This window comes from Chiloscyllium punctatum, chromosome 10, assembly GCF_047496795.1.
Source record: "Chiloscyllium punctatum isolate Juve2018m chromosome 10, sChiPun1.3, whole genome shotgun sequence".
In the NCBI taxonomy this organism is placed as follows: Eukaryota; Metazoa; Chordata; class Chondrichthyes; order Orectolobiformes; family Hemiscylliidae; genus Chiloscyllium; species Chiloscyllium punctatum.
In genome coordinates this window covers 14,670,376-14,733,658 of record NC_092748.1, presented here as the reverse complement: position 1 = coordinate 14,733,658, position 63,283 = coordinate 14,670,376, and the positions used below count along the sequence as shown (strand labels likewise).

Sequence of the window (63,283 nt, the reverse complement as noted above, 5' to 3'; positions counted from 1 at the left end):
GCCGAAAGTCAATAATGAGTTCCTTGGTTTTGCTGGTATCGAGAGCTAGGTTGTTCTCAGTGCACCATTTTTCCAGGTCTTCCACCACGCGTCTGTAGTCTGTTTCATTGCCATCTGAGATTTGGTGGTGTCATAAGCAAACTTGTAAATGACACGAGTCTGGTATTTAGCGACACAGTCATGGGTATACAGTGAGTACAGTAGGGAGCTGAGTTTGCAACCCTGGAGAGTTCCAGTGTTGAGTGTTCGTGAGGATGAAATATTGTCCCCAATCTTAACTGATTGTGGCCTGTGGGTCAGGAAACTAAGGATTCAGTTGCAGAGAGTGGGGTTTAGTCCAAGATCACTAAGTTTAGTAATCAGTCTCTACGGGATAATAGTGTTGACTACAGTTCAGCCTTCAATGAGTAGGATTTTTACGTAGCTGTTCTTGGTGTCAAGATGTTCTTGGGAGGAGTGAAGAGCAAATGATATGGCATCTGATGTGGATCTGTTGGTCCGATAGGTGAATTGGAGTGGATCAAGAGTAGTGGGGAGGCTGCAGTTGATTAATGCCATGGTCAGCCTTTCAAAGCACTTCATGACCACCGAAGTTAGGGTGGTAGTCATTGAGACATGCTGCACGAGCCACCTTAAGCACAGGGATGATGTTGGCCCTCTTGAAACAGACAGGGACAGTGGCCTGCTGCAGGGAGAGGTTGAAGATGTCCGATATCTGCCAGTTGATGGCGCATGCTCTGAGTGCATGGCCTAGCATTCTGTCTGGTCCCATTGCTTTCCTTGGATTTACATGAAGGAAAACTGATCTGACTGCTGATGCAGTGACTGTTGGGATAGGTTGGTCAAGACTTGTCAGAATAGGTGTTACCTCGCTGCTGAAATTCTGCTCAAAGTGAGCATAGAAGACATTGAGATAATCTGGGAGGGATGTGTCATCGCCAGCTATCTTGCACTGTCTCTTTTTAGAGCCTGTGATGTCATTCAAGATTAGTCAACCTTTGGTTCTTTTGTGACTTTTTTTTTGTTTTAGACTATGATCGGGAATGTGTGCAGCCTTAAAGGAAGAATATTCTCCAATAACTTCTGAAGGCAGAAAGAATGCTCAGTAGAACTAAATGAATCTCTCTTCAAATAGCTAGTTAGACTGTGTGGATTGAAGGGTCTTTCTCTGAAACTTAATATAAAAAGCATCTGGAGACGATTGTAAAGCAGAAATTTGATCAAACATTTAAACAACGGTATGGGACATCACTTCAAAACTGAGTTTCTCTCAAATCCCTCCAAGGAATGTTTCATTTTCTTTCACCCCTTTTGTAATAAAGAAGCAGTGTTCTTCCCCACCAATCTGCAACAGATTGAATTCCTGTAATCTTGCTATAAGCATGTTCTATACCAACTCAGGAATGGATGGGTGAGTGAGAGTGACGCATTAAAAATAATCAGACTGCAGGGATTGAGGTGGGAATAAAATACGTGAATTTTACAAGCAATGTTTGAGGATGTATAGTCAAAGTTGGTGGGTTTTTAGTGAATATGTGGGGGCCAGTCTCTCCCCAGCAATGAAAACAGATGTCAAGGAAGGGAGGGTAGGAGTCAGAAATTGGAAGCAAAATACATAAACTTTTCCAGCTCCAGACAAGAGAGCAAACAGCACTGATAATATCATTGACATATTGGAGAAAGAATTGTTGCTGGGAGCCAGAATAGGAATGGAATGAGGAATGTACTGTGTAACCCATAAAGAGACAGTCATAACTAGGGCCCATGCGGGTAACCCATGGCCAACCCTTTCAACCTGAAGAAAGTGGAAAGATTCAAAGGAGAAGCTGTTTAACACAAGGACGAGCTCAGCCAGTTGGATGGGGTTGGTACAGGGCATTTTTCTAGGAAGAAGCAGAGAGCCCTGAGACCAGCCTGATGGGGGAATGGGTGTGTAAAGAGATTGCACGTCCATGGTAAAGAGGAGGCAGCTGGAGCCTGGGAATTGGAAATTCTGAAACTGATGTAAAGCATCAGAGGAATTGTGGATGTAAATGGGAAGGGACTGGTGGGGGGGTGGATGGAAATGTTAACATAGGAGGAGGTGAGCTCTGTGGGTAGGAGCACACAGAAATTATGCGTCTGATCAGACAGTCTGTGGACTTTGGGAAGGAGGTAGAAGCGAATAGTGTGAGGTTGGAGGATTCTGAGCTTGGAGGTGGTTGTGGGGGTGGAGGAGGAGATCACCAGACAAAAAGAGATTAGTGACCTTTGTGAACACAATAGTCTGATGTTCCATGGTGGGGTCATGGTCCGGAGGAGGTGGAGGAGTCTGAGAGCAGACACTAAGCCTCCATGATGTCTAGGTTAAATGCCAAACAACAACAGCACCACCCTTGTCGGCAGGCTTGTTTACAAAGTCAGGGTTGGAGTCTGATTTTTTTTTCATTCACGTGCAGTGTTTCTATCCTACATTGCATTTATAGAGTACTTGTTTTGATCTTGGGATGACCCAAAGCACTTTGTAGCCAATGGAGTACTTTTTAGAGGTGCTATCTCTGTTGTAGCTTAAGAGGTGTTGGAGCCAATATGTAAACTGCAAGATCCCTCAATAACTATAAGATCATGAACAACATGATCTCTTTCTCTGATGTTGGTGAGGGGTAAATGTTGGCCAGGACAATGGATATAACAGAACAGTAGAATAGACTTGCTTTAGAGTACAGTTCCCTGAGCAAAGACAGACCACCCATACCTTGCTGCAAGCAACAATGTTTCTTGCTTGTGTTGAAGTGGTGAGTATGAGCAGGCTGTTCAATAATATGGGCATCACAATTCTGAACACAAGTGCGCACCTTTCAAGCAGTCGTCACCGAAATAGAGAACCTAGCGAGAGGCAGCTTGGTGTTTGCCATATTGCCACTGTTGATCCTTTTTAAATTGAATACTTAATCAGAAACTGGGAATTCAAAGGTTATATCCTTACAACATTGGCTCAGTGGGTTATCCTATCACAACTCTTCAGTCAGAAGGCTGTGAGAATGTCCCACTGCAGAGACCTGAGTGCAGTATCTAAGCTCCAGTAATGAGGGACTGCCGCACAGTCAGTTCTTTTCCAATTGAGACATTAAACTATGACTTTACCTGTCATCTCAGAGTCTTTAAAATTAGATTTCATAGCAGTTTCAAAGACTAACAACACAGTATCCTGGCCTATATTTACACCAACAGAAACACCTCAAAAAGATTATTTGGGTCCTTATAATTTTGCACTTTGTGGCACTTAGCTGTGCACAAATTGACAATTGTGGTTTTCCACATAAAGGACTACATTTTAAGTGCATTTACAAATATTTTGAATTCGGAGCAGGAGGCGGCCATTTGGTTTCTAGAGCCTGTTAAGCCTTTTTATAGGACCATGGCTGATTTGATTGTGGTCTTAACTCTACTTTCCATTTAATGCCCTATAGCATTTGATTTCCCATGTCAGTCAAGGATCTATCTAATTCAGCCTTGAAAATATTCAAAACCCTGCCTTTACTGTTCTCTAGGGAAGTGCATTTCACAGAATAAAACAGAGGAAAAAATACTCCTCATCTGCTTTAAATAGGAGCTCTCTTATTTTTCAAACATGTCCCAGAGTTCCAGTCTGTCTTGTAGGGAGAAATAATCTCGCCACATTCACCAAGTCCTCTCAGGATCCTGATTACTTAGAAAATTGAGAGGTGATCTTATTATAAGCCCCAACCTTTCCTCATAAAGTAACCGAAGAGGAGGTGGTATCATAGTGATAATTTCACTGGACTAGTGATCCTGGAAGCACGTGCTGTTGTTCTGGGGAAAAAGGGTTTGAATCCCAGCATGGGTGATGGTGAAACTTTAGTTCAATAAAAAGCTGGAATTAAAATGAAAGCTAATCTAATGATGACCATGTTACAAGCCATCTGGTTCACTAATATTGTTTGGGGAAGGACAGCGACCATCTTTACCCTGGTGTGGCCTACATGTGACTCTATACACACACACTGATGTCTATACGCCATGAATGAGTTAAAAATAAATCATCCCAGGAATCAATTGAGTGAAATGTTTAATTGGAAGCAAAGCACTTTGGGATGTCCTCAGGTGAGGAAAAGGTGCTGTACAAGTGATAATTATTTTTCTCTGTTCCAGTCCACACTGTTCATTCACCCCTGAGCCATTTTCATGCCACATTGGAAAGAATAGCTTTCTGTACAAAGCCAAATGTTGTAGCTTAGTGTAGTCCTTGCATGATGATATTCATGATAAACATTTGGAGAATGGCAATTCAAGATTTTATTTCTTCCTGATAATTTTGTGAATTTAAAATCTTCTTTAGACTCAAACAGAGAGAGTTAACCAGCCTACAGTTCTGTGCAATCTCATGATTCTTGAAAGTCTTGACAGAGTTGATTCTGTGTTTATTTCAGCTGTATGTACTGATAACATTACAGAACACATTAGAAGCTTTCAATCACTGTTTTTCAGTATAGTACACATTTTCAAAGAATTTTGACTTAACATCTCCCCTGTCTCAGCTTGTCAACAGCTCAAGCCCTCAGTCATGCTTCTGTCACCTGTAGGCTTGGCTATTCCAATACTTTCCTGGTTGTTCCCTAACATTATTCCTTTCTAAGCTTGGAAGGCATCAAAAACTCTGCTCACTGGGTCTTTACTCACACCAAGTTCCGTTCAGCATGTCTTTTATTTTTACTGACCTATATCACCTCCCTAAAAAGCAGTGTCTTAAAATAAATTAATCTGCTTTCTCAAAGCCCCTCCACATCTGTAATTTCCAGCCCCATAACCCTCTGAAGTATTCTCATTCCTTTATTCTGGCCTCCATGGCAACCCTCATTTTAATTGCTCCATCTTTGGTTGTAACATCTTCAGTTACCTGTGGAATAAATTGTGAACTACCCACCTACACTTCTCCAATGCTAGTTCATTTTTCTACTTTTAAAACATTCCATAAAACCTATCTCTTTGTCCAAGCTTTTGGTCAAAGACCTAATATCCTTTGTGTAACTCAATCTCAGACTTAGTTTTATAAGTCTCGTGAGAAAGGATTTAGAAACATTTTATTATATTAAAGGTATCATAATTTATGAATAGGCAAGCAACATTTTTTAAAATGAGTTGTAAATTCTACTGGCCTGTAGAATAACTCAAAGTGAGGAAGAAGCAACATTATAAACTTTGAGACAGTTAGAAGAAAAGGGAGGAAGAACTTGCAACATATTTATAGCTCCTTTTGTAGACTTTGACTCAGTTTTACAGGTAACTAAACACTTATAAAGTGAAGTTGTAATCGTTACACAAGTAAAGACAGCAACTGGTTTGCACTCTGCATGGTTCCAGAAACTGCATTGAGAAAGTGACTAGATGATCTGTTTCCAGCGAAATGGGATAAGGGGTAAATGTGGCCAGGGTCAGCAACCTTCCCTTACGTCTACCTGATAACGTTTAATATCTCGTGGAAGATAGTCATCTCTCTCAAAGCAGCAATGCCTTAAGTAGTGCATTAGCCTGTTAATGTATTATGTATTCATGGCTCTAGAATTTGAATTAAACCCACAACCTACAAATTAAAGTGACTAAATCTGAAATTGGAGTTGCATATACACTGGGTTAATATGAGCAGTACTGTTAGGTGATGTCAAACACACAAGTGAAATATTTCCTCAACCACCACCCAACCATCCAGCAAATATTATCATTTGTTGGCTTTTGGGGATATGCCAAAAATACTGCATCTTTGGTCAACTAAATATTACCAAGTCAATTCCCCTACTTGCCACATGGTTTCCTGGTTAGCCTTTTGCACCTTTAGTTCAGTTGCAATCTCCTTAGTTCTGCCAGAGAGAAGTTTTTTTTAGTCCTTATAAGCAAAGGTTTGAAATGAGGAGAAATTTATGGAGGATGCTTTCATCAAATGACCTTGTCAAAATAAGGCATAATAACTTCCTTAGATTACAAATTGAAAAGTACCTGCCAGGGATCCTGCTACAAATCAATATTGGACATCAAAACTGGAACTACACGTGTGTGCATTGGACAAAAACAATCTGAGCTTTGGGCAGGTCACTGCTAAGGAGAAAGTGACGTCTGCAGATGCTGGAGATCAAGAGTGGACGAATGTGGCACTGGAAAAGCACAGGTCATGCACCATCTGAGGAGCAGGATAATCAATGTTTCAGGCATAAACCCTTCATCAGAATATGGTCAGGTCACTGCTAGGGTCAAAATGCTTCACACAATTTGTGATTGAAGCTCAAACAGGAAGAACGGTAATGTGAATGAGATGGCTGTTACTATTAAGCAACAGCTGACAAACTAGCCAAAACTTGCATTTGTCTTCTCCATCTCTGCTTGTTCTCACACAGTAATTTTTAAGATATTCAGCAACTTTTTAATTCAATGATTTTTAACATTATTCTGCAATGGGAACAACACTCTTTTAATATATCTCTGAGGATCAAAGCCCATAGATTGTATTTAACATATTTGTAGATCTGGCAGTTTTCCCAAATTGATCTCCTGGAGATTTCTCTACTTAAGGAGATTGAAATTGAACAAAGTCAATTGACTCCAGGCCCATTGCCAAGGTTGAATTAAGAATCTCAATCAATAAACTATGTTAACTGTTATGGATTGAAGAAATTCTGGTATGTACCAAATCATATTTCTGACAGTTAATTATGTTGTTTTCCACACTTGAAGTAGCAAACCTTTGAGACCAACAAATCCTTCAGCTGTAACTGGAGACAGCGGTGAGTCTAGTATTCATCCTTGGCTGTCCCAGCATCAGTCCATCTGCTGTTGAAATTCTCATCCATCTTTTTTGCTACCACCAGTTTCAACTGTTCCAATGGCATCTTGGTCAGCCTCTTATTATCCACACTGTGTAAACCTGAGCACATCAAATCTGTAGCTCTCCATATTTAAACTTGTATCAAAACTTGCTATCCATTGCTGCCATTTTTCTTGATTGTAAATTGGCTCTTACTCTGACAATACTTGACTTTTAAAGCAGTCTTTCTTATGCATATAGATTTGTTCACTGAGTTGAAAGGTTCGTTTTCATTTGTTGTCATTTCCTGTGGTGATGGGGTGGGAATAGCCACAAAACGACCCTCTCTCACTAGTATCCTTACATATGGATGAGGAAGGACACCACTTCGACTGGGACAACACATCCATCCTAGGACGAGCCAAACAGAGACGCACACATGAGAATTCCTAGAAGCATGCCATTCAAACCGGAACTCGATTGACAAACACAGTGACTCGGATTCCATTTATCACCCCCTGAGAAGAAGAACAGGAAATGAAACCACCAACCCTAGGAAACTCAAACTCATTTGGAGGCTCACTGAAGATGTTACCTAGTATGGTGACAAAACATCTGAAAACGAACCTTCCAGCTCAGCGAGCAAACCTACATGCAGAACCTCAACCTGAGCTATAGATCTTCTCAAAACTCACTAGTCATTCTTATGTTAAAATTCCTTTGTCGCATTGCCCCTCCCTATCCCTGTAAAATTCTCTAGTGCTATTATCCTCTTAAAATCTCCTCCATCTCCAAAACTGGACTTTTGTCCATCCTTGGATACCTATCCTCCACCACTGTCATTTGTGCTCTTACTCTGGCAATACCTGACTTCAGCTGTCAATCTCCTCTCTAAGTTTATCTTTGTTTTTATCTTTCTCTCTGCCTTTCAGTTGCTCCTTAACCCTGTGTCTTCAACTAAAACTTTGGTCGCTTATTACTTTGTCTGACTGTGTTAATTTTTGTTTGACTAGCCTCAGTTTTACTGCATTGAAAGTGCCTTATAAATGCAAATTATTATTGAAAGGCCAAAAGCATGCTGACTGGCATTGTGATCTTTACGTTTTGAGGTAAAATAAAACAAAGAAGTGCGAATTCTGGAGATCTGAAAACAGAAATTGCTGGAGAAACTCAGCAGGTCTAGCAGCATCTGTGGAAAGAAAACAGATTTAACATTGAGACTTAATGTCCTGAAGAAGGGTCACTGGACTCGAAATGTTAACTATATATTTTCTCTCCACAGATGCTGCCAGACTTCCTGAGTCTCTTCAGCAATTTCTGTTTTTATTTGCTTGTTTTTCTGGGGGATGGATAAAAACTCTATTGCAAGAAATGTTAGAGGAATCGCCTCCTAAACCTTTAATAATGTAATGTAAATGACTGCAAGGAAGTGTGAGAGACCCATTAGAAGTCCTGTTTTCCTTCATTCCTGTGGAAAGAATGTTTTTCTGCTTGCCATCTCATCATTACAAGGTAGATGATATCAAGACATTGTGAAAAAAAGAGGGACAAGCCATGTTCCATCACTTACTGCCCAATATTGAATACATTTCAAGATTACTAAAATGAGTAAATCACATGAAATTACGAGCAAAGATTACAATTAGTTTTAGAGTAATTAATGGATCCTTTCTAGGAGGATTCATATGAAAAGAAGGCATATTATGAGTGTATTTTGACTATAGATCGTCGGTATCTATGTGCACAATATGTAAATATGGTAGGGCAAGTTGATAGAGTTAGAAATACATATGAGTAACTGGGCGTTATGAATGGTGAAGCAGAACACCAAAGCAGAGTGTTATGTTGGAGGTGCTGTTTTCTGGTAAGAAATTAAACCAGGTCTGCCCCCTCAGGTGAATGCAAAATATCTATTATTTGAAGAAAAGTGTTGGTCAACCTTGTCTCCTTAAGAAATCTATTCTTGACCTTAGCTCTTGTGTCTTGGGGGTATTGCTGTTCACGGTCGAGTGATATAAAGATATTTTGGCAAAAGGTCATAGGTGACTGAAGTTTTTCTCTGACCTTCAAACTGTTGAAAGATAAACTTGCCAGTATTTAGCTGAACTCTGCATTTTCTAAAATTGGCTTCCAGCTGACCAAGATCGAGTCACAGAGATGTACAGCATGGAAACAGACCCTTCGGTCCAACTTGTCCATGCCAACCAGATATCCTAAATAAATCTCGTCCCAGTTGCCAGCAATTTGCCTGTATCTGTCTAAACCTTTCATTTTCATATACCCATCCAGATGACTTTTTAAATGCTGTAAGTGTACCCACCTCCAACACTACTTCTGGCAGTTCATTCAATACATGCACTACCCTCTGCATGAAAATGTTGCCCCTTCGGTCCTTTTTAAACTTTTCCCCTCTTCCTTAAACCTATACCCTCAGTTTTAGACTCCCCTACCCTGGAAAAAAGACCTTGGCTATTCACCCTATCCATGCCCCTCATGACTTTATAAATCTCTATAATGTCACCCCTCAGCCTTCAATGCTCCAGGGAAAATAGCCCCAGTCTATTAGGCCTCTCCCTACAGCTCAAACACACCTCACCCTGGCAACATCCTTGTAAATCTTTTCTGTGGGAGCTTTCTCAATTAATGCTATCTTCATGAGGCTATTAGCATGGCTATTACAAGCATGTGTTGGAAGTCTGCAAAGTGTACAGAGATGATGAAATCAGTCAGCATCTAATGGTGATCTGGTGTTAGTGCTCCATGTTGGACTATCCAATGTCATTAATGTCCCATCTTAAACACCCAATAGAACATCTTCCAATGACAAGAAGGACCTCTGCGTTAACAATTTAAAGTTATCATCAGCAGCCTGTAGATTAGTTGCTTGTTGCATTCTCCTGGAGTTTATGGAAGGACCAAGTCTTGGGTGGAATTCAACACTATTGCAAGGGTTCTGCACATACCACTAGTCACAGGTGCCATATAGCAGTGCCCTTGGGTGGCAGCAAAGTGGAAGATAGTGCATAGGCAGCAAAGAAGAGGACATGCTGTTCATAGAGCAAGGAGGAGTTGGCATTGCAGGGGAGAGGGAAGAAGGGTTCTCAGAAGGATACTTTGTCAGCCTTGGTTGTCTGGAATCACTTTTTTTATACTTCCACCTGACCCAGTGTGTTCACCATCTGCAAATCATCAAAGAAGTGCGGGGTTAGGGTTCGGATTAACCTAACTTAATTCTAACCCTGTCAAATGCCACTAACATTATGAATATTACTAGATGTGACTGTGAGGATGTCACATACTAGTGATGAAAGTGATTTTTGCCCTGAATTTCTTTTCGTTTGGGATTCTTTTAGGGTGAAATTGACAACATAGCTAATATTTCAGTTTGCCGTCCACTTCTACAGTCAAGGCGCTGTGTGCCAACAGAGATAATTCCATTGTCTACTTCTAAACAAAAAAAATGCAGTCAGAAAACACGTGTTTCTTTGCAAAGTTTCCAGGCTTCCCAAGGCACCAACTACACGTATGTCTTTATGGGACTGCATTTCCATGCTGAGATGTACTGCAGTCACACGTATTACCCCTCATTCAATAAGCAGTTAATACATTGCCATGGTCAGTCCTTCATACTGGCACTACCCTGGCAGCAGTCATAATGTCTTTATTCTTTGCCAACCTACAATCTCAGCAATCGATGAGTCACCATGTGAAATCAGGGAGTGACTGCTGGGTGATGAGGTCTATTGTCCCAGTCTATTCAGCCTAAACATGGTTAGGTTGGAGAAAGGTGTTTTCATATACCCATCCAGATGCCTTTTTAAATGCTGTAAGTGTACCGACCTCCAACACTACCTCTGGCAGTTCATTCCATACATGCACCACCCTCTGCATGAAAAAGTTGCCCCTTCAGTCCTTTTTAAACTTTTCCCCTCTTCCTTAAACCTTCCTGTAACCCTTCTTCATGACTGCATAAATGAGCCGTGCTACCACAAGGATGCTGAAGCAAATACAGAGGAACCTTGATTATCCAAGCGAGGTGGGCGGGCAATATTTCATTTGGATAATTGATTATTCAGTTAAGTGATTTCCTCTGGGGCTCAGTTGTCTGTGAAGTCTGCCCCCCATTCAGGAGAGGAGGTAAAAGCACACTGTGTGTGAGACCCCACCCACCCCCAACACTGGCCGCTCCCACACGCCCCCAACCTGGTTCACTTCCACCCCGTCCACTACCACCCAGGCCCCAACCCTGTTCAGCACCACCCCCGTCCGCTCCCCAACCCTGCACCCCAGTCCAACCCCACACACCATCTGACCCCCACCCCACCCCCCCATTCTCTCCGGGGCAGCCGGACTGTACACCAACAGTAAGACTGCTGCTGCCTTTGTGGGGTAAGTCTCCAAATTGCGAACACACGCACGCACACAGACACACACACAACGTTTTGACAGGTTCTTCGTCTGCCCTGTACATGACAATGTTGGAGAGATTATCTGGGGAAGTGGGGTTTAAGGTTCACTCCTGTGTAGAACTCCAGGGAAAGTGTGTGGGGAGAGAGAGGCGGGAGTCCAGTCATTTGGAGACAGTGTCTGGACTGTTATTGCCCCATTTTTCAAGAAAGGAGGGAGAGAGAAAACAGAGAATTATAGACCAGTTAGCCTGACATCAGTGGTGGGAAAGATATTGGAGTCAATTATAAAAGATGAAATTATGATTCATTTGGATAGCAGTAACAGAATAGGTCAGAGTCAGCATGGATTTAAGAAGGGGAAATCATGCTTGACTAATCTTCTGAATTTTTTGAGGATGTAACTATGAAGATGGACAAGGGAGAGCCAGTGATGTAGTGTACCTGGATTTTCAGAAAGCCTTGATAAAGTCCCACGTAGAAGATTAGTGAGCAAAATTAGAGCACATAGTATTGGGGGCAAAATACTGACTTGGATTAAAAACTGGCTGGCTGACAGGAAGCAAAGATTAGTGAGGGAGGTGAATTTGTAAAAGGTGCCTATGTTAAGACATTTGCTGAGTTTCCATTATTTTTATTTTATTTTCTCATCAGTCTTGGTTTGGAGAATTGTACTGGGAACTAATGGTGACCTTTGGACTGTGACTAATAGATTGTAATTGCAGGTTGGTTCCTGATCAAAAGTATGTGCTTCATCAATGGGGAAGAGCATTATTTTTAAAGAGATAGTAGAAGTTGGCTATGAATAAGGCCAGTGCCTAGGAAGTACTCTCCTGTGTGTGCTTCCTGCACCAAGATATCAAGTATGGCTATGACAACCTTGAAGATGCAGTCTGGCTATTTTTAATCATTCTAGTAAATTCTTTTTGGATTTTGTGATTTCAAAGTGCCTTTGTTGGACTGGAGAATCCAAAATGTTAAAAATCACATAACACCAGGTTATAGTCCAACAGGTTTATTTGGAAACACTAGCTAATGGAGCACTGCTCCTTCTACAACCACCTAACGAAGAGGCAGCGCTCTCAAAGCTAATGCTTCCACATGTTGGACTATAATCTGGTATTGTATGATTTTTAACATCTAGATTTCAACTCTTCAACCAGCTCCAGTGCATTTTGCAGGTAACCGACCTCTCATAGGTGTCATCTGGCTTTAATCAAACAAGCTACATTTAGCTAAAAATCACACACCACCAGATTATAGTCCAACAGGTTTAATTGGAAGCACACTAGCTTTCGGAGCGACGCTCCTTCATCAGGTGATTGTGCCCGATGAAGGAGCATCGCTCCGAAAGCTAGTGTGCTTCCAATTAAACCTGTTGGACTATAACCTGGTGGTGTGTGATTTTTAACTTTGTACACCCCAGTCCAACACCGGCATCTCCAAATCAAGCTACATTTAAGCATTGTGAGCGTCTTTCATTCTTGAACTCTCTTCATGCATATTCAAAATCACATTAAATGCTGCGTTGTACATCACAATCAGTATACCTGTAGTTAACAAGCAGCTCAGAGTTTGCATGCTGCCTACCTCACCTTACATACTGTAATGGTAACAATGTTTGTGTACAATAGAAATATTAAAACCAACAAACCTGGGAGACAAGGAGGGAAGCTTTCCATCATCAGAGCCATAATAAAAATAATAAGCAGCTGGAAAAACTCAGCAGGGCAACAGCATCTCATAGAGTCATAGAGATGTACAGCACGGAAACAGACCCTTCAGTCCAACCCATCCATGCCTACCAGATATCCCTACCCAATCTAGTCCTACCTGCCAGGACCCAGCCCATATCCCTCCAAACCCTTCCTATTCATATACCCATCCAAATGCTTTTTAAATGTTTCAATTCTACCAGACTCCACCACATCTTCTGGCAGCTCATTCCATACAGGTACCACCTTCTGTGTGAAAATGTTGCCCTGAGGTCTCTTATATATCTTTCCCCTCTCACCATAAACCTGTGCCCTCTAGTTCTGGACTCTGCCACCCCAGGGAAGAGACTTTTGTCTATTTATCCTATCCATTCCCCTCATAATGTTGTAAACCTCGATAAGGTCACCCCTCAGCCTCCAACGCTCCAGGGAAAACAGCCCCAGCCTGTTCACCCCCTATAGCTCAAATCCTCCAACCCTGGCAACATCCTTGTAAGTCTTTTCTGAACCCTTTCAAGTTTCACAACACCTTTCCGATACGAAGGAGACCAGAATTGCACACAATATTCCAACAGTGGCCTAACCAATGTCCTGTACAGCTATGACACGACCTCCCAACTCCTGTACTCAAAACTCTGACCAATAACTGAAAGCATACCAAACGCCGCCTTCTCTATCCTATCTACCTGCGACTCCATTTTCAAAAAGCTATGAACTTGCACTCCAAAGTCTCTTTGTTCAGCAACACTCCCTAGGACCTTACCATTAAGTGTATAAGTCCTACTAAAATTTGCTTTCCCAAAATGCAGCACCTCGCATTTCTCTGAATTAAACTCCATCTGCCACTTCTCAGCGCATTGGCCCATCTGGTCAAGATCCTGTTGTAATCTGAGATAACCTTCTTCACTGTCCACTTCACCTCCAATTTTCGTGTCATCTGCAAACTTACTAACTGTACCTCTTATGCTCGCATCAAAATCATTTATATAAATGACGAAGAGTAGAGGGCCCAGCACCAATCCTTGTGGCACTCCACAGGTCACAGGCCTCCAGTCACAAAAACAACCCTCCACCACCACCACCCTCTGTCTTCTACCTTTGAGCCAGTTCTGTATCCAAATGGCTAGTTCTCCCTGTATTCCGTGAAATCTAACCTTGCTAACCAGTCTCCCATGGGGAACCTTGTCGAACACCTTACGGAAGTCCATATAGATCATATCTACTGCTCTGCCCTCATCAATCCTCTTTGTTACTTCTTCAAACAACTCAATCAAGTTTAAGAGACATGATTTCCCACGCACAAAGCCATGTTGACTATCTCTAATCAGTCCTTGCCTTTCCAAATACATGTACATCGTGTCCCTCAGGGTTCCCTCCAACAACTTGCCTACCACCAACGTCAGGCTCACTGGCCTATAGTTCCTTGGCTTGTTCTTACAACTCTTCTTAAAGAGTGGCACCACGTTAGCCGACCTCCAGTGGAAAGAAAGAGTTAATGTTTCAGGTCAAGGCCTTGCATCAGAACTGGAATGCGATAGAAATAGTAATGTTTTTTAATCTGGTGAAAAAGGAAGAAAGGCCACAGGATGTTTATGCACAGCCATTAATAATGTTTAAATTACTGAATTAGTAATCCAGAGGCAAAAGCAGAAATTGCTGGAAAAGGTCAGCAGGTCAGACTTCATCTATGGAGAAGAAGCCAAGTGAACATTTCAGGTGCAGTGACCCTTCTTCAGGAAAGTGATCCAGAGGACCAGGCTAATGAATCAGGTAAGAGTTCATATCCAACCACAGACAGCTAAGGAATTTAAATTCAGCTAATTAAATAAATCTGGAGACATACCAATAATGATGACCATGTAATTTCTGAATTATCATTAAAAAACTCATCACTTCTGCCCTTTAGGCAAGGATATCTGTGATTCTTATATAGCCAAGTCTAAAGCCAGTCTGGGTGGTACATGGGAGAAAATCATGCAGTGCACTACTCTCCTTCCTTGTAGATTAAGTTCACCTATTTTAAAGGGCCTGCCACCCTGGCTTCCAGTTTCTTTCAGGTGACTATAGTCCAAGCAAAGAACCACCCCACTCCACCCCCCACCCCCCTGCCAACCACCGCCACCACCACCATCAAAAAAACACAGGGCCCAGAGACTGTTCTGCTTTAGCTGATGTGACTCCAGACCCACAACTATGGGGTTGAGTCTTGGCCACCCAACTGCTTCAGAAAACGCACTCAGTTTTCAAGAAGATGGCTCACCATCACCTTCTCGAGAACAGATGGAAATGGGCAGTGAATGAGGTTTACAATCTGTGAACTAATTCAAAATTAACTCTGAACAGGTGTAGATTAGTCATACATCACATTTCCTGACCCTTATGTCTCAACTTCACCTTTCTACTCCGTTCTCTACTCTGTACTTCAATTTAGTTTCCCTTTTTAATGCATGTATTTGCCACAACCACTCCATGTGCTAACCATTCCAACCACCCTAAAAGAAATTTCTCCTAATTTTTTTTCTCATTTTTTAAAATTAGCTAATCTGCCACTTCTGACGCCCGAGATTTGTATTTCCCCACAAGTGGAGATGATAGCTTGACATCCACTCAAAACTGAAAGATTCAATAGCGTTATTAGTGAGTAAATTAAACCATTTAGACCAGCCCAAACTTCTTCTATTCATTCATGAAATGTGGGCATTTCTGACTGGGAGAAAAAGAGGATTGCAGGTGCTGGAGATCCGAGTCGAGGGTGTGGTGCTGGAAAAGCACAGTGGGCCAGGCAGCATCTGAGGAAGAGGAGAAACGACGTTCCTGGCAAGAGCCCTTCATCAGGAATGAGGCTTGTGAGCTGAGGGGCTGGAGAGATAAATGGGAAGGGGGTGGAGCTGGGGGGAAGGTAGCTGAGAGTGTGATAGGTACACTGAGGTGGGGGTAATGGGGGGGGAGTGGAACAGATAGGTAGAAAGGAAGATGGACAGGTAGGACAGTTCATGAGGGCGGTGCCAAATTGGAAGTTTGGAACTGGGATAAGGTGGGAGGGAGGGGAAATCTGGTGAAATCCACATTGATGCAGTGTGGTCGGAGGCTCCCAAGGCGGAAGATGAGGCATTCTTCCTCCAGGCATGGTGAGGGTGTGGCAATTGGAGGAGGCCCAGGGCCTGCATGTCCATGGTGGAGTGGTAGGGGGAGTTGAAGTGTTTGGCCACGGGGCAGTGGGGTTGGTTGGTGTGGGTGTCCTGGAGATGTTCTCTGAAGTGCTCTGTTAGTAGGCGTCCTGTCTCCCCAGTGTAGAGGAGACCGCATCGCTGACTGGGCCAATATTTGTTACCAGTTCTTGTTAATTGCCCTTGAGACACTGACAGTGAGATGACTTCAACTGCTGCAATCCAACTGGTCATAGTGCTGATGGGATGAAAGTTCCAGAATGTTGACTCAAACGATGAAGGAAAGACTATAATGTTCCCAATCATTACGTTATGTGGCCTTGAGTGGGACATGCAGAAGTTTCTACAGAAGGACCGTTAGTATTTCTAACCATTAATGAGGCTGAGCTGCCGAAGCTACTTTCAGTAAGCTGGCAACAGAAAGTTACATTTCCAATACACTTCTAATGCAGGAAAGCAGACTCTCAGATGTAATGGAGAAAACAGATGTTGGTTCTTTATAAGAACAACTCAGCCACCTCCACCCCCACATTTTTCTGATAACGTTGCAAATCTTTTCTGTTCAGATAATTATCCCTTTTGAAAGCTACAATTGAAAGCTGTCACTGTCACCTTCTCAGGCAGTATGTTCTAGTTTCGAAGTAAACCACAAAATGTTGCATCTGGGACAGCATCTGTGGAGAGAAGCAGAATTTTCCCCAGCAACAGCAGGAGTCAGGAAAGTCCCTGGATTTGCATGCTGGGAGCGGGGTGCTGGCTGAAGTCAGGTCAGTCAACCTGAGAGAAAGTTCAAATGCAGGCGCAGGTTGCTAGCAGTGTGGAGGCTGTCTGATTTAAAAGGCCAAAACAAACACTGAACAACCACTGGCAGCCATGCAAGAGCCAAAACAGCTGACTTGATGGACAGTTCTGTTTGTCTGATCTCCATCAATGTCATAATGTTTGTTCACAGAAAGATTAAGTGGTTTCAATTGCCTTACAGTTGCGTACATTGAAACTTCAAAATGTCTGGATGATTGACACGTTACAATTTTATTGCTATCGAGTGGAAAGGAGTCCTTTTCAATATAGTGAAAAAAATAACTATTTTTTTTAAAGTATTTCTTTTTACACATACAACTGCCACTGTAAGTTTTATTGCTTCCACACAGTGGATACCCAGTGACTGGGCATGGAAGTGTGATTAACTTGGCATTGGGTGAGAGAGGAAAGGTGGGTGGGTCTTAGCTTGGTCTGGGCACTATGTGGAAGTCCTTTTTGTAGTTGCCTTTCAAAAGGTTCCCTCATGCAGACTACATTTTACGACACCTCGGATGTGACATGAACAACAAATTGGGCAAAAACTTGTTTGGATTCCGTGAAATTGCAGAGAAATAGGCCATGCTCGTTTCCTCAATGTCAGCAGCCAGGTTGGGACTGTCAGGTGCAGGCTCGTGACTCCAACAATTGCCTTTAATTGAATTAGCTTTATTGTCGCATGTACCTCAAATAAGTACATTGAAAAGTTTATAGGTTGCCACTTACAGTGACATCTTAGGTACAAAAGATCCCTAGGTACACATTCGTCAGTGCAAGTTCTTAGGAAAATAATTAGAAAATAAAGATATTAAAATATCCAGCATTGAAGATTGCAGAAATAATTTAGAAAATAGAAAAATGAAAATGTTCAGAACAGTGGTCCTTCCAAACCAGTCCACACAGGTACCTAGCCTCCAAGCCTCGTCTCCAGACTGCAATAGGCTTCACCTGAAGGCCTGGAGACCACTCTGGAATCACCTCAAGACTGGACGTCCACACTGAGGCCAACATGGCATGGCCTCAACTGTGCTCTGTTAAAATCTGAAAGTCAAAGTGGATGGGAATCCTGGAATTGAGTCCTAACCTCCACTTTTAAAGGGTTCCCAAAGCCATAAGGAACAGAAGTTAACAGTAGATCATTCAGTCCAACAAGTCTTCTCCACAATTCAATGAGAGCTTGATCACTTCACTTTTCTGCTTTACTTCCATAATCCATGATTTCCTCACTGATTTTAAAAAATCTGTCTATCTGAGCCATGAATATACTAATTGACCGAGTCTCAACAGCTCTGTGTAAAGAATTCCACAGATTCACAGCCACTGGGAGAAGAAATTCCTTCTCATCTCTATCTTTTATGTGTGACCCCTTATTTTGAGATTATGCCACTTAGCTATAGAATGTTTCACAGGGAGAAACAACCTTTCTGCATCTATCCTGTCAAATTCCCGAATAACCTTGAATGTTTCAAAATGTTGGCCTCTCATTCTTCTAAATTGCAGTGAGTACAGGTCCAGTCTAGTCACCCTCTCCTTCTAAGTCAGTCCCTCCATACTTCTTTAGAGTAAAAAAAAACTGCAGATGCTGGAATCCAAGGTAGATAGACAGGAAGTTGGAAGAACACAGCAAGCCAAGCAGCATCAGGAGGTGCAGAAGTCGACGTTTCAGGTGTAACCCTTCTGAAGGGTTACACCCAAAACATCAACTTCTGCACCTCCATACCTGTTATCAGCCTAGTGAACTTTGTCTGAACAACCTCCAATACTACAATATCATTTCTTAGATAACAGGCCCAAATCTGATCATAGTATTCATCTGTGGTCAGACTAGCGTCTGACTGGAGGCAAAACCTCCCTACTTTTATACTCAATTCACTTTGAAATAAAGGCCAAAATTCCTTTTATCACCCATTGAAATTGGATTCTACCTTTTTGTGATTCATGAACAAGGATGTCCAAATCCTTCTGTTCAGTAGCTTTCTGCAGTATTTCTCGATTTAGATAAAATTCAGCTTTTCTATTACTACTGCCAAAGTGCATAAACTCACATTACTTCAAATTATATACCATCAGCCAAGTTTTTGCCCACTCACTTCAGCTATCTGTATCCATCTGCAGATTCTTTGTATCATCCTTACACTCATCTTCTAACCTATTTTTGTGTCCTCTGCAATTTATTTTTATTTTATTAAACAAATTACAAAACACAGTTTACAAAAAACAGTTAACATTTACAGCTGTATACAACAGCAATTTTAAAAGGGAGAGAAGCAGCAAAGCCAGGCCCCAAACCCTACCGTTCAACCAGTTTACAGGGAGATGAGGACAAACCTCAAATCCCAGTTTCACATAAAAAGACGGTGACAATGACATTTGTACATAAAAGGACAATCCAGTTACATAGAAAAAAGTGCATACAATACAGACCCAGCAAGCCCCCATCCCCCCCACCTTCTGACCACTGTAAGGCAGCCCGCCCCCTACCCACCTTCCTCTGCAATCTTAGCTGTGATATGTTCATTTTCCTCATCCAAGTCATTAATATCTGTTGTTAATTATTGTGGTCCCAGCACTGGTCCCTAAGGCAAATCACTAATTACACCAGAAAATACTCCCTTATCCCAATTCTCTAATCTTCCACCCATGATAATATACTGCCTCCAATATCATGGATTCTTATTAAGTAGCCTAATGTGTGGCAAATGCCTTCTGAAAATCTAAATATATTACATCCACTGCTTCCCCATTATTAATCCTGTTTGTTACCTCCCAAAGAATTCTAGTAAATTTGTCAAGTATTACTTCCCCTTCATGAAGCCTCACTAACTCTGCTTGATTATATGATTTGTTTCTAAATCCTCTGTAATTACATACTTTATAATGGACAAAATGAGAGATACCTTTTTGTCTCTTTTTTTTAAATGAAGATGTTACATTGGCAACCTGAGTCAGCAAGATCCAATCCAGTGTTTCAATTTAGCTCAACACGACCCAAAATGTTAACTCCATCTCTCTTTGTGGTTGCTATTTGACCTTTGGTGTATCTCCAGCACTTCTGATTTTATTTCAGATTTCCAGCATCTACAGCTGCCTAATAAAAAAGATCAGATTTCCAGCATCTACAGCTGCCTAATAAAAAAGATTTGTCCTCATGTTGCTTCTGATTCTCTCATTATTGAATCAGCTTCCTTTAGTATCTCTCCACCAGTGGAACAATTGATAATTTATAAGTGCAGGATTTCTCAGTATTTAGCACTGAATTACTCTCACCATTATATGAAAGAAAGACTTGGATTAAAACAGTATCTTTCACAAATCCAGGACAATTAATGTGCAGCTGATGCTACACTCCTTAAAATGTAGCTGCAGCAGTGCAGAAAACAAAGGAAAACACAAAGTTCCCTAACAACAATCAGATAATAATTAGATTTTCTACTCCGAATCATAATCTCTAGAGTGTGGAAGCAGTTTAATTGGCCCATTTAGTCCAAACTGTCCCTCTGAAGAGCATCCCACCCAGATCCAATCCCTACCCTTTGCCTGTAAGCCTGCATTTCCTGGTGTGGTTTACCTACCTAGCTTGTGCATCCCTAGACACCATGGGCAATTTAGTGTAGCCAATCCACATCTTTGGACTGTGGAAGGAAACAGGAGCACCTGGCGGAAACCCACGCAGACAGAGAGAGAATGTGCAGAATCCACACATAGCCTCCCTAGGCATCTGCAGTTCATTGTTTTTAAAGAGATATTGATGGACTGTATGAATGTGCATAACTGTGGCACATGAATTTCAATGTAGGCAAATGGAAGCTCATACACTCTAGATCTAAAAGGTGTAGGACAGCATATTGTGAGAAGTTTTAAACAGACCTGGCTGTCCAGGTACATATATCATCTTGTCATAAACAGCTACAAGCTATAATCAGAAAAAATTCTATTGAAATGACCTGAATGTCTAGAAGGGTAAAAAAGCAAGGATTTAGAAGTCATGCTTCAATTTTACAAAGCAGTGGTTAGAGCACATCTAAAGTACTGTCAACAGTTCTGGGCACCACAGGTTATGAAGGATATATTCTTGGAAGATGTGCAGTATAGATTTACCAGAATAGATATCTGTTCTCCAGTTATCAAATTTCACAGAAAGACTGTACAAACCATGATCATATTTCTGAGAATTTAGAAGTTTAAAGGATGGCTTGTTTGAAATTATCACAATTTTCAAGATATCACTATTTATCTCCCCAAGAACCTAGCTTCCATAATCTTCTCCACAGTAAATACTCCTGCCAAGAGTTCATTTAGTATCTCAGCCATTTTCTGCCGTTCCATACTTAGGCAGCCTTGCTGATCTTGAAGGAGCCCTATTCTCTTCCTAGTTACTGTTTTGCCCTTAATGTGCTGATAGAATCTCATTGGATTCTCTTTAACTCTCTTTGCCAAAGTTATTTCATGTACCGTTTTTGCCCTTCTGACTTTTCTCAGTATATTCCAACTGCCCTTATATTCCTCATGGGATTCACTTGATCCCAGCTGTCTATACCTGACATATGCCTCCTTTTTCTTGACCAGAGGCTCAAATTTTTCTAGTCATCCAGTATTCCCTACACCTACCAGCCTTACCCTTCACACCAACAGGAATATACTGTCTCTGAACTCATTATCTCATTTTAAAGGTCTTCCACTTCCTAACCATCCTTTTACCTGAAAATAGCTCACCCCAATCAGCTTTGAAAGTTCCTGCCTAATACTGTCAAAATGAATGTGGCACATGAATTTCAATATAGGCAAATGAAAGCTCATACACCAATTTAGAACTTTAACTTTTTGATCAGTACTATCCTTTTCCATAACTATTTTAAAACCAGTAGAATTATGATCACTTGACCCAAAGTGCTCCCCTACTGACACCTCTGTAAATTGTCCTGCCTTATTTCCCAATGGAACGTCAAGTATTTCTTCTTCTCTAGTGGTTATATATAAATATTGAATAAGAAAGTTTTCTTGTAAACACTTCACGAATCCCTCCTCATCCAAACCATTAATACTATGTCAGTCCCAGTCTATGAGGAGAAAGTGAGGACTGCAGATGCTGGAGATCAGAGCTGAAAAATGTGTTGCTGGAAAAGCGCAGCAGGTCAGGCAGCATCCAAGGAACAGGAAAATCGACGTTTCGGGCATCAGCCCTTATTCAGGAATGAAGAAGGTGTACCAAGCAGGCAAAGGTAAAAGCCCCCCACCTTTTATCTTAGCCTACTTGGCACACCTTCCTCATTCCTGAAGAAGGGCTGATGCCCGAAACGTCGATTTTCCTGTTCCTTGGATGCTGCCTGACCTGCTGCGCTTTTCCAGTAACACATTTTCAGCTCAGTCCCAGTCTATGTTTGGAAAATTTAAATCCCCAACCATTGTACAGTGGAGCAGCACAGTGGCTCAGTGGTTAGCATTGCTGCCTCACAGGTACTCAGGTTCAATTCTAGCCTCGGGCCACTGTCTTTGTGGAGTTTACACGTTTTGCAAAGATACATGATTTGGATGTGAATATAGGAGGCATGATTGGTAAGTTTGCAAATAACATCAAAATAGGTAATGTAGTGGACAGTGAAGAAAATTTATCTCAGAGCACAAAGGGACCTTGATTAGATGGGCCAAGGAGTGGTAGATGGAATTTAATTTAGCTAAATGTGAGATGTTGCATTTTTGTAAGGCAAACCAGGACAGGACTTAGACAGTTAATAGTAGGGCCCTGGGAAGTGTTGCCGACCAGAGACCCCTAAGGTGCAGGTGCGTAGATCCTTGAAAGTGGAGTCACAGGTAGACAGGGTGGCGAAAAAGGTGTTTGTCACACTTACCTTCATTGGTCAGAACATTAAGTGTGGGCATTAGGATGTCATGTCATGTCTGTACAGCACATTGGTGAGGCCGCTTGTAGAATACTGCATACAATTCTGGTTGCCCCTCTCCAGGAAGGATGTTGTCAAGCCTGAGAGGTTGCAGAAAAGATTTACAAGGACATTACTGGGACTTGACGATTTGAGCAATAGAGAGAAGCTCAAAAGACAAGGGCTTTTTTACCTGGAGTATTGGAGGCTAAAGGATAACCTTATTGAGGTTGATAAAATCATGACTGGCACGGATAGGGTGAAGAGTCAAGGTCTCTTTCCTTCTTTTCCAAGGAAATCCAAAACTAGAGGGCGTAGGTTTAAGGTGAGAGGGGAAAGATTTTAAAAAGGAGCTGAAGGATAACGTTTTCATGCAGAGGGTGGTGCATGCGTGGAATGAACTGCAAGAGGAAGGCGGGTACAATTACAACATTTAAAGGCCTCTGGATGGGTGTATGATGGGAGGGTTTCAAGTGATATTGGCCAAGTGCTGACAAGTGGGATATGTTTGGATATAATGTTTGGATAGCAAGACTTTGCAGAGTCTGGTCCTGTGCTCTATGACTCTCTGTGATAGGGAATAAGTAGAGAAGATTGAGATGCTTTTGGAGACTAGGAGCCATAAAAGTAAAATTGAGGCACATCCTTTAGGGGCAATAATAGGAAACATTTCCACTGACAGAAAAGTGCTAGATGTTTGGAATTCTTCCACAAAAAATAGGTAGATGGTGGATCATTTGTTTATTTTAAAATCTGAAATTAATGATTTGCTCTTGGTAAAAACATGTTAAGATATGAGGCAAAGACAGGTGTGTGAAGTTTTGTCACAGATTAGCCATGACCTCACTGATCAGTGGAACTGGCCTTAAACTCCAGAAATCATTCTTTGAACCTCTTCATCTTTCCATCCCCTCAAAATTTACATTTTTCAACTTGGCATTTGATCACTTGCAATATAGGGTGAGGTTAGCTCCCTTTGTGGTCAGGATTCAAGTGTTGAAGTTAAGTAATCATGATTTGGTTAGGGGGAGGGGACTATTTTCTATGTTGGCCTAGATAGGTGAGATTTTCTTGACAGATTCACTGATTAAAGGATGATGGAAGGGTCACAACTATTAAAATGTTTATTGATTCGGTTTCATCAGCAACCTCTGGTAGTTGTGTGAAAATAACTGAGTGGAATTGTTGGAAAGCAAACATAAACGATTGCAGATTGTGAAGATTGTTAACATTTTGCTAGCTTGACTCCTTCAAAGAAACAGCTCTGTAACTCCATGTCCCGGTTTTAACTGAGTTGCAGAGGTATATCTGATTCCACGAGATTCATGCATTCAGTGAAAATAGAGGGAAAATGGTTCTGAAGATGTGAATGTTGGAGACTACAATGAGCTCCGCCTGCTCTAATGAGATCATACAGTCTTTCCACAGTTCTCTTCAAGTTTCTGTCATAATGTTTATCTTACGAATGTAACTTGTACAGGATTGCTATTGCGCAATAAACAACGTTCAGTTCTGGTCTCCTGACAGTAGGAAAGATGTTGTGAAACTTGAAAGGGTTCAGAAAAGATTTACAAGGATGTTGCCAGGGTTGGAGAGTTTGAGCTATAGGGAGAGGTTGAATAGGCTGGGGCTGTTTTCCCTGGAGCATCGGAGGCTGAGGGGTGACTTATAGAGGTTTGTAAAATCATGAGGGGCATGGATAGGATAAATAGACAAGACCTTTTCACCAGGATAGGGGAGTCCAAAACTAGAGGGCATAGGTTTAAGGTGAGAGGAGAAAGAAGTTAAAAAGGAGCTAAGGGGCAACATTTTCATGCAGACAGTGGTCTGTATACGGAATGAACTGGCAGAGAAAGTGGTGGAGTCTGGTACAATTACAACAATTAAAAGGCACCTGGATGGGTTTAGGAAAACAAAGGGTTAAGAGGGATATGGGCCAAATACTAGATTGCTTTAGGATATCTGGTCAGCATAGACAAGTTGAACCAAAGGGTCTGTTTCCATGCTGTATACCTCTCTGACTCTATCTTGTTTAAGATAATAACCTCTTCTCATTAAGACTTACTATTGGTTATTCCACTGAAAGCCAAATAGGGATCCAGTCAAGGGAAAAGGAATGGTGGCAATTTCATTCTATCCCTAAATATCACAAAATGCAATCTGAAGCTAAGAACAGTTTAGAAAACAGAAGACTCAACTAATTCATCCACAAAGCTTTTCTATTCCCAGGAAACAGTCAAAAATACTGAATGCAACAAACCAGACATGTGATTTCTCATATGGTAACATATTCAGAACTGCCTTTACTTCCAATTGTACAACTACATGGGTTCGGCGAAGTGGAAATTGTTGGGCTTCACTCCCTTCAGTGAAGGTAGTAGAGCTCCTAATGAAAGCGGTTATCATCTCATCCACACCAGCCTCCAACCCTCTGAGAATGCCTTCTCCAATTTTGTTCGTTTCCCTTCTTCCTTCATCCTGTTAATAAATGCAATTCTTCAGTTGCCAAGACCTTACTTCTGGAATTCTGTCACTAAATCTCTCTGCCTCTTTCACTTTTGCATTCATGTATGTTCAAGAACAATCCTTAATTAGCATGCCTTTACCTCCAAGTAAGATGCAAGAATCTCATATTCTTGTCATCTAATGTTACGGTATCCACCACCATAACAAGAATACCATCTGGACCCACAATAACATCAGGGAAAGTATTCTTATAAACCAGTGCCTGCAGTTCTGCTGTGTACTTCTGAGAGGTTCAAGAATTGTGGTAGCCCTCAACAAAAACAGCATAAGCATCTTGGATTTAAATTGTAAAATTTCCTAAGGCATTTCACAGGACCTTGATGGACAAAATGTCACACTGGTTGATGTACAAAGAATTTAGAACATGGGATCAGAAGCTTCAACAAAGGGCTAGATTTTAAACACTGTCTGACGAGGTTTGGTAAGGAAGTAAGATCATAAGACCTTAAGAAATACGAACAGGAGTAGTCCATTCGGCCCCTCAAGCCTATTCCTCCATTCAATAGGTTCATGGATGATCTGACATCCCTCACGTCCACTATCCTGCCCTTTCCCATAATCCTTGATCCTCCTACTAATCAAGAATCTATCTATCTCAGCCTTAAATTTACAAGAGGATTCTGTCCCCACAGCTCCCTATGGCAAGGAATTCCAAAGACACTCAACCATCAGAAAGAATAAATTGTCCTTCATCTCAATCTTAAATTTGTACCCTTTTATTCTGAGACTATGCCTTGTGGTCCTAGGTTCTCCCATGAGGGCAAACACCCTCTCAGCATTTACCCTGTCAAGTCCCTTAAGAATCCTATGTGTTTCAATGAGATCACCTCTTATTTTTCTGAGTATGTCTCAACCTGTTTAGCCTTTGCTTATTAGACAATTCCTCCATACCATGGATCATCCAAGTGAACCTTCTTTGAACTTCGTCCAGTGGAATTATATCTTAAGTAAGGAGAGAATTACTGCTCACAGAATTCCAGGTGTGGTCTTAACAGCACCTTGTACAGTTGCAGAACAAGTTCATTAGTCTTATTCTCCAACCCCTTGAAATAAGAGCCAACATTTCATTCAAGTTCCTGATTACCTGTTGCACCTGTTAGCTATCCTGTTCACAAGTATCCCTAAGTCCTTTTGTGTTGCAGCTTTCTGCAGTTTTTCTCCATTTAAATAATATTTTTTTTTGTTTGTATCCCCCTCTCACAACCTGCCTTTCCACCTATTTAGTATTGTCTGCAAATTTGGCTACAATACATTTACTTCCTTCCTCCAAATCATTAATTTTTATTGGAAACAGTTGCAGCCCCAGCACTGATTACTGTGGAACCCCACTGGTCATGGGTTGCTAACATGGAAAAGAACCCATTATCCCCACTTGCTGTTTCTTGCCCATGAGCCAAAATACTTGCAGCATCCATAGGCTCTTATCTTTATAACCTAAACTTTTGTGAGGTATCTTGTGGAATGACTTCTGGAAATCTAAATACCACACATTTACTGGTTCCCCTCTATTCACGCTGAGACTTCTTAAAAAACTCTTAGTAAAGTAGTCAGACATGACTTCTCTTTCATGAAGCCAGGTTGACTCTTATGATCAGGTATGGTTTTACAAATCTACTGCTATTACTTCCTTCTGCTTTTCCAACAATAGATGCTAGGTTAATCAGCCAATAGCTACCCACATTTTGCCGAGGTTGGGTATCTATGGTGTGAACACTGTAAAGGGGTGTTGTTGGGATTTATGGGATTATATTTTCAAACATAGAATGGTACACTACAGGAACAGGCCCCACGTACCACGAACATGATGCCAAATTATACTAATCCCTTCTGCCTACCCTTGATCTATATCCCTATGTGCTTATCTTAAAGTCCCTTAAATGCCCTTATTATATCTGCTTCCACCATCACTTCAGGTAGCGCATTCTAGACTCCTACCACAACGTGTTAAAAAAAACTTGCCCCTCACATCTCCTTTGAACATCCCCCTCTCACCTTAGGTGCATGCCGCCTAGATTTAGACATTTCAACTCTGGGAAAATGATTCTGACTGTCAACCCTATCTATGCATCTCATGATTTTATTGACTTTTATCAAATGCCCCCTCAGCCTTCACCACTCTCGAAAAAACAACTTGAGTCTTTTTTCTAGCCTCTCCTGTGTGTTTTGAAATGTTTACATTTCTGTTATATGTAAACAGGTTGATTTTGTTCTATTTTTCTTCACTTTTGCGTAATAAACCTCTGCTATATTGTTAAAATCAAATCTGCAGCATTGCATTCTTGTATTTCAAAGAAAGGCCACATAGGTAAAACCAAAAAATACTTTGAATCAGATTTCAATCGTGGAACTGACATGACCAGTATTAACAAGGTGGGGGGGGGGGGGGGATGATCATAACACTAACTTTTGGGGGAGATGGTAATTAAAGGCTTTTCCTGCTCGCTTGGATGACTGGGGAAAAGAATTGTCTAAATTAAAGAAGAACTGGAGAGTTCTCCCTTGTGCTCGGGCCATTGCATATATCTCGACCAACATCAGTGAGTAGACACACAGGAGGCTGGAAGATCACAGCAAGCCAGGCAGCATCGGGGAGTGCAGGAGTCAATGTTTCGAGTGTAACCTTTCTTCAGGGTGTCTCCAATATTGGTGAAGCAGCTGAATAGTCATTATCAACTGCTGTCCACAGAACGTAGTTACGTGCAAATTTGACTGCGACATTTCATTCACTACAACAATGACTACACTGCAAGAACAATTGATTAACTGTAAAAACTTTAGAACTTTCAAAAGCTGACTGGGGGCAGATGTTCGCAGGTAAAGTGACGGCTGGAAAATGGCAAGTCTTCAGAAATGAGATAAATAGAGTCCAGAGAAAGTATATTCCTGTCAGGGTGAAAGGAAAGGCTGGTAGGTAGAGAGATTGCTGAATGACTAAAGAAATTGAGGGTTTGGTTAAGAAAAAGAAGGAAGCATATGTCAGGTATAGACAGGACAGGTTGAGTGAATCCTTAGAAGGGTGTAAAGGCAGTAGGAGTATACTTAAGAGGGAAATCAGGAGGGCACAAAGGGGTCATGAGATAGCTTTGGTAAATAGGGCTATGGAGAGTCCAAAGGGATTTTACAAATAACTAGGGAGAGAATAGGGCCCCTCAAAGATCAGCAAGGCAGCCTTTGTGTAGAACCGCAGGAGATAGGAGAGATACTAAATGAGTATTTTGCATCAGTGTTTAATGTGGAAACGGACATGGAAGATATAGAATGTAGAGAAATAGATGGTGGCATCTTGAAAAATGTTCACATTACAGAGGAGGAAGTGCTGGATGTCTTGATATGCATAAAAGTGGAAAAATCCCCAGGACCTGATCAGGTGTACCCTAGAACTCTATGGGAAGCTAGGGAAGTGATTGCTGGGCCTCTTGCTAAAATATTTGTATCATCGATAGTCACTGGTGAGGTGCTGGAAGACTGGAGGTCGGCTAATGCGGTGCCATTATTTAAGAAGGATGTTAAGGACAAGCCAGGGAACTATAGACCGGTGGGCCTGACATCGGTGGTGGGCAAGTTGTTAGACGGAATCCTGAGGGACAGGATGTCCATGTATTTGGAAAGGCAAGGACTGATTAGGGATAGTCAACCTGGTTTTGTGCATGGGAAATCATGTCTCACAAACTTGGTTGAGTTTTTTGAAGAAGTAACAAAGAGGATTGATGAGGGCAGAGCAGTGGATGTGATCTATATGGACCTCATAAGGTGTTCGACAAGGTTCCCCATGGGAGATTGATTAGCAAGGTTAGATCTCATGGAATACAGGGAGAACTAGCCATTTGGATACAGAACTGGCTCAAAGGTAGAAGACAGAGGGTGGTGGTGGAGGGTTGTTGTTCAGACTGGAGGCCTGTGACCAATGGCGTGCCACAAGGAATGGTATTGGGTCCACTAATTTTCACTATTTATATAAATGATTTGTATATGAGCGTAAGAGGTATAGTTAGTCAGTTTGCAGATGACATCAAAATTGGAGGTATAGTGGACAGCGAAGAAAGTTAGCTCAAATTGCAACAGGATCTTGATCAGATGGGCCAATGGGCTGAGGAGTGGCAGATGGAGTTTAATTTGGATAAATGCGAGGTGCTGCATTTTGAGAAAGCAAATCTTAGCAAGACTTACACACTTAATGGTAAGGTCCTGGGGCGCGTTGCTGAACAAAGGGGCCTTGGAGTGCAGGTTCATAGCTCCTTGAAAGTAGAGTCACAGGTAGATAGGATAGTGAAGAAGGCGTTTGGTATGCTTTTCTTTATTGGTCAGAGTATTGAGTACAGGAGTTGGGAGGTCATGTTGCAGCTGTACAGGACATTGGTTAGGCCACTGTTGGAATATTGCGTGCAATTCTGGTCTCCTTCCTATCGGAAAGATGTTGTGAAACTTGAAAAGGTTCAGCAAAGATTTACAAGGATATTGCCAGGGTTGGAGGATTTGAGCTTTCGGGAGAGGTTGAATAGGCTGGGGCTGTTTTCCTTGGAGTGTGGATGCTGAGAATTGACCTTTATAGAGGTTTATACAATCATGAGGGGAATGGATAGGATAAATAGACAAAGTCTCTTCCCTGGGATGGGGGAGTCCAGAACTGGAGGGCTTGGGTTTAGGGTGAGACGGGAACGATATAAAAGAGACCTAAGGGGCAACCTTTTCACACAGAGAATGGTGTGTGTGGAATGAGCTGCCAGAGGAAGTGGTGGAGGCTTGTACAATTGCAACATTTAAAAGCATCCGGATGGTATATGAAAAGGAAGGATTTAGAGAGATATGGGCCAGGTGCTGGCAGGTGGGACTAGATTGGGTTGGGATATCTGGTCGGCATGGACGGGTTGGACCAAAGCGTCCGTTTCCATGCTGTACATCTCTCTAACTCTCTGACTCTATGAAGTCCTGAAGTTATGAAAAGCACAAAGTATACATAAGGCTTTCTTTCAATTCACTGCGATATTTCTGTTGCTCTAAGTTAAATTTTCAAATTAATTATGGAATTTTAAGGCTTTTAAACAACTTTGACATCATTCATTTGGTTACAGTTGCAGTGAGAAGGGAGAAATGGCAACACATAATGGCACCTCTGAAATCTCCACACCCAACTCCAAACAGTTTCTTATCTTTGCATGTCTGGTTTTGCCAAGCCTGCAGTTTTACCTCATCAGAAAGAAAATTGCAACCGTTATTTAGAATTAGCAAAGAATATCTTTTGAAGTGGCAGGCATCTCATCAATACAAGATGGCAAAGTTGCTTCTGGAGTTCCAAAAGCAAAGTGATCTTTGTTATGCCTAGGTGAGGATTGTTTTGCATTGCCGATATGAAAATGTGCCATCAACAGCAGCTCACCATCAAATAGTAAACTGCTGCTGTCCTCCTCCTATTTTCTGACCTTCTTCTATTCTATAAAAGTTTCTATGATTCATTTGGTTGAGGCACTGAGACACTCCATAGACTTCCAGTTTTATTCTTATTCCAGATTTCCTAATAGTGCTTTCCACTTCTTTAATGAAGGAACCACTTTGAGAACGGGCTGTATTGCTATTATATCAATACAGGAACAGATCTCTAGCCTATCCCCAGATCTCATTCTGACATTCAATTAAACCATAGCTGATGTGTATTTTAACTCCACTGGGCAGCCTTGACTCATATCCCTCAGTAGCATGACCTACGAAAAATCTAACCATCTCAGTTTTTAGATTCTGAACTGGCTGCAGCATCAGCAGCTTTTTGAAGGAGAGAGCTTCAGATTTCTACTTACAGTTGCGTGAAGATATGTTTCATAATGTCACCCCTGAATTGCAAACCTATTTTTAAAATTACATCTCTTTCTGCATTCCCCCACATCCCCCAACAACACTTCCATAGTAAGAAATGGCTTCTCTCTGTCAACCTCATCAAATGCTTTAATCATCTTAAACCCCTCTCATATATTACTTCTCAATGTACTTTTATAAAAGGTCTATGCCATCTATTCTCAATATATTACACTTTTGCATTCTGTGAACCAAAATCACACTGCAACCCTTCCAAACCATGTGGCCTGATATCCAGTGCTGTCCACAGTGCTTCACGTGAATCTAAATCTTAACCAGAGATTTGTACAACTATAAATAATTTCCACCACATCTATTTCAGTGCCTTGAGATAAAGGCCAGCATTTTAAGAAAAAGTGGCTGAGTGTCAATTTTTTTCATGTTTCATGGAAGGTTTGCCTCCATGAAGCCTAGTGTGACTTCTCACTCTATTACATAGGCACCATGAGCCTCTAATGCCCCCACTCACCGTATCCGCTGTCACACAGCAGGCAAAAATATCTGACATTGGCAGAATCCCCCAGGATTCCTGAGGCTGAAGCTATCTTTAAAGCCCCCATAATGCTCCACCTTCTGGCAGGAGCTGCTATTCACTGTGCATGCAGTGGAAGGACAACAACAATGAACTGTTCTCAGGGCATAGAGGTAGCAAGGCTGATACTTAATTGCACATATATCTCTTTCTGTTCAGGGACAAATTTGCACAGGTTACCAGTTCTTAGATTCATCCAATCTTAAAACCTTACTGAAGGGAATGCGACTTTTCGCCAATGACCAGAGTAACTCAACATACTCTTGTTGTTCAATGTGGCACTATTGCATACTGGAGAGTCTTCAAATGACTTTTTCATTCATTCATGGGGGGTGGGTATCACTGGCTAGGCCAGCATTTATTGCATTAAAGAAATAACCACATTTCTGTGGTTCTGGAGTCACATGTAGGCAAGGAAGGAAGGTGACAGTAGTGATTATAATGAGGTCAGCCAGGTGAATCTCATAGACTATGAGTTCCTTTCTTGGACGAGACTAATAGCCCCAGTCAAGGAACCCTGACTGACAGATATGAACAGGATTGTGATGTGAAGGGCACTGCTTGTCACTGGCCACTTGGGTGTTTCCCTTCTTCCTGGTGGTGGAAATTTGAATAAAGATTTGTGCACCTTGTGTCTCTCACTGTGTCTCTCACCTGCACACACACAACATGGGTACTGGGGAAAAAATAAACACCACTGCAGTTAGGCGGTAGTGTGGAGTTAAAAAAAAATTTTTTAAATAAAAAAAAACAGGAGTGTCAGGGAAAAAAAGAAAAAAAATGAACAGGATTGTCACACTCCCTTTTAGACTTTCTTAAAAACCTTCTCCTCTGTTTTTGGTTGTTCTTCAGTCCCACACTACTGATCTTTGGGCACCTGGTGTGGAGGGGGAAGGGTAGGTCAGAGGATATCCTCATGGGACTGCTCCTGGGCCTGGCCAAACTGGCCATAAACCGATCCAGGCAGTGGACCATGGAGGGAGTCATTAGGGCTGATTGCCTGCCCCTTTTCTGTGGTTACGTCCATGCCCAGGTGTCCCTGGAGAAGGAGCACCACCACCCTCGAGGTTTTCAGGGAGAGGTGGACACCGTAGGGAGTGGAGTGTTTTAATTCCCCCTCCAACTCTATTTTGATCTAATCCCTGCCCACCCCTTCACTTTTTGATCTCACAGCATTGCCCTTTGTCGAGGAGGGCACTGCTTGTCACTGGCCACTCTGGTGTTTCCTTTGTTCCTGGTGGTGGAACATAAATAAAGATTTACACATTTGTTGTTCTTCGCTGTGTCCAACACCTGCACAGACATGTCATGGGTGCTGGGGAAATATAAGCACTACTGCTGCTCGGTGGTGGTGTGGGGGAAAGAAAAAAAAGAAGAGGAGTGTCAGAGGTTCTATTCACTCTGGGAGCTGGATCAGTCTCAAGGACTCTCCATTGTAAATAAAGGAGATGACGATGGGATACTGGCCTCTGTGCAGTTACTTCAGTGACATTGCTGCTGCTCACTGTCCTCAGCTTCCTCTTTGGATGATTGCCACTCCCCCAGCATTTCAAAATCCATCGCACCCCCTTCTTGCCTGATATCACTGTACTGCATATAAAGGTCATGCAGTACACTTTGTCTGGAGTGTACTACAGCCCACCCCAGACTGATCAAAGCATCAAAACCTCATCTACAGGAAGCCTAATGTACCGCTATGGCCTTGGCCAAAGAATGGGTTACATTATGTCTACATTTAGCCTCAGTTAGGAAGTTGCATAATGGAGTTATCAACCATGGAGGGTAGCACTTTGTCTCCCAACAACCATCCTTGTAAGGCCTCTGGCCCTTGACGGTTTATATTCCTCCATACAGTAACAAATGAGCAATCAAAGAAGGAGGACCATGGAATGCCTCTAAAATGACTTTTAACAAAGGAACCTTATGTTGATGCATGCTGCACAAGACATGTTGGACATGTATAGTCAGAGATTCTAAGTACTGTGCAATGACTGATACTTAGTCCCCCGTCCACTCCCTGCATCACCCAGGAAATATGACATTGTGTTTAAGAATGTGTTGGTGCATACTTATAGTTCCAGGTGAGAGAAAGTCAGCTCCGTACCCCTTGTGCAGCCAAAAAGGTCCTGGGTAGTATTTGTGAATTGTAACCTAAAGGTGACTTTGTCGAGATTGATCGTGAATATTTCTCCTTCACAGGGTTGACCATCTTCAGTGGCCAGTGGCGTGGTTGAGATTGTGCTTGTGACCAGGTTTTATATCCCACACAGTTGGACACTGCATACATTTCGCATGCAGGATGGTATGGTTACAGATGTCTTCAACCTCTGCTGTAATGGTTCCATGATAATGCAATTGCCTCTTGAAGAGACTCCCATCACTCGTAAGTTGTAGTAATAATAATAATAAGCTCATAAGTTGTCCATTGACCATGAACAGTCACTAGTATGCAAGGCCAAGTAAAGGTGGAAGACTTCCTTCTCAAAAAGGCATTATTGACCAAGTGAGTTTTCACGACAATCACCATTATTGTGAGTAGTTTTAATATTCCAGAACTATAGAATTCCACTGGCTGCCATGGTAGAATTTGAACACCTCATCAGAGCATCATGCTTGACTTCTAGATTACTAGTCCAGTCATATTACCATAATGCCACAATCTCCTCCACTGAGAATAAATAATTGCACGCATTAGATAGCATCTTTCGCAACCTCCAGATGTCAAAATACTTCACAGCCAATTAAATACTTCTGAAGTCACCAAGTCAGCCTTTGTTTACATATGGAGAGTTCTCAAAACTGATGCAGTCCCAGAGTGAATAGAACCTCTGACAATCTGTTCTTTTCTTTCTTCTTTTCCACACACCACTGCCTAACAGCGGTAGTGCTTATTTTTCCCCAGCACCCATGTCGTGTGAGTGCAGGTGTGGGACACAGCAAAGAACAACAAATGTGTAATCTTTATTTATATTCCACCACCAAGAAGAAAGGAAACACCCAAGTGGCCAGTGACAAGTCGTGACCTTCTCAAAGGGCAATGCTGCATGATCAAAAAGTGAAGAGGAGGGCAGGGATTAAATCAAAATGGAGTTGGAGGGGGAAATAAACCACTCCACTCCCTGCGGTGCCCACCTCTCCCTGAAAATCTCGATCGGCCATGCTGTTATTGAAATAAAACAAAGAACTGCAGATGCTGGAAATCCGAAACAAAAACAGAAATGGTTGGAGGACATTCAACAGGTCTGGCAGTACCTGTGGAGAGGAAGCAAAAATAACATTTCAAGTCCAGTGACCATTCTTCAGAAAGGGTTTCTGACATTTCTTGACATGACCTTATTGAATGTTGGATCAGGATTGCGCACTGAACGACCAACTTCTGCTCCTTATTCGTGTTATGTACTGGACTAGAGGTGTGCGTTTCAGTGGCTTATGAAGATCAGATAAATCAGGTGGGAGTACAATGGAAATAGATTCAATGTGAAATTACAAAAACGGGATGGGATAGGTATTTGTAAAAGAAAATGTTTGCATTGTTATGAGGAAAGAGAACAAGTGATTGGGAAAAGAGCTGACTGAGGCACAATGGGCAATAGTCTCCTATGCTGCATGGCTCCATGATGCTATTTCAACAGTGACCATGCTTGAGAAAAGTACTCTGTTGGCTTTAAACACCTTGGGGTGTACCAAATCAATGTTAGACACTAAAAAAACAACTATTTTCTTTTTCCAAGTCTGAACCTAGGAATCTCAGGATATACATTAGTGGCAGGTCAATTACACGCTCAGCTACCGGAGGATGTTTAATTGAAGCATTTACTTAAGTTTTAATTTTAATGAAAACCTCTTTGGAACATTGTTGGAAAGTTGTATTTTCCTGACTGGGATAGTACAAGCTCAGTTCTGAAGAACTTACACAAAGCGGCTCCTCCAATAGAGATCACATAACCCAGCATATGCTACAAATCAAAGCTGAGCCATGTGACAGTGGTGAATTTATCTACCCAGTGTTCAAACGAATATAGAAGACAATCAAGGTGAGAGGAAGGAAGGAAAGAAGAAGTAGATTAAAATTAAAATGTATCACAACTTTAACATAGCCCAAAGTGCTTTATGGCCAGTGAAGTATAAAATAGAAAATTAAAAATGTCTTTTCACACAAGTTCTTTCAGATCCTGGGAAATAGAGAAAATTAATTTAATGTGTGATAGTTGGTTATGTCTTTCTGAGGAGAACTTGGCTGGGTGGGAGGAAAGCTGAGCTGGGGTCCTCTGCTGGTGAAAACTGGAAACTATGAGGAAATGAGACAACAATAGAGTTTGAATGAGAGAGATGGCACTTGTAATGAATCACTTTTCTCTGCCTCTCGAACATCTGTGGTTTGAATTCAAACAGTAGTCTTTTGCACTCTTTTCTCCCACATCGCAACAAATTAATGTTCGCAAAATCAATTTTGATTTAAAAAGTAACCCAGTCTGCCAACTCCATGATCAGCAAGAATGCGTTTGATTGCAGTCCCTTATCATATGGGCAAGTTGCATTTCTACAGCACCCTTAACATAGCAAAATGTCACAACGTGCTTTGCAGGAACACAATCAGACAAACATTGACACTGAGCTATCTAAAGAGTTATGAAGGCAGGTAACCATCTGCTTGGTCAAAGGTGGAGGTTTTAAGGAGCATCTTTAATTAAAAGGGATGGGTTGAGCGCAGGAAGAGGCTGAGAGAGTGGTGTGGGAAAAGGAAGTTCTGGTTTGTGAGGCGTTGGCACCGAGAATGGGGAAAATGGTAGCTGGTCTGGGCACCTCTCAGGCAGCTGTCAACCTGGAGTCTCTCAGCAGATCTCAACATGGTCTCTCAGAGGTATTTTGGCTGGTCTCTCGGTGGCTTGAGGCAGTGCCTCGACTCAGCATGTGGGTAGATCCTACCTGGATATGTTCCCAAGGCACCAGGGGAGATCAGGGAGGCGGCAGTTCCAGCAGCAGCAAAGGTATCTGCAGTGGCGATGTCCAGAACAGACAGCAGAGCAAGATAAGTGGAGAACTCTTTATTTTCTTAGTTTTAAACTATTACCTATTTACTTATTTTTCTACTATTCTTTGAAGCAATGCTTAACTTTTTAACTCTCTTCTTATTTTGTACCTAAGCTCTTTTTGTACCCAGGTACCTTGGTACCTAAAATGGGGCCATCTGTGCTGACATTACACACTTTTCACTGTACTCCTGTGCTTGAGTACATGTGACAATAAAAACGAAACCCGATGCTGATAGAATGGTCTGCACCTGAACTGTGAGGGGACTGGTGTTCTTGCGAATTTCATAACCAGGGAAGTTTCAGCAGGTTTTAATTAAACAGTGGAGGCAAGGGCCCAAATTTGGAAAATTATTATGAATCAAAGAGTGGGGAAATTGCAACAGAGGAAGGAATTAATGTGGAAAATAATAAACTGACAATGACAGGAAGGAACAGAGAATACACATCTGAAGGACATGACTATGACTAGGAATTATGACTAGATATGATGAGGGATTACAAAAATAATGAAACAACAAAATTTAAGGCACTGTATTTAAAAGCATGTAGCATTAAAAGCAAAATGAATGAACTTGTAGTACACATTCAGATAAATAATTGGCTATGACTGAGATGTGGCTATGGGATTACTCAGACTGGTATATTGTTGGTGACATTTAGAAAGGACAAGCAGTTACTAAAGGTTGGAGGAGTGGCTGCTGAATTTATTAAAGATCATATTAGCACAATGGAGATGGATGACCTTAATTCAGGAAATCAGGAATTAGAAGCAGTCTGGGTAAACGTTTGGAATGATAAATGCAAGTGCGGATTCTCTAACTGTAACCATGTGGTAAGACATTCACCTCAAGGAAGAAATAACGGAAGCTGGTAAAAGTGTGCAACAAATATCATGTGGGCTTTTAGCCAACATATAAACTGGAAAAATCAGATGAGTAAAAGTAGTCCAGAAGAGGAATTCATTGAATATTTCTGGAAGGTTTCTTGAATCAGCATGTTATAGTCAAGAGTGTGGTGCTGGAAAAGCATAGCAGATCAGGCAGCATCCGAGCAGCAGAAAAATCAATGTTTCAGGCAGAAGTCCTTCATCAGGAAGCTCTTCATTTGGGCTTTTGCCTGAAACTCGATTTTCCTGCTCCTCGGATGTTGCCTGATCTGCGGTGCTTTTCCAGCACCTCACTCTTACCTCTAAGTTCCAGCATCTGCAGCCCTCACTTTCACTCAGCATATTATAGCACCAACCAGAGAGCAGTCTACACTAGGCCTGGTTTTGATCAGTGAGACAGGATTAATTGTTGATCTTATAGTGAAAGCAACTGAGATAAAATCAAACATAATACGATTGAATTTTACGTACAGTTTAAGAGAGAGAAGAGTGAGTTCAAGACTACAATTTTGAATTGAATAAGGGTAACTATGAGGGTATGAAAGCAGAACGAGTGATAGTGAACTGATAGTTTAAGATAAGGAATAATTTGATAGAGATGTACTGGCAAAGATTTAAGGAGATGTTCCAGAAAACAGAGACTGGATATATTCCAACGAATAAGAAAAATTCCAATGGATGTACCTCCATCCGTGGTTAACTAAAAAAAGTCAAAAACAGTATAAAATTCAAAAAAAGACATATAATTCTGGTAAAATACAAGAGAAAGCTAGTCAAAAATATAACAGGTAGGAAAAGTTTCTTCAGACATTTTAAAAAAGAAAAACAGAGTTAACATAGTAAATGTTGGTCTTCCAGAAAATGAGTCTGGGAGATTAGTAATGGAAGATAAAGATTGGTAAATAAATTAAACAGATATTTTGTGTCAGTCTTCACTGGAGAGCAAACAGAAAGCATCCTGGAAATAGTGTAAATCAGGAATTAAAAGGGAGTGAGGAACTCAAGAAAATTCCAAGGAAGTAGTAATGAGTAAACTTTTAGAAGTGTGAGTTGACAAGTTTGCCAGATCCCGATGGATTTCAGTCTAGGGTCTTAAAAGAAGTAGCCAGTGAAAAAGTTGATATGTTGTTTTTAATTTTCCAAAAATCACTACGTTCAGAGAAGGTTCCTTTGGATTGGAAAATACCAAAATAACTCCTTTATTCAAAAAAGGCGGAAGGCAGAAAGCAGGAAACAATCGGCCAATTCGCTTAACATTTGTCACAGGGAAAATGTTACATGGGCCAAATGCTGGCTAATGGGACTATATTAATTTAGCATATCTATTTGGTATGGATGCATTGGACCAAAGGGTCTGTTTCCAAGCTGTACAGCTCTATGACTCTATTGATAAAAATATCATAACAGGACACAAATAAATAAATAAATTCAAGAGAACCAATGGCTTTGTCAAAGTAAAATCATGTTTGACCAATTAGTGAAGTTCTTTCAATAAGTAATTTGTGCTGTAAATAAAGGGGAAACTAGTCCATGTATTATATTTAGATTTCAAGAAGGCATTTGATAATGTGCCACAGCAAAAATTATTGTGGAAAACTAAAGCTCATGGTGTTGGAAGTAACATATTGGCATGCATAGAAAATTGGCTGGCTAACAGGAAACAGAATGTATGAATAAGTAGGTATTTTTCATGTTAGTAGGATGTAAGTAGTGTGCTGCAGAGTAGGTGCTGGTGCATCAACTTTTACCATCTATACAAATGATTTCAATAAAGAGATCAAAGATATGGTAGCTAAATTTGCTGATGACACAAAGATAGGTAGCAAAGTGAGTTATGAAGAGGACCTAAATAATCTACCAAGGGACATAGACACGTTAAGCAAATGGGCAAAGATCTTGCAAATGAAGTAGAATGTGGGAAATTGTTCATTTTGTCAGGAAGAATATAAAAGAAGAAATATTATTTAATTGGTGAGACATTGCAGAACTCTGAGATGCAGAGAGATTTGGGTGTCCCAGAGCATGAATCACAGATGATTAGTATGCAAGTGCAGCAAGTAATCAAGAAAACTAATAGAATGTTATGATTCATTGCAAGGGGAATTGGATGCAAGAATAGGAAGGTTATGCTTCAATTATGCAGGGCATTAATGAGACTGCACCTGGAGTACTGTGTACAGCACTAGTCACCATATTTATGGAAGGATGTTTGTGAGTTGGAAGCAGTTTAGGGAAAGTTTACTAGACTAATATCTGGTTTGTGCACATTTCCTTATGAGGAAAGACAAGATCTGTTTCCCTTCGACTTTAAAAGAGTCAGAGATGACTTAATTGAAAAATACTAGATCCTAAGGGGACCTGACCAGATGGCTGTTGAAAGGATGATTCCTCTTTTGGAAGAAGGGAATACCCATTTCAATTAGTGAAGAGGAAACATATTTTTCTTTCAGTGGTTTGTGAGCCTTTGGAACTGCCTTCTTCAAAAGGCAGGGGATGCAAATTCTTTAAATATTTTTAGGGCAGAGGGAGATTCTTGATTACCAAGGGAATCAAGGAATACCAGGACTATGCAGGAGTACAAAGTTAAGGTTAAAATCAGGTCAACCTTAATCAAGTTGAATGGTGGAACTGGTTCGAAGGGTCAAGTGGCCTAATTTTGTTCCTTGTATATGTTTGAGAGGTTTGCTAAGGAAATTACAGACATTGAAAGTTTGACAAATACATGTTTGGCCACCAAATGGACAGCAAAGAAAAATGGACATATCCAAGAGGCCAGAACTGGAGGACTGCAGAATTCTTAGTGAATCGGGCAGGCTTGAAGGCAGTACAGGGAGAGGGAAGGCCATGGAGGGAATTAAACATAAAAAATGGCTACTTTAAATTTGAGGCAATGTAGATCAACAGATTGATGATGGTTAAAGAAACTTTGTGAAAGTTAGGTGATGGACAAGCAGAGCTTCAAATGACCTGAAATTTATGGGAGATGATAGGAAAATCTGTTCAAGTTGAAATTGTCATTGAAAGAAAGAATTTTTAAACCTAACTAAGTATTTTCCACTTTTTCCTGCTGATATTGCCTCCCTTGGGTATCACACTGGAAATAAAGCCTTGCTATTCCCAGCGTTGTCACAAAAGCATGGCAGGGTAGCATAGCGGTTGACACTGTTGTCTCTCAGCGCCAGGGACCCAGGACCCAGGTTTGATCCCAGCCTCGGGTGCCTTTCTGTGTGGAGTTTGCACATTCTCCCTGTGTCTGCATGGGTTTCGTCCCACAATCCAAAGATGGGCAGGTTGGGTGGATTGGTCATGTTAAATTGTCCTATAGTGTCTAGGGATGTGCAGGCTAGATGGCTTAGCCATGGTAAAATCCCCAATTTGGATTGTGGGGTTGTCTGGATGGGATGCTCTTCCGAGGTTCAATGGAGACTCGATGAGCCGAATGGTCTGAGGGTGGAGTGCGGGATGTGGACAAGATGCGTTGGAGGGCAAACCGCCTCAACCTGTCTACCCCTCTCCCCCACTCCAACCTCTCACCCTCACAACACGCAGCCAACCGCCTCAACCTGTCTACCCCCCTCCCCCACTCCAACCTCTCACCCTCACAACACGCAACCCTCCAATCCCTCTGCTCCAATCCTGACCTCACCATCAAGCCTGCAGATAAAGGGGGCGCAGTGGTAGTCTGGCGCACTGACCTCTACACCACTGAAGCCAAATGCCAACTCGAGGATACCTCTTCCTACCACCCCGTCGACCGTGACCCCACCTCCCATCACCAAACCATCATCTCCCAGGCCATACAGAACCTCATCACCTCAGGAGATCTCTCACCCACAGTTTCCAACCTCATAGTCCGGGAACCCCGCACTGCCCGGTTCTACCTCCTTCCCAAGATCCACAAGCCTGATCACCCTGGCCGACCCATTGTCTCAGCATGCTCCTGCCCCACTGAACTCATCTCTACCTACCTCAAAACTGTCCTATCCCTCCTAGTCCAGGAACTCCCTACATATGTTCGAGACATCACCCACGCCCTCCACCTCCTCCACGACTTCCGTTTCCCCAGCCCCCAACGCCTCATCTTCACCATGGATATCCAATCCCTCTACACCTCCATCCGCCATGACCAGGGCCTCCAAGCCCTCCGTTTCTTCCTCTCTCGACGTTCCCAACAATATCCTTCCACGGATACTCTCATTCGTTTGGCCGAATTGGTCCTCACCCTTAACAATTTCTCCTTCGAATTCTCCCACTTCCTCCAGACCAAAGGGGTAGCCATGAGCACACAGCTCTTTGTTGGCTACGTAGAGCAGTTGATCTTCTGTAATTACACCGGCACCACTCCCCACCTCTTCCTCCGCTACATTGATGACTGCATTGGCGCCACCTCGTGCTCCCCGCAAGGAGGTTGAGCAATTCATCAACTTCACCAACACATTCCACCTTGATCTTAAATTTACCTGGACCATCTCTGACACCTTCCTCCTCTTCCTGGACCTCTCCATCTCCATTAATGACTACTGACATCTTTTACAAACCCACCAATTCCCACAGCTACCTGGATTACACCTCTTCCCACCCTACCTCCTGTAAAAATGCCATCCCATATTCCCAAGTCCTCCACCTCCGCGGTATCTGCTCCCAGGAGGACCAATTCCACCACAGAACACACCAGATGGCCACCTTCTTTAGACACCGCAATTTCCCTTCCCAAGTGGTTAAAGATGTCCTCCAACACATCTCGTCCACATACCGCACCTCCGCCCTCAGACTCCACCCCTCCAACCGTAACAAGGACAGAACGCCCCTGGTGCTCACCTTCCACCCTACCAACCTTTGCATAAACCAAATCATCTGCCAACATTTCCACCACTTTCAAACGGACCCCACCACCAGGGATATATTTCCCTCCCCACCCCTTTCCACCTTCTGCAAAGACCGTTCCCTCCGTGACTACCTGGTCAGGTCCACGCCCCCCTACAACCCACCCTCCCATCCTGACACTTTCCCCTGCCACCACAGGAATTGCAAAACCTGCGCCCACACCTCCTCCCTCACCTCCATCCAAGGCCCTAAAGGACCCTTCCACATCCATCAAAGTTTTACCTGCACATACACCAATATCATTTATTGTATCCGTCGCTCCCAATGTGGTCTCCTCTACATTGGGGAGACTGGAAGCCTCCGAGCAGAGCGCTTTAGGGAACATCTCTGGGACACCCGCATCAATCAACCACACCGCCCTGTGGCCCAACATTTCAACTCCCCCTCCCACTCTGCCGAGAACATTGAGGTCCTGGGCCTCCTTCACTGCCGCTCCCTCACCACCAGATGCCTGGAGGAAGAACGCCTCATCTTCCGCCTTGGAACAATTCAACCCCAGCGCATCAAAGTGGACTTCAACAGTTTCCTCCTTTTCCCATCCCCCACCTCACCCCAGTTCCAAACTTCCAGCTCAGCACTGTCCCCATGACTTGTCCTCCCTTCCATCTGTTCACTCCACCCTCCCCCCCCAACCTATCACCTTCATCCCCTCCCCCACCCACCTATTGTACTCTATGCTACTTTCTCCCCACTACACCCCCCCACCCCGCCCTCACTTATCTCTCCACCCTTCAGGCTCTCTGCCTGTATTCCTGATGAAGGGCTTTTGCCCGAATCGTTGATTTTACTGCTCCTTGGATGCTGCCTGAACTGCTGTGCTTTTCCAGCACCTCTCTAATCTAGACTCTCATCTCTCATGTCAGTCCACAATTAAAAATACAGAAAAATAAAGAAATGGTATGATCTTTATACTACTAACAAAGTCAAACAGGGCACCTTTCCACAAGAGAACCATTGCAAAACTGCACTTAGATGAACAAAAACTAGCATTTATACAGTACCCTCCATCACCTCCCAATGTACCTTGCAGCCAATAGTCACGCTTGAAACGTTGTAACTGTTGTAACACGAAACAGGGAATAAATTTTCACAGATTACACTGCAATATGATAATCACTGGATAATCTATATTAAATGTTATTAGATGGTTAATTAGTGAACATGACCTTCTGTTCTTCTTCAGCAGATTGATGTGGAATCACTTATAGTCACTTGAGAAGGCAGACAGAAATCATAACTGGTGGCACCTCTGCTAGTACAGCACTTCCTCAGCAGTTCACTGGGAGTAGCAGCCAGGATTATGTAAGAAAATCCCTGGAGGGAGACATGAGCATGCAACATTTTGACCCAGTGAGAGAACTCTCAAATCTGTAACTTTTGAACAATGCTCTGGGATATTCAGTGCCAGCCCGATCGAGCAGAAGAGAGAGAAGGGGCCTCAGCTGGACAATTCATGCAATGTTGCATTTATTTCCCATCGCTGCACAAAATTGCCAACACTGGTTGGATGTAAACCAGGATATCTCCTCACTTGACCTTTCATCACCAAGAACCTTGCTCCGCCTCCCCCTCTCATTATTGGATGCTGATCAATGTATCCTTGAGTGTATTGCCTTCCTGTGACAGATGGAGAGCAAATCATCTCTTTGTAACCTGATTGGTGAATCAGTCTATCTTTACAGTCAGCAAAAAGGTTCAAAGAAAATGACAATCTTTTATTTTTAAACGGCTCCAGGCCTTTCTTCCTGAGCTTCTGCTCAAAGCAGATGTCTGGCCGATGTCAGTCCAATCTGATGAACCTGCACCCAGACTTGGGGCTCAAACAAAAGCCATACTGATTTGTTGGAGGATTGCGACTCCTACAGAGAGCTTGCACAGACAAGTCAGGCTGAATGGCCTCTTTCTTTTCCGTAATCATTCTATTCTGTGGCTCCAATGCTGCCCTTGAAGCAGCTGCGCCAGTGAAGAGAATGTCATCCTTCTGGAATGTGCTTTTGCAAAGAAGTTCTGGGGAGAGACGCAGTGGTTTTTGTCAAAGTCGTCCCAAGTGGTTTCGTGGTGCAGGATTTTGTTGCTCTATGGTCTGTTCCTAGGGATGCACACTGAGACAAACATTGACTGCTCCTGGACGACCATAAACTCAGTGAAAGACCCTCTTTGGTCTTCCCAAAACTTGTTGGTCTTCCAGGGTAAAGACTGGCACATTCCAAGGTCCAGGACTAGGGGCTGAGGGATGCACTAAAACCTGGGGCACTTACCGCCAAGGCGCAGTGGGAAAAGACCACTGTCTACAGTCTTTCTGCCGAAGTTTAAAAGGCATGGGTCTGCTCAGTTATCAGACCCTCTTGTCATTTTGGCAATACAAACCCAATAGGCAGAAGGGTTCTTCTGTACAGTATGATTCTATGATTCACATCAGAGGGGAGTGTTACAAGAAAATTTGACACTGAGTTTCCTCAGGAGCTGGCCAGAACAGGCGATCGAAGCCTTCGATCGAAGAGGTAGGTTGCAAAGATAGCGTGGAAGAAGGAGATCAAGTCAAAAAGATCGAGAAATTTCGGGAAGGCATTGCAGAGTTTAAGCAGCTGAATGGATGGCTGCCAGTGGCTAAGCAATGAAAATCTGTGATGCACAGGAGACTACAATTGCAAACTGCAAAGATCTCGGAGAGCTGGAGGGGATTATACGTGGCCAGTATAAGACCATGAAGAAATTTGAAAACATGCATGAGAATTTTAAAAATCAGTGTTGCAAAGTCATTGAGTATGGGTGTGATCGCTAGCTGATCTTGTCGGCAGTGACACGGTCACCAACTTCAGCTGTGTCAAAAAAACTTAATATATGATATGCTCATTTCACCTCATGCAATCTCTTCCACTTTATGCATTTATTTCCTCCCTCTCTTTTAGATCTTCAATGCACGACACAGAATCACTTCATAGACTGAGGTTGCTAGGCAACCTCCTCTCAGGCTTCCATCAACTACAGAACACCTTTAGCAACAACGGCTTGAAAGAGGTTGTTCGTCGCTAAAACCTTTCTACCCTTTGATGTTCACACATGTCCTTAAGTCAGAAGGTCACAGGTTGATGTCCAATCTTCTTGTTACACAGCACAGTCGTGTGGCTACGCAACAACCCAAAAGATTCTACACAGGACAAACAAAGGTTGACCCCTTTACATTGCTGTCCATGCTTGGCCGTACAGAGTCATTTATAGGATCCGCACAGTGCAAAAAAAATCCATGTCCCACTTTGGAGACCTTTTCTGTAAAATCTCAGTGGGGCAAACATTGCACTGTTGGGGGGACTGACTTCTGAATGAGACATTAAGTTGTGGCCCTACCTGCCTTCACAAGTGGGTAATAAAGGTTGCAAAGGGACTATTTTGATAAACAGCAGAAATATTCTCTTCCATATCACGTACCAATACTTATCATTTAACCAATAACACTAACAACAGATGAATTAGCCATTATAATACTGTTTGTGGAACCTTGCAGCAGACAGATTGAGAGCTTTGTATCAAAAAAACAACACATCAAAAGTGCTTCATTGGCTTTAAAGCATTTTCAAACAAACTGAAGTTGTGAAAGGCACTATATCAATGAAACTCTTTCAGTTAGCATTTTCGTCGCTCATACCTATAAATGCAATTAGGAGCAAACCCACTATAAAGCGGGTGTAAACAAATCCCATAAGTGTTTTTTGTGAGATAAGTTTATACTTACATGACATTATACCGCATCAAAGAGGGTTTTTCACAGCAGAATTATCCAGCAGAGCTACACACTGAGCTTCACAAGGGTACTTAAGGGCAGATGGCCAAAAGCTTGATCAGAAAGATAGATTTTAGATTACTTACAGTGTGGAAACAGGCCCTTCGGCCCAACAAGTCCACACCGACCCGCCGAAGTGCAACCCACCGATACCCCTCCATCTACCCCTTACCTAACACTACGGGCAATTTAGCATAGCCAATTCACCTGACCTGCACATCTTTGGACTGTGGGAGGAAACCGGAGCACCTGGAGGAAACCCACGCAGACACGGGGAGAATGTGCAAACTCCACACAGTCAGTCGCCCGAGGCGGGAATTGAACCCGGGTCTCTGGCTCTTTTACCCAAAACGTCGATTTCGCTGCTCGTTGGATGATGCCTGAACTGCTGTGCTCTTCCAGCACCACTAATCCAGTATTTGCTTTCCAGCATCTGCAGTTATTGTTTTTACCTAATCAATGTAGAGCAGTGAGCATGGGGTAATGGACTTGGTGTGAGTCAGGTCTTAGGTGGAAGAGCTTTCAGTGACCTTATGTTTATAGGGAGCTAAGTAGTATTAGCATGAACAGAATTGGAGAAAGAATTGGGGAATTGAACTAGGTGGGTAGCTCCTTCAGAGAGTTGCAGCAGGCTTCCTTCTATGTTGTAAAATTATATGATAGCAAGTGCAGTCAAGGATTCAGTCCATGGCTCAGTGCTCAGAATACCCTCCCTCCTGTGCTCACTACTGTTTTGCATATGACAGTCTTAACACACACCTGATAACACACACAAGGCATAGTATTCCACACTTTTTTATAAATGTAAAGCAATCTTGTAAGAAAGAAAATCATTGTCCTGAATTTACAAGCATTTGCAATTAGCCTCTGACAGACAATGGGAGATCATCAGTATCTGCAATTGCCTGGTTTTGCACATATAGGGCATTGGTTTTCAAAGTGTGATGCACATTTGCAGTTGAAAAGAAACTTCAATTTGCAAAGCACCATTCATATCCTTAGAACATCCTAAGATGCATTACAACTAATTAAGTATTTTTGATGTGCAGTCACTGATGTATTGTTGGGTAAACACAGTAATCAATTTGCGCACAGCAAGCTACCAAAACCAGCACCATGATAATGACCAGATAATTTGTTTCAAATCTTTTTACAGCCATCTCAGGGAGTTTGATAGCTGATCAAAAAGACTCGACTCATCTCTCTGAGTTCCTTGCTTCTGCGTTGAGCTGCTCAATTCTTTAGAGCGAGGCCTGAACCCACAGCCTTCTAACACAGAGGTGTGAGTGCTAATCACTGGGGCACAGTTTTCACACTTCCCACCGAAAGCAAGCTTGAGCAATGCTGTCTGAAGCTCAGTGAAGTATGGTTTTTAAATACCAGGAGGTACAGAGGATGAAATCTGACTATGGTGATAACATTACAAGTCTCAATGCAACGTCAATTCATTGGGAAAGAATATCAGACAGTAACTACACTTCAAAAATCAAATGACATCAGGTTTATTTGAAATTACAAGCTTTCGGAGTGCTGTGTGGTATAGACAGGTATAAGACGTAGTATTTCTAAGTAAAAAGTTGACAAGCACCCTTGTTGAATCCTTTAATCAGTTAGGAGGTGGACTGCAAAATCCAGATTCCTTTCAAGTCTTTGTCCCTAGATAAGTAAAGGTTTTATCAATGTACAAGCGGTGACATCTTAGGTTAGACAATGCAGCTTTGAGATTCTGTTTCAAATCTGTCTACGTTTTAAGCCAAGGTCAGGTTTCATTTTGACAGAAAAGAATCTTGAATGAAATATTGTGTGTGTTTGTGTGTGTGTGTGATATATATATATATAATATATGTGGTGGGGTTACCTGTAGTGTGACGTGAACCCAAGATTATGGTTGAGGCCGTCCTCATGGGTACAGAACTTAGCTATCAGCCTCTGCTCAGCAATTTTGCGTTGTTGCATATGTTGAAGTCCGTCTTGGAGGATGCTCACTTGAAGATTGGAGGCTGATTGTCCTGGATTGCCAAAGTGTTCCCCGACTGGGAGGGAACCCGATGTGTGTTGATCATTATGCGGTGTCCAGTCATCCGTTGTCGTAGGGTCTGCATGGTCTCACCAATGTAACATGCCTAGGGGCATCCTTGCCTGCCACATAGGTGGTGGGTGGTGTTCCCACATGTGACGGTGATATCCATGTCAATGATCTGACATGTCCTGCAGAGATTGTCATAGCAGGTTTGTGTAGCGTTGTGGTCGATATTGTTCTGAAGCCTGGGTAGTTTGTTGCGAATAATTGTATGTTTAAGGTTTGGCAGTTGTTTGAAGGCAAGAAGTGGTGGCGTAGGGAAGGTATTCAGTGTCGTCTTTGATGTGTTGAAGGCTGTGAAGAACTGGGCGAAGTTTCTCCGCTCCAAGGATGACAAAGGGTACTTTGTCAGTTGTATCCTATGTCTGTCTTCTGAGGAGGTCATTACAGTGTTTCGTTATTTGAAAGCACACAAACACACTCTCTCAAATGCACACACTCACACACCCTCAAATGCACACACGTGCAGACTCTCAAATACACACACAGACATGGGCGCCACGGTGGCACAGTGGTTAGCACTGCTGCCTCACAGCACCAGAGACCCGGGTTCAACTCCCCCCTCAGGCGACTGACTGTGTGGAGTTTGCACATTCTCCCCGTGTCTGCATGGGTTTCCTCCGGGTGCTCCGGTTTCCTCCCACAGTCCAAAGATGTGCAGGTCAGGTGAATTAGCTATGCTAAATTGCCCGTAGCGGTAGGTGAAGGGGTGAAATATAGGGGAATGGGTCTGGGTGAGATGCGTGCCGTGTGGGCTTGTTGGGCCGGAGGTCCTGTTTCCACATTGTAAGTAATCTAATCTCAAAGACACACACACACAGACATGGGAATTATTTCATTCCAAGGTTCTTTTTTGTCAAGCAAATAAAACCTGACGTCAGCTTAAAACATAGACAGATTTGAAGTGGAACCTCACATCTAAAGTGCATTGAAGTGGAAATGCCAGTGTTGGACTCGGGTGGACAAAGTTAAAAATCACACAACAACACCAGGTTATAGTCCAACAAGTGTATTTGGAAGTACAAACTTTTGGAGCTCCGCTCCTTCTTCAGGTGACTAGTGGGACAGGATACATAGGACACATAATTTATAAGTAAAAGATCAAAGAGTCATACAGGGGAGATCCAAGATGGCGGACGACTCAGCAAGTCTGAGCCTATAGTGCTCCTCCCAAGACCTAGGCAAAGTGGGCCACCCTTCCTCACCACACTTACCAAATCAACTAAAAGTAGGTTTTATTTAATGTAATTAGTGGTTTAGTACTAAATTTATACAGTTCAGTCTCCTGACTAGGGGGAAAAGAGCCTGCAGTTCTCAACAGGCAGGAGCCCTTCCCCCACCCTCCCCAGCTGCAGCAGAGACGTCCGCAGCCGCTCCTGGGGACTTACCTACAGTGGCGAGCCTCGCGGAAATAATCTCCAAACTCGACGCGGAGATCGATGCTTTCATAGAAGAGTCCCAAAGTCGGTGGAATTCATTCTTGGCCGCACTACAAAAGCACGGCCGAGACATCGAAGAAATTGAATACGAGTCGTAGGGGCGAGAATCGAGGTCGTCGAAGTCATATTCGTTTGCTGGGCCTTCCCGAACGTGAAGAAGAAGGCCAGGTAACAAGGTTCCTTGAACAGTGGCTTCTGCAGTTATTGAACCTAAATGCTGGATCAGGCCAGGTAAGGGTAGAATGGGCCTACCGGGTCGCAATACGCGGGCCCAGTTCGAGCCAGTGCCCCCGCCCGGTCCTGTTCAGGCTGCAGAGATATAATGTGAGGCAGATAATTTTGGAAGCCTCCAGAATCTTGGGATAGATCCACAAGCTATGACTCATAAAGGATCCAAGATTATGTTATTTCAGGACTTTTCCCCAGTTTTGGTTCAAAAGAGGAAGGCGTTTGATGAAGCAAAGAAGTGTTTAAGGGATTTAAACATTCAATACTCCTTGCGCTACCCAGCTATACTACGTTTCAGCCACGAAGGGTCTGTGTTTAACTTTGGATCATCGGAGAAGGCCAAGGAACGTTTGGACTCTCTTAGACAAACTATAAGAGTTCATTGATGTTGTTTTGCCCTACCCCCACCCCGGTCTACCCCCCTTTTTTTTCCTTTCATTATCTTACTGTTTAATATTATCTCAGGGGGGTGGGAAGAAGGACTTATTTATTCATCTTTTACTTAGCGATTTCCTTTCCCTCTAGGCCAGGGGGTCTAGTTAATGTAGATGGGGGGAAGATGGCTACCTTGTCTTATTTTATCTTTGTCCTTGGGAGCGGGGTTGTTTTCCCCTGTTATTTTGTATTAATATATTTAATTATTATTTGCTGAGACTGTAATTTTATAGTCATATATGGTATTAACATTATCAAATATATCCAGGTGTTGGTGTGTGTGTGGGGTGGGGGTCGGTGGGGGGGGTGGGGGGGGGGGAGTTGGGGATAGGGTACTCACTGTTGGTTCTAGTTCAATAGTATACTTGAATTTTCTTTATCCTATCGTGGGGTGCCTGGGTCAAGGGTGGAGCACTGGTTCGGAGAGGTTATGATGGGTTTTTGGAAAGGAAGTGATGCCCCCTGGGAATAAGGGGGAAGATCTCCATTTAAATACGTTTTATACTTTGTTTTTACTATTTAGAATTTTTTTGTATTGATCTGAATGTACTCAAGAGCTTTTATTTTTGTGAATTTTATATGCTCTATGCTTGGGATGTTTTGAATAAATACGGGTTTTGTTGTGATCTGATGTTAACACATTCCGAGCATGTATATCACTGCTCAATTTATGTGTTATCCATTGGATTTTTTTTTCTCTCTTGAATAATGTAAGCATTTTAATGATACACTCTGGTTAGTTGTAAGTTAGACGAGTAGTTAGTTGAGTTTTGTCTTTTTTTTCTCTAGGTATTTCTGTTTTCTTGTTTGATAGATTTTGGTTATCATTTATTTAAGATTTAACTGTATATCAATGTTTATACTTGGGTCTTTTTTTTAGTTTTCTTTTGTAAACTTGTAGGGAAAAAAAAGAGTCATACTACTGATGCAAAAGTATTAGACTAACCTAGATTGCTATTAAGTCTTTAATCACTTAGAATGGGGGATGCAGGTTTTGATTGATTAATATGTAAATTCCAAAATTTCTTTCAAGTCACTGCCCTGAGATACTTAAGGTTGTTATCAGTATAAAAGAGAGAACATCTCAGGTCAGACAATGCATTTAACATGTGAGGACTCGGTTAGAGTCTGTCTGTATCCCAACCTGGAGTCATACTGGTTTTCATTCCAAAATAGGAACTTATAAAATGTCACATTGACTGACTGCCTACAGATTGTGTGCTTTTTGAATGAAATAGCATGTATCTGCAAATCTGAAGTGCATTGTCTAACCTAAGATGGAACCTCTTGTTCATTAATAAAACCTTTAATTATCTAGGGACAAAGACTTGAAAGAAATCTGGATTTTGCATTTTAATCAGCAGTTTACCTCTTAAGTGATTAACGGATTTAACAAAGGGAGCTAGTTTTAAAGTTGTTAACCTTTTGCTTATAAATACTGGGTTTTATATCACTCTATCATACCACGCCTGAGGAAGGAGCAGTCCTCCAAAAGCTTGCAATTTCAAATAAACCTGATGGAGCATAACCTGGTATCATTTGATTTTCGATGTTGTCCACCCTCGTCCAACTCCGGCATCTCCACATCATAACTAGAATGTGTGTTTCTGTAACTTCTTTCATGTAGTAAAACATGCAAAGTGTTTCACAGGGGTTTCACAGGGCAAGTGCGATACCTTCGTTGTAGAAGTAGGTTTTAAGGACCGTCCTTAAGAAGAAATAGAACAACATGAACAATTTAGGGAGGGAATTCCTTGCCAGTGGTGAAATGGTGGAAATTGGGGATTCACAGTAGGCCAGGAGTAGGGAACGGGAGAGGTCACAGTTGGGATGTAGGGCTGAAAAGGTTTTCACTGATGAGGAAACACAAAACCATGGAGAGATTTGAACATGAGAATGAGAATTTTAATTTGGAGACAGGAATCAGCAATTTCAGGGATGGGGTGTAAAACTAACTGTTGGTTCGCCATTGTTTGAATCTCTTTCTCATTATTGTGCCTTTGAAATGTATCTGTTCCTTTAATGCTGAACTCATCAGGAGCAGTCAGTATTCTGACAGACTTCAAATATTAATGGCAATGCCATGGAGCAGTCTGAACCATTCTGAAATGAAATATAATCTTTCTTCAGGGCTTTCCGTTGTCTTTGATTATACTGTGCTGTTGGATGGGTGATTAAATGAGCCGTGCTATAAAGAATTTGCAAATTGGCAGTTTTAATCCCTAGTTTATAGGAATTATGATTCGAGCATAACATTTCCCAATAAATGAGTTACGGATTTATCAGGATCCGGCTGCTTTATTACGTCAGACATTGTGCATTTAGAATCTAATTTGAAATAAATCGGGAAGCAGACAGGGATAGTTTGTAATATTCACAACTTTGTTATTATCCTGGTTATAACCCTTTCTGTTCCCTTTCCTCTCTCCATGGGCTCCGCAGAATATAAACTAACTCAGCTGGTTAAGGTACCAGGTTAAGTAGATGCACTAGAATAGCAAAGCCCCGTGTTCAATATCTGTACTGAAATGAGCATTCTTCGTCAATTGGCAAGAAAGAAAATTGGCAAGCTCTACGAGAAATAGCTTCCATTTCATAACATCATTCACAACATTGAGATATCCTAAAGCATCTAACAGAAAATGAAGTACCTTTAAATTGTGGTCACTATTGTAACAAAGGAAACATGTCAACTAATATATGCCCAAGCACTAAAGCAATAAAGACATCATCCAAAATGGGATGTTGGTTGCGGGATTAACATTGGTCAAGACACCGGGAATAATACCCTCCTCTTCAAAATAAAGCAGTAGATTTTGTTTTTTACTATCCATCTGAGACAGCAACTGGGGCCTTGGTTTGATGTCTCACCCAACAGTCTTAAGCAGTGTAGCAGTAGAGTTTCAAAAATAACTTATGGTTATGAGGTAGTTGGTTAGCTTGCACGGCTGCTGGGTTGCCATGCAGATGTTTTGTTACCACGCTGGGTAACATAATCAGTGTGTCTTCTGTGAAGCACTGTTGTTCTGTCCCGCTTGGTTTTAATATGGTCCGGTCTGTTGGGGTGAGTGTCACTTCTGGCTCTTCTCTGCAGCGGTTTGTACGCTGGGTCAGTTTCGGTGACGATGGCCTTTTTGATAGAAAACCAGGCTTCCAAGAACTCTCTTGTGTGTCTCTACTTGGCCTGTCCTAGGATAGTAACCTTATCATGGTCAAATCGATGGTCCTCTTGGTCTGTGTGTACAGAGATGAGGAAGAGTGGATCATGTCGTTTAGTTAGGAGAAAGTGAGGACTGCAGATACGTGGGATGAACTTCCTGAGGAAGTGATGGATGTGGGCACAATGACAACATTTAAAAGACATTTGGACAAATAAATGAAGAGGAAAGGTTTGGAGGGATATGGGCCAGGAGCAGGCAGGTGGGACTAATTTAGTTTGGGATTTTATTTGGCAAGGACTGGTTGGAGTGAAGGGTCTGTTTCCATGCTGTATGACTCTACAACTCCAGAGTCAACCCTTCATCAGGCTTTTGCCCAAAACATTGATTTTCCTGCTCCTCAGATGCTGCCTTACCTGCTGTGCTTTTCCAGCACCACCCTAACCTTAACTCAAATCTCCAGCATCTGCAGTACTCACTTTCATCTCTACAACTCCAGAGTCTAGTTCCTCAGCAGCTGAAGGCATGAATGTTAATGGTCAAATGATTACAATTGTGGATACACAAGAAATCAAAATTGGGGGAGTACAAGAATTTCAGGTGGCCATGGGATTGAAGTAGGTTCTTGGGAAAGGTTGGGATGAGGCTGTTGGAGGGATCTCTGAACAAGAGGGTGGCATGGTGGCTCAGTGGTTAGCACTGCTGCCTCACAACACCAGGGCGCCAGGTTCAATTCCAGCCTTGGGTGACTGTCTGTGTGGAGTTTACACGTTCTCCCCGTGTCTACGTGGGTTTCATCCAGGTGCTCTGGGTTTCCTCCCACAGTCCAAAGGTGTGCAGGTCAGGTGAATTGGCCATGCTAAATTGTCCATAGTCAGAGGGAAATGGGTCTGGGTGGGTTACTCTTCGGAGGTTCGGTGTGGACTGTAGGGGAACCTAATCTAAAAAAGGTTGGGATAACAACCTCAATTATGTGCACAGGTTTTGAGATTAAGATTTGTACAGGCTCGAGGTTCGAGGTTCGAGTGTTACCCACTGAACTGTAGCTGCCACCTGTAATGGAGGTTGGGGAAGCTGACTATGTTTAGCTTAGCTTAATGGCTCCACTGTTTGGAAACATACAGCTGTGGGCACTGACTTACAAACAGGCCTTCAACTTGGCTCATTGGTCCAAGAGTCAAGTCTCAAATGTCAAAGAATGGCCTCAAAGTATTGGACGGTGCCCTGTGCTTGCACACCCATTCAGCACCAGGAAGCCAAGGCCTTCAGCAAACCAATGAATGAAACAGCTTTCTGGGTTTTTTTCTGTCTTTATTTTTCTTTTCTTAATTTTTTATAATTTACCCCCCACACTACCACCTAACTGCAGTAGTGCTTATTTTTTCCCCAGCACCCATGTTGTGTGTGTGCAGGTGTGAGACACAGTGAAAGACACAAGGTGCACAAATCTTTATTCAAATTTCCACCACCAGGAAGAAAGGAGCTTTCTGGTTTACTCTGGTCCCTCCATGAAAAGCTTCATTGAAACACTTCTGCGCGTTGTCAGCCAGTGAAATGCCTCCCCCTGCAGCCTATTTCTTGTCGCTGCAGAAGAGTTGTTTTGCCGAAACATTAATTTTTTTTCTTTCCTGGGCATCTGATTAATGAAAATGTTGCATATTTAGCAGGTTGACTCAACTTGTTAGTCGTGAAAAACATGCACTTAGTAGGAGGGCAATGCTGTTTAATAAAGTGATAGACGAGACCCTGGAGATTTAAAATACTTCTACGTAATCATAAATATGTTGGTCTAACCACAGCAATAAAATATTTTAATTACTTGACTGCCTCTGCTACTTCTGTTGATGGTAAAACAAGCCAGAAAATAAACTCAGTGAGGTGAAAGGGGAGTGGCAGGGGTTGGAGAGATCCCTGTTGTTCAGAGGCTGATTATTATTCAATAGAAGGTCAACTGGTCCCAAACCTCACATTGCAATTTAATGATTAATTTAATCAACGGGGTGCTTTAATTTTTGTTTTAAAGTCCATGAGAAGATAAGTTTAAAATAAAGGAGTGGGGAAGAGGAGGCAGTAACATGTGGGGGAAATGGAAATAGTAGACAATAACCAAAAATACTGTCAAATATATCTTATGAGACAAGCGGAGAATAGTTTCTCGTTTGAACAAACTTTCTGTATTTTTTTAAAAGCAAAGAGAGTCCCAGATGGTTTGGATAAAACCGCTAATGGAACAACGAACCACACGGGTAGCATTTTGCAACAAAGCTTTTGTCCCAGGGTTGGCGGTTTATCTGAACTGAAATATTCTGTTCGTTTCATGCTTTGGGTTTGAGCCATCCACTGAGTTTGAACAATTCCACTGTGGCTGGATCTGCACGTGTGGATGGATGGGACTGTCCCATTTTTCCATGGGTGTGCTCCTACCACTCTGGCTGTTTCCTTCCATGCCTGGGTACATGTGCAGTACTGGAACTCCCCTATACTGTAGCTAAAGAAAGACTTGCACTTAATGGATATGGAGTCTTTCATCGTCTCCCAGAGCATTTTGCAGCCAATGAACTCCTTTTGAAGTACAGTTGCACTCTGTGATGTAAGTGACGTGGCTATTAATTTGCACTCAGCAAACATTCACAAACAGCGTTTTGATCCTAACCAGATAATCTGTTTTGGTGATATTAGCAGAGGGTTCCTCTGAGGAGAGCATCCTGTCTTATCTTTAAAGTAGTGTCACGAATTGCTTACTTCTGCCTGAAAAAGACAGTCATTTAGCATCTCTTCAGAAAGGGATGCACCTCTTGGGATACAGCACTCCCTCAGTCTCCACCTGAAACTTTCAACCAGGCTGTGTGCTCAAGATACAGGAGTGGAGGTCAAATCCACACCTACTGACACAAAGGTGAGGCACAGCTGTTGATTCCCCACTGCTAACTGGATATGCTTATTTAAAACGTGGGTCACTGATATCCAGACATAAACAATTCCTCATGTTCCCAATATACAGTGGGCATCTACCCGCTCCTCCAACAAAATGATTATTTACCGTTGCTTGTCCCTTTTCAGCAAAAGGCCAGACATGAAATCTTGCAAAGTTTTAAGTTTCAAGGTGGTTGTGGAGAGGGGGTGAGGCAAAGCGCTGAAGTGATTGGAACACCAAGGATGGGAATTTTGAATTTGCAGTATTGGTTGACCTAGAGGTAGTTTACATCCATGAGCATTGTGGTGATCACTAAAGGTGATCAAACCCCAGAGCCACAAGGTGTGCAGGAGAGAGTGTACATATAAAGTTAAAATTGCTATAACAGTGCTTTCTCTCCTATTATTCTGCAGCAAGACAGTGCTCTTCACCGCTGAGATCACGGAACTCAGATGGTGAATGACCAGATTGGTGAATGACCAGATTGGTGAATGACCAGATTGGCCAGATGTCTTACTAAATTACAGCACACTTCGTATAGACACTTCACGCTTCAGACTGCCACTTACTATCAGACCATCTTCCTGTTGAAGATGCATCCTTCCAATCACATTGTGTCGCTTGTCCTTCGAGACTGTAGTCCATTTTGAAAGTTTCCCTTCAGACACTGTCTGTTTGAGAACACAACCCCTGACACTGCCTGTTTGGTTCGCCATTCCAGTGCATCGTGGTAAGTTATGCAAGGGTGAATCAGCACGTGGTGTGGATGTGCAGACAAAAAAAAAGTGAAGCTAATCATAAGGATGTGCCCACAGGCAATCAAAAATATAAAGGATATGTAGTCTGGTAGGTAAGTCTACATGATTAATAAGGGTGAAAAGATATCCTTCTGTGAGTTTATAGGTATACCAGTGAGAATGATTGTCCTGTGTTGAATGCGAATAGCAACCTGCCCTCCGTTAACTATGATTTCCTCCATCAAGTGAATGCCCACTACTCCTTTCTCACATTGAGTGTGAAGGGTAATTCAATGTAAATGGTCAAGGCATTGCAAGAAGTGCCATATTAGGGACTGCTCGCTGCTTGCCTTTGTGGAGCAGAAATGTGACGGGAGGGAGGGAGTGCACAACAAAGGGAAGGATGCAGGGTGGCTTTCATGCGCCACTTAGAGAGGGCAGTTGCCCGGTGGCTTTGAGGGGAGGCTGAATAGCAAATCTGTTCTCCAAGCTGGTAAAACAGGGAACTCACTGATAGTCCTGTGGGAAAGTGCAGTATGAAGAGCTACAAGACATTTATGGAATGAACTGCCAGAGGAAGCAGTGGAGGCAGATACAATTCCAACATTTAAAAGGCATCTGGATGGGTATATGAATAGGAAGGGTTTAGAGGGATATGGGCCAAATGCTGGCAAATGGGACTAGATCAGTTTAGGATGAGAAACGTATCAGCCATAATTGAATAGTGAACTGGACTCGATGGGCTGAATGGCCTAACTTCTGCTCCTCTGTCTTATGGTCTCTTATGGGTATGGTCGGCATGGATGAGTTGGACTGAAGGGTCTATTTTAATTCCCTAAGACTCTGTGATATCTACCAAGAAAGACCAAATTTCACAATCCTGCTGGGCTTGTTTGCTTGTTGGCTGGCAACAGAAATTAGAGTTTTTGTTTCCCTATCAACAACTTGAAATGGAAAACATATAGCCGTGGATATTTGACCAAACTCTGCTGCAGTGACCTTCAGGCAGAATGGTCTGCAGACACTTGTTACCTTAGATCACATGTGAAGAATGGCCACTTAGGCAGGGTCACAGGGCCACCAGAGCAAGGTCACAGTGTCAATTGAAAGCTATACTGCAGCAAGGCGTCAGTCTATTAAGTAAACGTTATTGGAGGGGGGTGCGCTGGTGAGGAACGAGGGGGAAATGAAAAACATCTGTTTGAAAAGAAGGTTATATTTCATCAGTGGACAGGAGTCAGCATCAGTTTCTGTTATTTCTTATGGAATTTGATAATGACCCATACATTCCTCGGCTGTTACAAATCCGTCAGATCCTATCGTTTCAATGGGCCAAATAAACCAAAAGCGTGTCTGGGTGAGAATTTGCTGAGGTTCAGACTCGTCAAGAGCTCCCATTTGCTCCCAATATACCTTATTAATGTACATACTTGGCATTTAGATCCTATATAAAGTAGATAATTTAATACTTTAACTGGAAGTAGCCCAAAATTCATAAAGTTAAAAATCACACAACACCAGGTTATAGTCCAACAGGTTTAATTGGAAGCACACTAGCTTTCGGAGCAATGCTCCTTCATCAGGTGATTGTGATTCACACAATCACCTGATGAAGGAGCGATGCTCCGAAAGCTAGTGTGCTTCCAATTAAACCTGTTGGACTATAACCTGGTGTTGTGTGATTTTTAACTTTGTACACCCCAGTCCAACACCGGCATCTCCAAATCAAAATTCATAAGCAAGCATTTGACAATCTTAGTGGTTTTTAAGAACACCGGGAAAAGAGAAGGCTATTCAACTACTTGAGGCTGATCCACTATTCAATTAGATCACGGCTGACCTGTATCACAACTCCACTTTCCTGCCTTGATTCTGTAATTTGTAACATCTTTACCCAGTGAAAAATGTATCAATCTCAGTTTTGGAATCGATCCCTTGCTTTACGAGGGAATAGGTTCCGCATCATTTCATTCCTGATTTACCTAGCTCTCGTTTTAAGGTTAGGTGCTATCGTTGTGGACTGCCCTACTGCAGGAAATAATTTCTTGCTGCCTACCTTCAACCATCTTAAACACCTCGAGTAGATTACCTGGCAACGCTTCCATCTCAACAGTGTCACATGCAAGCGAGTGAGTGACTGAACTTGGAAAGGATGCAGAATGTGTGGCGGCTGCCAGTTTCCCAGTGTGGAGGGTCTTGAGGAATCTCATTGAATTGAAAAATCAGTACATACAAGTAGGCCAGTTTTAAGTTGACTTAGCCAAGAATTTTCCCCAAAGGCAGTAAATATATGCATAGCGTGATTAGAAATGCACCAATTCAGTTTCCTGGCACTTATTTTATTAGCTCTATTTTTATTTGAGTAAAATTTCCTTTATTGGATAAATATTTTATTTTAAACCATAAACAGAAATTGCTAGAAGGATTCAGCGCATCAGGCAACATGCCTCTTTCTGTAAGGAGGGATAAACTGGTATTGGAGGGAGTTCAGAGAAGGTTCACTGATTTTGTTTCCCTGCTTTAGTGTGTGTCGGTTATACACTCTAGTATTTGTATTCCATCAACATTTACAAGGGTAGTGAGCTAAACCAGGCATGACCTGCTGAGCTGATAGTCTTGGTAATGAAAATTTTAAAATGGAAATAATCTAAAGATGAGTCTCTAAGATTTCAAGTAACGCGACTGAGGTAATTTCCTTGGCAGCCTGTCCTGTTGTGGCGTTGTCCTTGGGAAGAAGGATTATGGAAACACTATCTTGGAAAGTAAGTATCTTTGTAGTTAGCATGGATGCATATCTCTTGTATTTTGTCATTGCTGGAGAGCACCAGGGTCGAGAGTGCGATGCTGGAAAAACACAGCAGGTCAGGCAGTATCCGAGGAGCAGGAGAATCGATGTTTCGGGCCTAAGCCCTTCATCGGGCCTATGCCTGAAACATCGATTTTCCTGCTCCTCGGATGCTGCCTGACCTGCTGTGCTTCTCCAGCACCACACTCTTGATTCTGATCTCCAGCGTCTGCAGTCCTCACTCTCTCCTGGGAGAGCACCAGGTACCTGATTTACTTGTATTTTACCAAAATGGTCTGTATATTTTTCTCCCTTCTTGTTGTTTATTATTCTCTTTCCAAACCTTTGAACAGACGTGACAGTGCTATATTTCCGACACTGATTGGTGCAGAACTCTGCAGCAGTCCTTAGGTTGCTCCCAGGTTAAGGAAAGGGTGAGCCAGGTGGCATAGACTTCTTGGAGTTTAGAAGAATTGGATTTGCTCTTATTAAGGCAAATAAAATTCTGGGCGGACTTGAAGAGGGTCGATGCTGAGAGGATATTGCCCCACTTGGAAAAATCCAGAATTAGAAGGCACTCTTTCAAAATAAGGCAGCCCATTTTAATACTGAGATGGGGAGGAATTTCTGCTCTCTGGTCATTCATCTTTGGAATGTTCTATCACAGAGGTCAGTGGTGATTGAAAACACTCAAGGCTGAGTTAGACAGATTTTTAATCTACAAGGGAGTCCCCAGGTTTATGGGTGGGTAGGGCAGGCAGGAAAGCAAAGTTAAGATCACTATTACATTAGTTATGATCACACTAAATAACAGAACAGGGTCAGAGGCCAAATGACCTAACCCAGCTCCTGCTTGTTATGTGCTGAGGTACATGGAAAACAGAATGGCATAAATTTCGGTTGTGGAGACTTTGTAACTATTTGTTCTGATACGAGGTTAGTTCCTGAAACTTGTTTGCTTTCTTCACAGCAGCTTCTTAGCTGAACAAAAAGAAAACTTGCATTTCTTTCACAACCATCAGACATCCAAACGTGCTTCATAACCAATGAAGCACTTCTGTACGGCATTTATATCACAATGGCATTGGAACATACTGTCCCAAATTGGGTTAATTTACATCAGTAGTAATAGAAGTAACAGGTCTTGGTGGGAATTAAGATTTGGACAGAAAGTTTGGATGAACTGAAGTTAATGCAGGGTGAAGAATAGGAGGGCTAGGACAGCAAAAAGTAAATTTTTGAGTTGTTTTATTTTTCTTCCCTTATTTTAGGGCTGTAAAATTCAACATAGTGTTTCAAAATGTTCGATTTTTTTTGGGATGATTTGTCTTCCTGTGCTGTTGCTCACAGCATTGTCCAAGATATTAAGCTTTGATTGCTGCAGTTTTCAGGACAATCCCAGACAGTTGAAAGTTCCAATTGTCTGTGTAAATAAAGTCCTCAAGGAGTTGGAGCAGAGGCAAAGAGATGAAAAAGAGAGGAACTGCCCACATTCCCCAGGATGTCCTGAGTCTGTGGCAGTGGACCCCTTCCGCTCACAGCAGAAGGGTTGGCTTGTTCTATTTTATTAGAATGTTGTAATCTTGGTCTATCCTGCCATCTTCCAGTCACTACTTCCTGCCTCAGGATCATAAATCGCCAGACAGTGCTTCCCTCCACCTCAGCACTTTCATTCAGTGCCAAGACATCAGGCTGAAACAGCCCGGCACATGAGCAAATCAGACAGTGGCAATGTGGTGGGGCTCCCAAATTTCCGATCGGGAAAGAGAAGTGGGAGGGGAGAAGTGAAAAGGGGAGAGCAGAGGCCAAGATATGTGTTCCTTGAGGTGAATAGTTGTCGAACATGCAGCTGGAAATGAAGCTTTGTTGAGTCAGAACAAATCCTGTGCTATCCAGGCATCAGCACTGGGTAGATTTTCCCAGGAAATTCATACCTCTGCCTGGTTGTATTCAATAGATGGGAACTGCACAAAGCATTGATGTTGCTTTATGAGTACAGCGCACATTTCTGACTTCTGTAACTCAAGTACATCGCTATCCTGCTGTTGCATGCCTTTTGTTCTTTTATGTTACAGAAATATTTCTCTCTTTTTGAAATTCACCATTCCTTTTGGTTCCTCCCGTGAAATAACTGAGGGTGTGCTGCTCCCATCTAACATTGGCGAGCTCAAAGTGAGGCTTTGCCTGAAGTGGGTGTAAGATCACTGGATTATTTTTCTCTTGGGAGCAGGGGAGTTATCCGTGGTGTTCTGGCAAACATTTATACCCATCAAAGTGGACTCTCTCATCATCAGCAGTCATTTAGCGTGGAAACAGACCCTTCAGTCCAACTGGTCCATGCCAAACATAATCCCAAACTAAACAAATGGCACCTGCCTGCGCTTGGTCCATATCCTTCTAAACCTTTCCTATTCATGTATTTATCTAAGTGCCTCTTAAATGTTATAACTCTACTTGTATCTACCACTTCCTCTGGTGGTTCATTCCACACACGGACTGCTCCCTGTTTTTTAAAAAAAAGGTGTCCCTCATGTATTTTTAAAGCTTTCTCTTCTCACTTTAAAAACATGCTCCCTAGCTTTGAACTGTACCTCCCTGGAGGAAAGACCATTGCTGTTCACTTTATCTATGCCCCCTTGTGATTTTATAAACGTCAGGAAGGTCACCCCTCAATCTCCTGCCCTCCCGTGAAAAATGCCCCAGCCTTTCCAGTTTGTTTTTATATCTCAAACCCTCCATCCCCGTTAACATCTTTTCTGAACCCTCCGTAGTTTAATAATATCTTTCCCAAAACAAGGAGACCAGAACTGCACACAGTACGCCAGAAGAGGACTCACCGACATCCTGTAAAATCTCAACATGACATCCTAACTCCTGTATCTAAAGGTCTGAGCAATGAAGGCAAATGTGCTAAATGCTGCCTTAACCACCTTACCTATATGTGACGCAAATTTCAAAGAATTATGTACCTGATGCCCTCAGCTTCTCTGTTCTACAAACCTACCAAGGGCCCTACCATTAATTGTATAATTCCTGACCTTGTTTCACTTTACTGACTGTGGGATCTTGCTGTGTGCAAACTTCATGTGGGAGGAATGATGGTGACGACACTTCAGAAGGTATTTCCATGGCTGTAAGGAACTCTGGGAAGTCCTGAGACTGCGACAGGAGCGACAAAATTTCAGTGTTTTCTTCCTTACACAATCAAAGCAAGTGCAACTGTCTCTGTGCAACTGTCAGCCGCCTGACAGGAACAGGATGCCAGGCAG

At 42.3% G+C, this 63,283-nt stretch overlaps 1 long non-coding RNA gene across 1 annotated transcript; it reads left to right on the top strand.

The window, feature by feature from the left end:
* The first annotated feature begins 14,587 nt into the window (after nucleotides 1–14,587).
* LOC140481914 (uncharacterized) lies at nucleotides 14,588–44,329 on the top strand. The gene is made up of 3 exons (XR_011961635.1): nucleotides 14,588–14,684; nucleotides 33,857–34,040; nucleotides 43,644–44,329. It is a non-coding gene; the product is annotated as an uncharacterized lncRNA (long non-coding RNA).
* The last annotated feature ends 18,954 nt before the right edge of the window (nucleotides 44,330–63,283 follow it).